This window comes from Asterias rubens, chromosome 10, assembly GCF_902459465.1.
Source record: "Asterias rubens chromosome 10, eAstRub1.3, whole genome shotgun sequence".
In the NCBI taxonomy this organism is placed as follows: domain Eukaryota; kingdom Metazoa; phylum Echinodermata; class Asteroidea; order Forcipulatida; family Asteriidae; genus Asterias; species Asterias rubens.
In genome coordinates this window covers 9,502,983-9,575,071 of record NC_047071.1, presented here as the reverse complement: position 1 = coordinate 9,575,071, position 72,089 = coordinate 9,502,983, and the positions used below count along the sequence as shown (strand labels likewise).

The 72,089-nt window shown below is 40.2% G+C and overlaps 6 protein-coding genes across 8 annotated transcripts in view; 2 read left to right on the top strand and 4 right to left on the bottom strand.

Annotated features, from left to right (window-relative positions):
* LOC117296195 overlaps positions 1 to 3,765 on the bottom strand; it is a 5,444-nt gene extending 1,679 nt beyond the window's left edge. Inside the window, exons 1-3 of one of the 2 annotated variants that reach the window (XM_033779089.1) lie at positions 3,676 to 3,765; positions 1,277 to 1,483; positions 38 to 237 (exon numbers count right to left, since the gene is read on the bottom strand). In XM_033779089.1, the coding sequence (XP_033634980.1) occupies positions 38 to 237; positions 1,277 to 1,476 (400 nt within the window). In that variant the 5' untranslated portion in view covers positions 1,477 to 1,483; positions 3,676 to 3,765. Of the gene's footprint in view, positions 1 to 37; positions 238 to 1,276; positions 1,484 to 3,455; positions 3,561 to 3,675 lie in introns of those variants that run through there. The other variant, XM_033779090.1, reaches the window with a different exon arrangement.
* A 12,333-nt stretch (positions 3,766 to 16,098) lies between these two features.
* LOC117295642 lies at positions 16,099 to 18,657 on the bottom strand. Its single transcript, XM_033778348.1, has one exon. The coding sequence runs from the start codon at positions 18,655 to 18,657 to the stop codon at positions 16,444 to 16,446; it is 2,214 nt and encodes a 737-aa protein (XP_033634239.1). The 3' UTR covers positions 16,099 to 16,443.
* An 8,110-nt stretch (positions 18,658 to 26,767) lies between these two features.
* LOC117295959 (kin of IRRE-like protein 1) lies at positions 26,768 to 28,932 on the top strand. The gene has a single exon (XM_033778771.1). The coding sequence runs from the start codon at positions 27,024 to 27,026 to the stop codon at positions 28,833 to 28,835; it is 1,812 nt and encodes a 603-aa protein (XP_033634662.1). The 5' UTR covers positions 26,768 to 27,023; the 3' UTR covers positions 28,836 to 28,932.
* An 8,629-nt stretch (positions 28,933 to 37,561) lies between these two features.
* LOC117295709 (E3 ubiquitin-protein ligase arih1-like) lies at positions 37,562 to 61,756 on the bottom strand. Of its 2 annotated transcripts, none has more exons than XM_033778424.1 (14): positions 61,438 to 61,756; positions 52,800 to 52,955; positions 51,449 to 51,517; positions 50,829 to 50,921; positions 49,378 to 49,433; positions 48,355 to 48,528; positions 46,809 to 46,851; positions 45,953 to 46,102; positions 44,651 to 44,703; positions 43,353 to 43,410; positions 42,611 to 42,694; positions 41,639 to 41,815; positions 40,373 to 40,485; positions 37,562 to 37,930 (listed from the first exon to the last, which is right to left on the bottom strand). In XM_033778424.1, exons 1-14 carry the CDS (start codon positions 61,651 to 61,653, stop codon positions 37,849 to 37,851), a joined length of 1,524 nt encoding a protein of 507 aa, XP_033634315.1. In that variant the 5' UTR covers positions 61,654 to 61,756; the 3' UTR covers positions 37,562 to 37,848. The 2 variants fall into 2 exon arrangements, with proteins under 2 accessions (XP_033634315.1, XP_033634316.1); XM_033778425.1 differs by having other exon boundaries at positions 42,611 to 42,691.
* Positions 61,757 to 62,355: 599 nt separating this feature from the next.
* Positions 62,356 to 67,084, top strand: LOC117296193 (cytochrome c oxidase subunit 5A, mitochondrial-like). The gene is made up of 4 exons (XM_033779088.1): positions 62,356 to 62,523; positions 63,939 to 64,177; positions 64,657 to 64,789; positions 66,516 to 67,084. The coding sequence occupies exons 1-3, from the start codon at positions 62,448 to 62,450 to the stop codon at positions 64,786 to 64,788; spliced, it is 447 nt and encodes a 148-aa protein (XP_033634979.1). The 5' UTR covers positions 62,356 to 62,447; the 3' UTR covers position 64,789; positions 66,516 to 67,084.
* A 3,816-nt stretch (positions 67,085 to 70,900) lies between these two features.
* LOC117295826 (cytosolic iron-sulfur assembly component 2A-like) overlaps positions 70,901 to 72,089 on the bottom strand; it is a 4,929-nt gene continuing 3,740 nt past the window's right edge. Inside the window, exon 6 of the mRNA XM_033778593.1 lies at positions 70,901 to 71,500. Coding sequence (XP_033634484.1) covers positions 71,400 to 71,500 — 101 coding nt within the window. The 3' untranslated portion in view covers positions 70,901 to 71,399. The remainder of the gene's footprint in view (positions 71,501 to 72,089) is intronic.

The window sequence follows — 72,089 nt, the reverse complement described above, 5'->3', positions numbered from 1 at the left end:
TTCTCAACCTGTAAATTTATAACAACAGCACACATACCCCGAGGTCCATCTTTCTTGAAGCACTTTGCTACATCAAAGAAGGCTGCGCACAGATTAGGGACAGCCCGTGTCATTGCAGATGCCTTCACAGTGCCGGCGACTGCGTATCGCTGCGACGGAAGCCAGTAGGTTCCATCCTTCGGATCATACTCAACAATCTTTGCAGCCACCTGGCTCCCCAGCCACTCTCTTACGTATCTGAAAGTTGGAGCAGAGAGCACAAAACATAAATTACACATTAAAAATTACATAAACTGCTTTCTGGATTTGCGGCTAGTGCCATTTGCAAGTGTTGTTGTCCTAACGGGTAAAGGCCGGTTCATACTCGCTGCGACTGCACTCACGCACCCGATATTTCAAATTTTGATTTAACGTTCATACTTCACCAAAATAAAAACAAATACGCATTAAGTTTGCGTTCGCACGCGGAAACGAACGCGTCAACTTGTGTTCATACATTCGTCCGGTGCAAGGATTTTGTATTAAATAAAATGCCTTCCGTCCAAATCTTTATCACACTTTTTTCCCAATTTCCTTCCATGAAATCGCTGGCCTTTTTACATCTCGGTATTCTTTCAAGCTTGTGTTACACAAATTTTGAAAAGGAAGCACGGTTTTTATCTTTTCGTACCAGGTTCTACCCATCATTCAATGACATTGTATCTTCGCATCCGACAAATGTTGAAATAGTTCAATTCGTCCGACTACGCATCCGATTAGTGTGTACGACCTAAATTTCATTTTGACAAAATTCGTACGCATTTGCGAAAAACAATTACGCACTGCGCTTCCTTTTACGCAGTGCGGACTTTGAAAAACGGGTGCGTGCGCTGCGTGCGCAGTAAATACGCAGCGAGTATGAACCGGCCTTTAGTGTGACGTAATTCCATCATACACTTAAGATAAGATAAGAACTAACTAAAAATAGAGGGTGCGTTCGTTTAGCTTCCCTGGGTTGACCCCGGTGAGTGACAGTTTTTTTCCCAGAGACCACACTCGATCTTTTTAGAGTAATTGTTTAAAAAAAAATTTTGGGGCACTCAAAAATTTTGTCCGAGAGCAACATATGAAATCCACAGGCGGATTTGGTATTTTGAAAATTTTGGATGTGCACCGCGCCTGTTTAAAAACGCTTGGAGAACCCTACTACACAAAGTTAAAAAGTTTGTCTCCCTTTGTTGACTGTTATACTTGAGAAGGCTAGGAGATTTTAAAAGAATTCTGAAGTTATGGGCACCTTTCCTTGAAGTCTCCTGCATCGGCGATCTCTTGAGACGTCTTGTGTTCTTCTTTCAAGTCGATCATCGTCTGGAAAAGACCAGTCTCTATCCCCATGGCAATACTGACACATAACAGCCCATCTCCAACAACGTTTGCAAGGCGGAGGAAGAACTCCTTCTGTGTCTCCACACTATTGGATGCATTCGAATCTGTCATGATGTCCCTGCAAGAAAATGGGATCAAGTCATAAAAGTTAGTAGACCCAGTTACTAGGGTGCTGTACTTAATTTTTTTTTCATCATCATCATTTTAGGCTATCGGTCGCGTGAACGCTAATGACAAATTTTGGAGAGTACGGCCGATTGGCAACTTTTGAACAAAAGGAGTACAGCTCCCCAGTAACTTCCTTGGTCTACCCTTTCAACAGTCTTTCAGGTCTGTTTAATATCAAACATTAGCTAAAATTGAGTTATTCAAGTTCTTTCAAATGGAACACGCCACGCTGCAATAGCAAAATTTTGAGCTGCAAATGGATCACCTTTTACCCTGCTTACTTGCCTTATAAATGAGGCCAATCGATGTGCTCAGCATATTTATATCAGAAACACCCTGACCCTTCCAAACTCCCTTTTATTATAGATCTATAGTTTAGTGATACGAGAAACTGAGTTCAGGGCCCTGTGCTGTGGAAAAAACGTTTTGCAGCAGGGACACAAGTCTTGAGATGGAACTCAAACCCAAACTCAAAGCCCAGCCGAATACCGGACACTTTGGCACCTTGCAAACTCAGCACCAGCAAACTCGGCACCTCTCAAACTCGGCACCCACAACCTCGGCACCTTGCAAACTCGGCACCCACAAACTCGGCACATGCTCAACTACAAACTCGGCACTTGGTTGAGAACGCTCAATTTGCTACGGTTGCAAACTCGGCACCCAGTTGGAAATTGAAATAAAACCCGATCCTCGTCGTGTGTAACGACAGGTTCGACGTCGTATCGACGTTACATCTAATAAATAATATGTATTTTTCACTGTCGTAGTGAGGTCGCCCTTTTCAAAGATCTGTATCAAAATAATAAATATTTATTTTGTGTAAACTTTTCAAGACGTTTTTGAGGTGAAAATACGTAGTTTCGATGTCCAAGTATTTTTGGGGCACATTTACACGAAACTTTGATCCAATAAAACATTAAATTCAAAATAAAGAGCCATGTAAATAATTTCGAATACAGACTGTCGTGCACTGTGTTTTCTTACAAGATGATCGTATCCCACTTTAAGGCTGCTGAGTGGCAAGATTCAGTCAACCATACAGGCGGGTGCGCACACTACTGTCGCTGCCGCCGCCGTGGTGAGTCAAAAGTCCCCCACGGCCGACAGCCGCCAGGTAGGCAAAACACGCTCCCAAATCACACTCTCTTCAAAATAAAAAAGTCACTGTCAACCAAACGCTATTATTTTCAAAGCCCAATACAGCAACAAATATATAGCGACGATGCACTTTCACCAACATGATTGAACAAAAAATAAAAATAAAAAATGAACATGCGGACGTAAAGTTTCCAGGAAAAAAAATCTCCAATGCCAATTTTTTGAAAGATCGGGAGCGGTTATATGGTCATGTAAGCTAGCGGAAAAGTTTCCCACTTTTTCATTCGATATGAAATAATATAGGAACTTATTTACCTGATTGATATATCCCTTTTTGTAAAAATGAGTTATCCAAGCTAGTATATAAAATACTAATTATTTTAACTAAATTCAAACCAGTTTTTATGGTGTTTGGTTTGATATGGTTGATGGACCAAAATAGGCCGGTGCCGAGTTTGTTTGGTGTCGAGTTTGTTGGACCAAAACAGGCCGGTGCCGAGTTTGTTTGGTGCCGACATTCTTGGTGCCGAGTGGGTGCCGAGTTTGCGAGGTGCCGAGTTTGCGAAGTGCCGAGTTTGCTGGTGCAAGGTGCCGAAGTGTCCGGTACCCGCCTAGTTGCGATAACGTAACCCTCCTGCCGACGGCGTAGCCGAAGGGTTACGAGTCACTCCCATTCGATGCAGGGCGAAATATTTTAGTCAACTGATTTGTTCATTTCGGCAGGAGGGTTACGTTATCGCAACTAGTACCCGCCCAGCCCCCACCTGTGGGGTGAGCTGCACATTGGTTCACTTCACTACTAAAGTACTACTATCACTCACTACTACTGTCTTGACTACTGAGATACAGCTCCGTGTCAATGTCAGGGGAGCATGTCAAGCTCAATGAATATCAGAACACTCAATAGTTGCGATAACCTACCACCCTCCTTTATATCGCAACTTAACACTCAAAACAGAACAAAAAACAGGAGTTTTAAAAGTTAACGGAACAGCTCCTACAAACACATTACTGATTCAGAACATAATCGACGATACGTACCCTGATCGTGGTAATCCAGTTGTTTGGAAATTGGAGTTTCACTTACAAAGTTTGCAATGTTACCCACGGCAGAAAAGTAAAATCCCCCAAAACATATCAAACCATATGATCGGAAGACACGAAGTATTGCACATCATGTATCATGTAGATTCATTATTATTATTATTTCTAGGTCATGATAGGCAAGGCGTTTTTATAAAGCAAACCAGCCTTTATGGTAGGAGAAAAACTTGAAATAGTAGGCCTATGGCTCAACGCATGAGGGCGGCCTGTCGGGTGTGGGGGTGCGTTCGCTAGCTTCGAAAATTTGTTTCAAGGATGGTAAAGGCCAATAGATTTGCATACACGCTCCCATTGGCTGCCACGCACTTGACGCTGAATTATTCATCAGTGGGAATTCAGCTACACAACCACGAAGTATGGAGGACGGAAAGTGGACATCTGCTTTTCTGGTATCAGAAATGCAGAAAAGCAGATTTTATGGTTGTTTTACATGAATTTTTCTCCTTTTCTACTTTTCAAACTTTAATAATACTCTTGAGGTAAGCACAGAATTCCCTGCTTCCGCAAGCGTTGGTTTTTTGCTTACGGCAGCATGGAGGCCTAGCAGAGCCATTTGAGCGAAAACCCCATCATGGGACTTCCCGAAATAAGAGCTGTTTGCAGGCATATCACACTGATGATGGTCGATGCACTGCCAAAACAGCCGCAGTCAACTGTGAATTATTAAAGTTTGAAATTCAAATCTAATTTTGTTTTGCAAAGTTCAGAGAATTGCTATGACGTGAGTGGCGTTCGTTCGCGTACGTAGTATAGGCCACACATTGTGTATTTTACTTTTAGGTTATTGCAGCATAGAGCTATATGAATTGCAGCCATAATACGTGTACAATCATCTTCCTCCATGGTATGTACCACCATAGAGCAATATACAGTGCATACATGCTCTATGGTACACACACAATTCGTGGTTGTGTATTTAGGCAATAGCTGAATTCCCACTGATGAATAATTCAGCGTCAAGTGCGTGGCAGCCAATGGGAGCGTGTATGCAAATCTATTGGCCTTTACCATCCTTGAAAACAAAAATTTCGCGGCCCGGTACGTTCGAATAACTTTGGCGGGGCTCACCCAGGTCAGCCCCTTGTTCCCTGCTTGTGGAGTGGGTCACTTGGGGTGACCTGAGGTGCATGCCGTTGTTGCATGCAATCATATCCTCCATGCAATACTAACCGGAGGACATTATTGCATATGCAATAATGTTCGCCGGACTGTTTTGCATATGCAATCGTGTCCGCCCGGACGCTGCTGCATAATGCACTTGTGTCCGCCCGGACACATTTGCATATGCAGTCGTGTCCGCCCCGTGCAAAACCGTCCTAGCAGTAAATTAAACACCCTTTGTCGACGGAACACGTTCGCCATTTTGTTTTACAAGCTAAGTGCATGTCATGAATGACATGGGAAAGGGTATTTTGCTGCAATCATAATACGTGAATATTCATGCTGCATACAGGTTCAGTGCATGCACGCTCGCTTACGCGCACACACATATATACAGTCATGTAGATGTCCGCCGGACAGTTTTTGCAAAGCCCCGGACACGATTGCATATGCAAAAGTGTCCGGCGCGGCAGTATTGCATGGCGGACGCAATGGCATCGACACCGTCACCACGAGAGGGCGAGTGTGACCGTTCGATTAGCTCTTGTAGGGGCTCACCTGAGCATGACCCGAGTGAGCACTGGGTCATCCCAGGGCCAGGGAAGCTTATCGAACGCATCCATTCAGCCATCATTATTCAACACTTCATGCTTTTGAATAATAGGCCTTATTTGGGTTATGCAAAAAGATTGTGTTACGAATCTACCACAGCCTGGGGGGTTCTCGATAAGTAATGGGAGAGTCCACAATGAAATCTGTCCCCAAAGATTTTGTCCCCAGAAGTAACATGGGGGTCGAGGGTGAAAGAGGTTGACTAAAAAAGGGCGCTACATAGAAGAAATTAAAGAGGGACATGTGCCTTGGGTCAGTCGAGTTGTGGGCCATGAAAATCGTTTCAGAAGCCGTTTGTTATGAAATCGATGTGGTTAGAAAGATGTTTTAAAAGTAGAATTATAATGATCCACACAAAGTAATGCCTCGAAATTGCATGGTTTTCTTTATACGTCGTAAACTAACAAATTCGCAAAGTATAAAGGAAAGCCACATAGGCATGTTGTGTGAATCGAATGGGCCTAATTATAAGTTCTAGTTTTAAAAACATCTAACATCGAATTTATATCAAACAGTTTCAAACGATTTTCACGGACCAAGCCTGTCCAATAATAGTTCCAATGTCTCTGAGAGTCAAGGCTTCTTTTTATTAATAGTAGGCGGTTTCTTATTTACCTTGGTAACACAGATCCAAGGTATACTCGAATTACTAAGATTACTCCCTTTGAAAGTACAAAAAATACCGTGTCCAAAATAAAAGTGGTGCAACAATAGAGTAAGTTTCCACTATGTCAGCGCCTTAAATAACTATGACATAGCCAAAAGATACATGCGCTTAAACAACTAGTGATGCAATGTGATACCCTCCCTCTGAATAATTAAGGCCAATTTCCTTCATTAACATCAACAAGTTTCAAGAAACACCTGCAACATGATTTCTGTTCTTGGTCAAACCCAATAATTTTTCACAGATTGACTATTGGGATTATTTCCACAAACGACATTATAGTTGTGTGTGTCTGTAGATACTATACAATTTAGCACAAATACAGAACAAGCCAAACCCCCTTCCGGGGGGGGGGGTTACAAGGTAATAATGTTAAGCTAACATAACATTATAGCAAAGAGGGAGAGGTTTTCCCTTAGTTTAAAAGCAGATTATGTAGGCCTATATAGGAACACTCATTATGGTTTTATCGTGAGAAGACTCACCATGGAAAATATATTAAAAATGTCCTTTTCAGAGACCAACTGTTATCATACACTTTCTCTGTTAATATAAATCCTACATTGATATTAACAAAATCAAAATGGAGTGAATTTCTGTTTCAACATCGCCCAAGCAGTGAAAAATAAGTACACGATTATCATTATTCACACCGATCTCCTAACCTATGGTGTAGTTTATGTCCTGAGCATCTAAACCTTGCTATTGAGGATTGATATAAAATTATAACGTCTCGATCTCGAATCTCCTTTTAAACGTCCTCAAAAAGGAGGAATCGTATGAATTAACAAAAATTTCAAACCCTAAATAAACGCTTGTTTTCTTCTAATTATTTATAATGGCTCACAGAGTAGTACGCGTACTATAGTCGTTCGATCATAAAATCACAAGTAAACCTCGACAATTTTATGAAAATGCAGTTTTAAACAAGTCATAACAATCTTCACTGGAGTTGGATAGGAAGCACCTTACTTGGCTTACTACAATACCCAGCTCTGATTAGCAAGAGGAAGTCCCCAATGTCCGTCGCTATTAATTTTTGGGGTCGTGTTCCCTTGGGAGTCAACTTAATGTACGTTAAGCTTAATAGGGACGTCAAGGTGATAGACGAGGCTCAATGGGTGCGTTCGTTTAGCTTCCCTGGGTCAACCCCGTCGTGTGGCGTTTTTTCGTTCCAGGACGAACGTGTGTAGATAATTACCCACGTTCGTCCTGGAAAAAAAAACCCGCCACACACCGGGGAGGACCCAGGGCAGCTAAACGAACGCACCCCTAGTAGACGTGAATTTGAAATGTCCACCCCTCCATCCGCCATGTAGTCCTCGTTCCCAGGGTGATACGCATCTTAATTAATCTCTATCCCTGTCATTGTATTAATCTGCTGTCTTTCCCGTTTCCCTTTGTTGTATTATGCATAAGGGCTGATTATTCACTTGGCATTGCGAAGGGCCTTACCCACGTCAGCCTAATACAATAATTTCTCACCACAATTGAAACTGGAACAAAAAGTTATCGGCTACCTGTTGTTGCGAACGCTTTAACCTTCGAAAACTTTATGCAAGGGTTTTAGCACTTTTTTTTTTTTTCTTTATTTTTTTTTTGCAAACTATTATTGCAACTCATTACTGATGAGGACTAATGACTAAAGGCACGAGCGCTCGGCCTAATGGATACGATGCTTGAGCCTCCGATTCTATGTTGTCACCCACTGATCCAATTCTGACTCAGGGGTGTACCCCCCCCCCCCTCCCTCCCTCTCTCGAGCACCCACGCACGATGACATGTCGCAACACGCCAACGTGTCTCACCCACCCTCTCCCGTAGTTTTGTCATAATGATAAAAACAACACTGGTTAAACAACGTTATGATTCGCTGATCAAGGGATCGTTCTTAAGATCTGGACTTTTCGGCACAATCATCGTTGTACAAAACGGAAAAAGTGCTACTTGTGGTTTATATTATCCTAAGCCTCCTCCCCGTTCGGGAGATGCCGACCCCCCCCCCCCCCCTCAGGGACCCCACACCCCGAACAAAATCGAGATAGTGCTAACAAAAACCAAAGAAGAGAGAAAATAAAGAGGAAATGTGTTTTTGTATAAACAAAAATGGAGTGAACGATTCGCAATCGGGATCGCTACACCCAGAATAAAATGATAACCCCAATACTGACAAACAAAACTTCCCCACCCGGCCCCCTTTATAGAAATGCCCCCCCCCCCCAACCATCCCACCACCTCCACATCTGCTCGTGGGAGGGACCGTTTGAGTGAAAGCGGGTCATATCATTCAACCCTTGCATATGACGTCACAAGTCCAAAACAGCGCCCTTTTTAGTGAGGTCATAATGTCAATGAAGACCTATTCATTGGCTGAGAGTAGTGCGTGTTTAAATTGTTTGACCACCCATCTATGGCAGCCGGTACAATGGGTTTATAATGAACGGTACAATTCATCTTTAAAAACGGCCTTTGAGTTTTGAACAACTTGGAATGTTTGGATTAACATTACACCGTAAGCTGACATTTCCGCTCATTGATGCCAGTCTACACGCGCAACACACGCAACCCAAATTATACCGTCGCCGATTCAATTCGTTATAACCCCAAGAAACATCAACATCATAGAAAACACAAAAAAACAAACAACATCAACATCAACATCAACAACAACAGCTCTCAAAAGAACGACACTGCGCATTATTCGTGCCAAAGGTCTTCACAAGCACACTTTAATTTATGTGCGGTTTGTAAAAATAAATCAATTTAATGAAAGATCGGAAATAATTCAGCACTTATAATTTGATGTAAATATTGCCTGTTTGTATGCACCATATTTTAAGACACTACTGGTTTGTTGAGGTTATTTCTTAAAGCTGTGAGATTTATCAAGATTTGTAAACCTAGACCATGATCTTGAATCTAAAAGTAAGTTATTAAAAATAACTAACGTTACTTCTCTAAATTGATCGTGTTAGTGTGGATGAGTGCTCGCACGCGATTGTCAGAGTTGTTCTTGTCTTTGTTTAAACTGCCAGGTTCTAGTTGTAGTCAGCTGATGACAAATGGCTTGGACGGCGGCAGTATAAGGGAACTAAGTTTTATTTTAGCGTGCTTGGAACAATGCCATGTGCCGTTAAAAGTCACCCAATCACGAGATAGAATGACATGAATGTGTCAAGGCGAACCCTGTCATGTGTGACACGAGGTGTACTGAACGTTATGATGTCTTTACTTTTTAACAACATAGAGTGCTTCTGTGTGTATTATGCATTACTGTAGCAATTTCACCAGGAGGGAAAATCAATGCTGCGTCATCTCTGAACTGAGTATACTGTAACGTGAATTTCGTCTTTACAAAATATTGAGTCACAAAACTTGACTCAACGCACGTCATTTCTACTAAGGATACGTTTTTTGCCGACCATTTGGGACTTGTTTCAGACAACGACACCCACATACTGCGACGGTTTGTGACAGTTCGTTCCTTTGAGTGCCGGGCAATAACACATAAGTAATACTGTGCTTGACAGTGACTCGCAAACGGGAAGCAAAGACCATTCAATTAGACCATGTCCTGATGAGCAGACGACACTCTTACTGAACAAAACCCCTTCTTGGTGACATGACCCCTGGGTTCCGGTCGTCTGAACCGGACAAAACAATCTTCTTCTTGTGGTAGTCATCATTTGAAAGTCGGCACTTGAGAGAAAAACACCTCTCTCAATTTGGTGAGACGTTTTGTTAACGAACCAAGGAGTTCGCGAATGTGAGCAGAACTTCTTATTCTTCATTTTGAGGAGTTTAACAAAATTGTTCTGGAGTACATTCTGGGAAGTTTCTCTTCACTGAAATCCTAAGATTTCATCAGAGAACAAGTCTCCTTTTGCACTTAATTATTTGCAATTGACGGTATTGCAATGTCGACGCCATTGCGTGTAAGCGTCACCCCTACGGACAACAGAGTGCCAGTGGGAGCTACGGCAGTCTTCACCTGCCACACGAACGTGATGTTCGCAGAAAGCGTACAGAAATTCTCGTGGGAGGCCGCCGTCCAAATCGCCAATGAGACTCGCTACAGTTTCAAGGAGAACTCTCGCATCGTCTTGATCAACAACGTTCAAGAGAAGGACCACAATACGGACGTCACTTGCCGAGTGCTCAGCTCCAGGGGCCGTAGAGACAAAGCCAGTGCTAGGCTGCTTGTGGATACGGTCGGCGCGGAAGAGCATCACTTGACCCCCTCAACTCTCAGACCACTGCTCCCGGAGACGGCACAGCCAGAGAGTGTTGCCTCGCCAGTTATTGGACTAAACAATGCTTTTCTCCTAGGGACTGTCTTAGGGGTAGCAGGCTTCTTCGTGATTGTCATACTAGCACTGAAACTTTACGGCTACTCTGTTGCTAAGCGAGTTGCGAACGGTGTGATTGGCGAGTCAATTCTCATAAGGAGAAATGTGAGAGTGAGGCACTATGAATGGAGCGGGAAAACTGTGAACAAAGCTGGACCCGAGCCTGAGTCCACAACCGGCGAAACCTACGCCGAGCTCGGTGAAAATTGCCCAAACATTTACGAAGATCTGAAGCTTCCAGGATCAGGCTTAAGGCCAGGGTGCACTAACTCATTACCGCCATGCATGGCATTCTACAAACCCAGATCAACAAACAGCGGAATAATATCTGACACGACGAGGACGTACGAGAACTTCAGCTTTGACATGATGAGTAGCGATCGACAGCGCTCAGCTGGGTGGGACCGGCCCGGCTGTAGCTTCTCACTACCTGCCCATGGTGTTTCTCCTCCACCGTGTTGCCTGACGGTGTCAGCATCCTCATCCACATCCCACAATGATCCCTGCATAGCAGACATCACAAATGATTCCACTCCCTTCCACGGTAACTCCTATGAGAGCATCATCGATGTTGTTTCCCAGCCGGACTACGAGAACCAACGGACTGTGAGCTTCGGCAGTGATGTCACTTACGCAGACTTAGACTTTGGTAGTGGGTTCAAGTCCTCTCCAACCCCTATCTCATCGCCCCCATCTCCAGCCTCCTTGAGTAGCGTTGAGCAGACCGGAGTCGATCCCATCGAATACTCGAAAGTGCAGAAAGTATTGTCGGTTCACAGGAGTCGAAGTGGAAGCACGAGGGTGACTGTTGAAGTCATCAATAAATGACATTGTTGGTAATGTTCCACTTTTATCAAATCATAATCATCATCACCTAATAATAATAATAATAATAACCCTTTTTTATATAGCGCTTTTCACACCCGGAGGGCGTCCCGAAGCGCTTCACATTATTACCCCTGGTTACTGGGCCTTAAATCACTCCTTAAACCCATCTCAGCTCCCTGGTGGGGAGTATACAGCCTTGTGCAACATTAATATGCGCTACTCGGCTAAATCAATCACAAGAACCATCTCTGCCCTCACAGGTACCCATTTACCCCTGGGTGTGGAGAGAAGCAATTATAGTGTCTTGCTCAGGGACACAAGTGTCACGACCTGGATTCACACCCACACTCTGCTGAACAGAAGCACCAGAGCTTGAGTTTGGTGCTCTAATCCGCTCGGCCACGACACCTAGTAGCAACATTATCAATTTTGTATTCAATGAAAATGCTACTCCATCAGGCGTGATGGAAAGATATCAGATTTTTTCTCAAAACGAAAATTGTTGAAGTCATTGGTTTTACAGGTAGTGGACACTATTGGTAATTACTCAAAGTAATTATTGTCATAAACCTCACTTTGTGACGAGTGATGGGGAGAGGTTGATAGTATAAAACATTGTGAGAAACGGCTCCCTCTGAAATGACGTAGTTTTCGAGTAAGAAGTAATTTTCCACGAATTTGATTTCGAGACCTCACGTTTAGAATTGGACGTCTCGAAACACTCAACTTCGTGTGACAACGGTGTTTTTTTTTCTTTCATAGTTGTCTCGCAACTCCCACGACTAATCGAGTCCAATTTTCCATAGGTTTGTGAAATATGCATTTTATGCATATAATTATGTTGAGATACACCAAGTGAGAAGACCGTTCTTTGACAATTACCAATAGTGTCCTCTGCCTTCAAAGTCGCATAACTAATCTGTATTGATAACCCATTTTCAAGAATTTGCGAACCGGTGATTACATTTCTCAAGTTAAATGAACGTATATTAAGGTAGTTACGTTTAGTTTGAGTTAACTATCACAAAATAATAATTCGAAGACATTGAAGGTGTTATGGCTCTTTTGTATGGAAATAATTGTGTGCAGCTTATTTTAAAGCACTTGACTGATGAGCTATATATATACATTCCTCATTGAGGGCGCTGTGGTACTTGCTGGTGGACCGGTCCCTTAAAGACAGCCACTGGTATTTACAGACCAAAATTATTTCATTGAATACCATGATGGAATGTGATAAACAATGACATGAAACATAAGCTTTAAATTATCCAGTGTTTCGATTGGTCCAATGAAAGGTTTGTCAGATGCATGCGGTGTGCACTGTTAATATTAACGTTTGTATTATGTTTCTGTACATGCATGTGATTTTGTTGTAAATGTATGTAAACACACTCGTATGATTTGCCTGCGAAAATCCATGTAAAATGAGTGCGCGGTCAAGGTGCAATTGGAAAGAACCTGTGACGTATAGGTTCATTGCAGGTTTCTGGCGTTACGAGTGTAACGTCAGATGTGTTTGCTAGTGGTGTGCTTTTAAACTTGCATGTCATTTTATAGCAAAGCACAAACTATACAGGTGAAATGAAACCATAAGTATGGATGAGTAAAAACTGCACAAACCATGGATGCCATAGCTCTTCATCCAGAAATAATGCAAAGTCTTTGAAAAGTAGGACAGAAAACCATAAGAGTAACATCGAAAGTTGCAAGTTCGAGTTCATCTTTGTTTTTGCAAACAACGGAGTGGATGATAAAGGGGACCCTTGATGTATCAAGGTTAGCCGGATTATGGCAATTTGGAAACCAACCAAACAGCTGATGACACAGTGATTAGAGTCAGGGTTCATTCTATGCCTTGTTCTTTGTGTTATTGTTCTTAGGCTTCCGCTTAAGGGGCATGGTTTACGCTTGGTAATCAGTCTTAAAGGCAATGGACACTATTGGTAACTGCTCCAAATAATTGTTAGCATAACCATTTAGTTGTTAAAGATCAATGGAGAAATGTTGACATTGTGAGAAACGGCTCCCTCTGTAACGTAGTTTTTGAGGTAATTGCTCACTAAAATAATAAGAGACTTCTGGCTATATAGAAGCCTTTTATTCCCATCTGAAAGCACACTATTTTGTACAACAAGGGTGTTTTTCTTTCTTCATTTCCTTGCAACTTCAATGACCAAATTTAGTGAACATTTTCACAGCCTTGTTATTGTATAATTATACGATTAAAGGCACTGGACACTATTGGTAATTACTCCAAATATTTTTGATGGTAACATCACGTAAAACGTGGTTTTCGAGAAAGAGGTAATTTCTCACTCACAATAATAAAAGACTTCAGCTGAAGCCTTTTATTAGATATCAGAAGAATGCGCAGACAAATTTTTTGAACAAGGGTGTTTTTCTTTCATTATTCTCTTGCAACTTCGATGCATTTGTTGGGATACACCAAGTGATAATACTGGTCTTTGACAACTACCAAAGGAGTGAGCTGTCCATTGCCTTTAAAACAATCGAACTGTTCTAAAAACAAAATGTATACTTTCCCTTTAAGAGTAAGAATTATCGGCAGACATCCGTCAGGAACTAGCGGAAAGAATGCATAGTAAACCGTAGACAAATTTGTGTTGACGATGATACAAATACGAGGTCGTTATAAACACAACCTTGATCTCATGGGTGTGTGCAGATCTCAAGAGTGATGGGTGCACCACACTGAAATCAAACTGGTTTTAACTAAAGGGCTATAGTAGATGTTAAATTTGCATCGGGGATAAAGAATATATTTATTTTTTTGCTCTAGAATTGCAAGGGTAGTGGGTTCGAATCCCACCCGAGTAACATGCCTGTGATATTGTTTTCACAGGACTCAGCCGGGAAAGTACTGAGTATACAGTGCTAACACACATCGGTTTTTGGGAAAAAAAACAAAAATTAATAAACTATAGGGCTGCTCATCGAAGCTAATACATAATACTAAAACATACCAACAATTTTTTCAAGGCAATGGACACGTTTGGTAATATTGTCAAAGACCAGCATCTCACTTGGTGTATCCCAACATATGCATACAATAAAAAAAAACTGTGAAAATTTGGGCTCAACTGGTCATCACATTTGCATGTAAATAATGAAAGAAAACACACCATTATTGTTGCATTACTTTGTGTGCTTTCAGATAATAAAAGGCATGATATAAGACTTTAGCTAAAGTATTTTATTCTTTAAGTGAATAATTATTTCTTTCTCAAAAACAACAATATTTTACTTCAGATGAGCCGTTTCTCACCATGTTTTATAACTGTCAACAACTGCTCGTCACCAAGTAAGTTTTATGCTTTCAATTTATTTGAGTAATTATATACCAACAGTGTCCATTGCCTTTAAAGCGTCTCAGCTTTTTGAAATAAATTCGTTTATTAATATGATGATATTACAAGTTTTTGGTTTGTTTTAATTTGTGTACCAAGTTGTGCATTTAATTTGTTTTTAAATGTATCCCCGTCCAAAATTAATACACTTCTTAATCAGTGAAAAGGGACAGGTTCAATTTTTTGAAAAGCCCTTTATAGGGCCTAGTGTGGTGAACAAAACAGCGCCATTTTAGGGGTCTTACTAATTTACCCGATGACCACGGGAACGTCAACAGCCACAGGGCACACCAGTGGACCATTTCCAACAATCTGTTGCTTAAAATTTGTTTAAAAACACACAGCAAAATTATGGTTGTTTTGTTTAATTTTGTGAGTGATAAGCTCCATTGATGTTTTGTAATGGTGTTTATAAGTTTTAAGCTCTAAGTGCCATGTTTATTTTCAACTAAATACAATGATAGAACAGTAAACTCGAGAAGAATAAAATAATGTACATTGTATTAGTCAGTTCTTAAAGAATGTCTTATTGATGTCGTAAAGGTAGTGTCAAACTTTGGTTTAAAGACAATATCAAAACAAAAACTGTTAATAAAGAATATTAACCAGTGATATATTTCCTACTAAAAATCCATATAAACACAATGCCAACAAGTTGCTTTTAAGGGCGAGATTCAAAAAGTCCTTGGTGTCCGATTGTGAATGTTACCAGAGATGCGGTTGGTACCCGCTGTCACGTAGGATAAACATGGATTGATTTGAAGTTTTTCTTGTGACAGTAGACACTGTTTTATTGAAACTCTCACATTTGACCCTTATATCTTTCTTAATTCTATAAAATCAAAACTACGTTGCCAAGAGCCTGACAAGGACCCTGCCAAAAACACCTTGCATTTCCAGTTTTTGAAAAGTAAACCAACTGCAATTCTGAGTTGTCAGTTTAGCAAACACTGCAAAAAGGAGGGTGTTAAAATATAGTTAAAAGGTTGTCAAAATATAAATACAAGAGAGAAACAAAATTAACATGAAATGGTTTTAAAAGAACACCCTTTACTTTACACCCTAAGAGGTAAATTTTGATTTGTTTGGTGGTATCATGTAAACAACACCCGAGGTTACACACACTTCTTGAAGAGTGAACCAATCCTTAACAACTTTATAAAATTGGACTCAGGTTGGATGGAGGATCGTACATACTGTTAATGAGCTTTTGGGAAAACCCACCCTTGTTTCCGCACGTTTCGCCGTGTCATGACTTGTGTTTAAAATAAATCCGTAATTCTCGACAACGAGAATTGATAACTGTTTTAACGTTTTCTCGAAAAGTAAAGCATTTCATGGAATACTATTTCAAGAGAAGCCTTTCACCATTACCTTCTGTAAACCCTGTAAATTATTTGTAAATCTATGAACTTTGTTTTGTCTGTTCCGAAAGTGTATAATGGCTTTAAGCAATTGCTTAATTATTAAGCAGCTCTATGAAAATTTGCCCCGTACTTCATCTCAAAGTGTAATGTGTATACACGACGAACGATACGAGGCAGCAGACGTATGTCCATTTCCATTGTTTACGTGGTTCTGGGCATGCGCACGCACACACCCAAGGAAAATTGATTTAGCTGGTAAGTCTGCTGCCACCTAGCGTCCCATAAGTCCGCCATTAACAAAATTATGGTCATATCAAACTGCATTAACAATCACTAGTGGTGATGAATTCCCAAAGTTTGTTTCTCATTTTGTACAATGTCTTTCTAAATGGAGGACGTCAAAAAAGCCGTTAATCTTGTTCCACATAAATGTCAGTATTGCCGGGAATTTCATACTCATTGTCATCGTTAGGCGTGACGTCATATTCGTGTTCACCGGCGAGTGAATCCGTAACAGTAGTTTGTAGTTCAACGGGCGGTTCGTAATACTCCGGTTCCGTCTCGGCCGTCTGCTGGTCGTTCACGACAGGCGGGAGTTCGTAATTGTCGGTCTCTTCGTCTGACAATGTATGGTCGTTTAGTTCAATAGGAGGTGGCTCGTAGTACAGGTCTTGTTGGGTTGCTGACGTGCCTTGTTTGGTAACGGCTGGTGTGTCCTCTAATGGCGGCTCGTAGTACAGTTCTTGCTGGGTTGCTGGCGTCCCTTGTTTGGTATCGGTCGATGTTTCTACCGGCGGCTCGTAGTACAGGTCTTGTTGGGTTGCTGGCGTCCCTTGTTTTGTACCGGTTGGTGTGTCCTCTACTGGTGGCTGCTCGTAGTATAGGTCTGGCTGGCTTGCTCCTGTCCCTTGTTTGCCACCATCACCGATAGGTGTCTCTTCTACTGGTGGTTCGTAGTATAAGTCTTTCTGGCTTGCTGCCGTCCCTTGTTTGGTGCCGGTAGAAGTCTCCTCTGCAGCTGGTTCATAATACGGCTCTTCCCTTGATGATGACCGGTCTATGGCTGCCGATTCATTCGGTTGTTCGTAGAATGCTGTTTCCATTTGTGGTGCCGTAGGTACAGGCTGATACTCGTTATTCATGTCATCCATCGAGTCTTGATTCGCCTGCTGGGTGGTGTTGTTGTTTGGAATGTATCCCGAGTCGTATACTATGGTGTTCGTGTTGGAGTCGACTGCAGCCTCGTAGACCCCGACGTCGACGCATGAGTACCGGGAAGGGGGTGCACGGAGTGGGTGGAGGCTGAGGTAACGAAGGGTTGAAGCGGAACGGCCTGTCTGGTCAAGTCCTTGGTAGGGTTGAACGTGCGTCTGTTGGCCGGTCCAACTGGCTAGAGAAGGCACCATAGCCATATCACGATGACGTTCATACTTTGATATAATTTTGTGAGCTGTAAACACAAAACAGGCGATGACGATTTGGGCTGCAACAATGGCACCGATAATTATGCCGATGATTGTTCCACCTCCGAGCCCTCCTCCATATTCTGGAGTCGGAAGGGGGAAAGTCTGATTGGGATTTGCAGTGAGAGTTGTTGGGATTACTGTGGTGACCTCAGCCAAAGTGGTGGTCGCAGCCAAGATGGTGGTGGGTATGTCCTCGGCAAGGAGAACCCTTAGCAAGGCTCCCGCAGTCGCTGTGAGTCCGTTCGGCGTGACTACAGTACATCTCACTGAGGTCATGTCGTCCACTAACTGAACATTACGGATTGTTAAACTTACATGGTCCATGGTGAGTACAAACCGGTCACCGTCCTCCAACGACGGGACAATAATGTTGCCAAAGACCCACATGTATTCAACGATAGGAGACACGCCACCAGCTATGCACGTGAACGTGACATCTTGACCGGGCGTGGCTATAAGTTGTGGAGGTTCTATACGGGCTGTCGGGTCGATACGAAGGGGGACAAAAGAGCAAGTACGTACCCCCATGAAAGCTGGGCTTTTTGCCTGGCAGGTGAATTCAACTCCGTTTAAGGCCTCGTCGAAGAGTCTCTCGATGACGTTACGGTGCAGTACGGCAGGGGTGATTGGAGTGCCATTTTGAAGCCAGGTGAGCGAGGCTGGTGGTATGCCTCCTTCCGACGTGCAAGTCAGTGTAGCTCTCTGCCTGAGAGCGAGACCAACAGGCGGGTCGATCTCACACCGTGGGAAGCCGTCCAGCGGTGGGACGTGGACAGTCAGCCGGGCCCTCACGTCCATCAGCTGGGTTGATCCCACCGGAACAAACCCGCAACGGTAGATGCCGGCATCGGTGCGTCTCACCGGGGAGATCCTCAGGTTGAAGAAGCCGTTTCGCTGATTACCCACGATGCTCAACCTTGGACTCCGGGCGTCCTCGAAAAACACCGTGTCAGCCGAAAGGTAGCGTGCATCTCGGTCGAAGTACCAGAACACCCTGAAGTTCCCCTTGTTCCTAATCTGACATGTAAAGACAACAGTTTCACCCTCGATGACAATACGGTCAATGGGACCCCGTAGTATTGAAATACATGTCAACTCGCCAGAAAATAAGACAATTAACAGAGCCACTATGGACCCACGATGAAGTAAGCTAACCATCCTAATACCATTTGACGTTAACAACTGCGCATCAATCCACTTTCAGCTATAAATCTTCACCACTTTTTTGTCCATTCGTGTTTTGTGTGTCAATTCATTTGTTTTGTCAATGCCCACCTTTTTTTCAATGCGTCAATTAATTGCAGTGAGGACAATAAATTGACGTATATTTAGATAGGATGAGCGGATGTAAGGTTACTTCCCGTAGAGACCTTTGGTGGACAGGAACTGTGGTTCGGGTATTACGTCATTTAGTCATTCAAATCCTGCAACCTTGAAAGGAAATGTTTCTGGCCGAGTCCAGATAAAAGTATTGTCTCCAATCACTACTTCTGTGATTGTGTACTCCTTCGAAACAGCGCCGAAAACAAGGGTAAAACTTTGGGGTCAAAAGGGTGTTTATGGTGAACAGTATTTCGTTTTCTATAGCTTTTCTCGGTCAATTTCGGAAAATGAGCAGCCAATTTAACCACCAACTTATTCTATTTGGCACGAAATTGAATGCTACTGAAAAGGGTCATTCGATTTCGTTTTAAGACTAGTCAAATGTACTTTTACGTTATTCGATTTAACAAAATAATCATTCAATTTAACAATTCATCATAGCAGCATTCAAATTCACAGACGCTTCTTGAGGCGTGTGTGTCACGAAAAAGAATGACGATACGCTAAATCGAACAGAGTGCTAAAGCAATTTGACTCGACTCAAAACGAAATTACACGGCCGAGTTCTGAATTTGAAACGCAGTAACAACTGGAGAGGCAAAACAGTTTTAATTCGAACGCATGTAAATGAAATTGACTGCTCATTTGCCGAATTTGACCGAGAAAACCTATATTAATGGGTAATTCTGGTCAATTATACAACTGTAGATCCCGTTATGTTCTTATTGAAAACAAGCCCCTTTTTTGGTTATTTGAGATAATCTAGCGTGGTTGCAAACACCAAAAACACTGTCTGCCTGTAAATAGAAAAATAATTAGTTTTAAAACATAGAGAGTTTTTAACGATTTCATATTTTGTATTCGTTTTTTTTATCGTACTCTCTGAATGTAAAATAGTGAAAAACACCACTCTTCACATTTCTTCACCCCTCTTGTCCATCATATAGCCCTTCAAAAAGAGTGGTGGTTATTTCACTCTTTTAGAGGGGTTACACTCCAAGACGGAGTGAAAAATCGCTCAAAAAAGATGCAAACCTCAATCTAAAAGAGTGGAATACCACTCGAAGAAGAGTTGTCCCTCTATGGCTCTTCAAAGAGTGCCTTTTCACTCCTTTGCATTTAGAGAGGATTGGGAGGGGTGGCACCAGGTGGCCCGGACATCAAATTTGGGGAGAGGGGGACACACATTGCCCCCCTGTTTCTTAAGGCCAATATGAAGCTGCATATTCAACCTTTCAAAACTAACCAAACTTTCTGACACATGTCTAAAAGGGACACGATGCTTTGGGACGGTCGAGTATTCTCTATGAAAAGCGTATGAAAATGCATATGGTTAGAAAGATGTTTTAACATTAAAATATAATGTTCCACACAATATGCCTCGAAATGTTTATGGAGTCAACAACTTGACTCCACAAAGTGGCGTGCCGTGTTTATATCAGGGGCGTCAATCCGTCTTGAAGTGTGGGGGGGGGGGACCTAACATTTACGGCGTGGGGTCCGGGGCCCGCTGATAGGGCCCGGATTTTTGTTCAGCCCTTAGATGCTCTCTGGTGCAATTTAGTGAATATGAGGGGTGATGTTCCCTCCTCTCAGATGTTGGAATTTAATGCCTATTTCAAGCTATGATGCACCTATTCTTGCTATCATGGTTATTGTACCTAAAAAGCAACTCAATTATAGCTTCGTTATATCAATACTGTTTCTGCATTCTAATGCTCAGACGGCGTTACATCCCTATCATCACCAGACCTAAGACACAAGTTTTTTTTGGGCAAATCTGTCAGAATGGAACAGAACATCTGTAAAATGTGAGCAGCAGTATAGAACCTTTTGGGTTGACAGCATCTTCAAGTGCGGACCTATGAACCAAGTTTTAGGGAGTAAACCTGTCGAAGAGTTAGCTCACGAGTGCGAAACCTTTATGGCATGGGTCCGGGCCCGCTTAAAGGCCCGGGAAAATTTTGCATTCTAGATGCTCTGTGGTGCAATCTTAGGCCAATAAGAGGATACAGAACGGAACAAAACATCTGTAAAATGTGAGCAGCAGTAAAACCTTTTGGGTTGACAGCATCTTCAAGTGCGGATCTATGAACCAAGTTTATGGGGAAAATTTTGTCAAAAAGTGAGCTCACGAGTGCGAAACCTTTACGGCATGGGTCCGGGCCCGCTTAAGGGCCCGGAAATCTTTTGCATTCTAGATGCTCTGTGGTGCAATCTAATAGGTCAATAAAAGGCATACAGAACGGAACAGAACATATGTAAAATGTGAGCAGCAGTAGAACCTTTTGAGTTAACAGCATCTTCAAGTGCGGATCTATGAACCAAGTTTTAGGGGAAAATACTGTCAAAGAGTGAGCACGGGCCCGCCGAAGGGTCCGGGCCCGCTGAAGGGCCCGGAAAAATGTTGCATTCTAGATGCTCTGGGGTGCAATATTTAGGCCATTTAGCGGCCAAATGGCAAACGAAACAGAACAATGAGCTGTGTGAATATTTGTGTTCCAGTGCTCCACAGTTCCTCAGTGCAAAACATGTTTTTCATAATAAAGGTGGTCAAACGACACGGGGAACACTGATACTGTGTCCCCCACCCTTCGAAAATGGGGGTGGTGGGGTGGGGTGGGGTGGGTTACACGTCCCTTCCACTTTTTCAAGGGGGAGGTGCAAATCTGTCAACGATGGCGCATGCGTGTGAGAAGCCTTTACGGCTCGGGGTGCGGGCCCGATTAAGGGCCCGGGAAAATTTTGCAGTTTAGACGCTCTGTGATGCAATCTAGGGCCAATTTAGAGAGGGGATATTGTGTCATCCTTTGCCCACAGGATTAATGCCCATATACGGACACAGGGTTTCGTCTTACACAGTGCAAAACTTGGGCTTCATGATAAAGGTGGTCAAAAAGGTGGGGGGGGGGACATTTGATATTGTGTCCCCCACCCTCCAAAATGTGGGGGGGGGACATGTCCCCCCCCCTGCCCCCCCCCCCCTGATTGACGCCCATGGTTTATTATAGCTCACGACGTACGGAAAACCGTTCAAATTAGAGGCATGTTTGTGTGGAACATTATACTTTTAAAACATCTTTCGAACCATTTATGCATTTTATAACAAACGCTTTTCCCGGACCAACTCGCCCAACCCAAGACAACTTGTCTTTTTAAGTGTGCCGCTGGTATTATCATCAAAAGTGGGAACGGTTTTCAGAGTTCCCATAAATGGTGTTGATTTTTCGTTACTGCCCACCGTACGATTCATACCATACAGTGATTCAAGCCAATTCCAAAGAAAAATGACAATTAGAAAATGTGAACTATGTTACAAGTTGTTCTTCCGTTATTGTCATACATGGATGTGATTCACGTTCCACACTGGATGAGATCGACGGAATAACGAGTAGAACGCAATTTTGTTTTATACACCCATAAAAGGTCAGGATAATGTATCCCGTTCATCCGCAATCAGGATATGAACGGTTGCGCATCGCAAAGTCAAGAAAATATTAGCAATTAATTCCAATTGGTAACTAGTGTACACATTTCACATAATACAGTGCAGGGTTTAAATCATAACCTCTGGCTGTACTCTTTTTGTTTAAACGATACAAAGTCGCTGTCGATAAGTATAATAGTTGACCAGTTTAAACAACAGTTTACGATAAAACCAGCTTACGCCAATCAAAATGAGATAATTGAGAACAGTGCACATTACTCTATGTTGCTGTCACTTTGTGGACATTCTTCTGTTCTGTATACTTACGGAAAATCCTGTTCTTCAGCTACGTAATTAACACTTTGTGAACGTGTGTAAAGTCCACAAAGTTTCTCAAGTCCCTACACTATGTGGACCTCTTTTGTTCCCATTTCCGCACTTCGTACGTAGCGTTAAAACACAATCTACACTTTTACTGTTTTTAATGACAAGTACATTTATGATGAGTATTGGGTGATGTTTTTTCCTTTTTTATGAAAAGAAAATTTGCACCATCATCGTCTTTAAGAATTAGCAATTTTATTATGTTGTGTTAAAAGCGCATACTGATTGGCTGAGCGTGGATAGTCATCTTGTTATTACTTACACGCAGTTATATGTGCTAGCCCATTTTTGTTGCTTACATTTTTGCGAACAAATTCAGTTATGTGCAAGTGTGGCTTGTCGACTTTTTGTGACGTGGTAAGAGGAATTTCCTACAAACTTACTGGAAATCAACATTTGGAGCGTTATCCCATTACGGTATTATTTGAATTAAATGTAGCGGCTGTCCTTTGCAATATTTACCAGTTGATGGCGCCAACGCCAATAATAAACAAAAGCGGAGCCACAGGAGACTAAACAGGAAAGGGTAAATGGACATCAAAATGACATTCAAATCTTAAAGGCAGTGGACACCCCATTAGTAATTACTCAAAATAATTATTGTCATAAAACCTTTCTTGATTACGAGTAATAGGGAGAGGTTGATAGTATAAAACATTGTGAGAAACGGCTCCCTCTGAAGTGCCATAGTTTGCGAGAAGGAAGTAATTTTCCATTTGATTTCGAGACCTCAGATTTAGAATTTGATGTCCTGAAATCAATCACCTGTAAGCACTACTTCGTGTGACTGGTGCGACAACTGTGTTTTTTCTTTAATTAATATCTCGCAACTTCGACGACCGACTGTTTAACCGCATGTTATTAAATGTTCTTATTTTATTTTCAATATTTTGGGCAGTAGAAACATCTTGTAGTCCAGGAGGTACAAATTAAAGTTAAAGAAAAAGGCTTCAAAAAGATGTGTTTTCCGCAAGACTTTGATCATAATAAAAAATTCTCAATATTTGTTATAAGAGTACTAGACAAATTACTAAAAGATAGACGGATAGGGCCTATTATGCGAAACTGACAAGGCGTGAATTTTAAAGACTGTACTGTCAGGATGTTTTTGAGACAATGGTGACCGTGCAAGGGGCTTTTTAACAGGTCTATGTTCACAATGCCACTTTTAGGCGACAACCACTTTAACTTTACAGTGGACATGTAGTACTTGCATCATCCTGTCTGAGATTCAACCACAGTACAAGTATAGTTGTTTCCTTCATCCATGGCCATTGGAAGTTGATCAGGTCAAAGTTGAATGGTATTATTGACAACACAGAAGGTGTTACTGAAAGTGCGCCCCCTCTTGTCACTTTATCACACTGACTACAAATGATAAGAGAAGTTTTAATCTCTAAAAAGCAGTTGCTTCATCATCTCTTTTTGTGTGCCCAATAACCTTATAGGGAACAGCTTCGAAATAAATTTACTTCGAGTTTGTACTCGAAGGCACTGCACATCATATACATCAAAACTTACTTTTTAGTTTGTAACAAGCAAAGGAGAGCTGTTGAATATTGATAACACATTGTGAGAAACGACTAACTCTGAAGCGGTTATGCATCTTTGTAAAATGGGGTTCTTGATTGTCAACACACAGCCCATGTCCCAAGAGTCTCCCGGAGTACAATTTGGTCGTTCAAAACAACCGTGGATTTCTACAAACTATAATAACTTTGCCGATCAACTTGTCGGTATCGAAAACCAAATATGCATGCAAAACATTCGCACATAATATACAACGGCCCATATCTTGCGATTTGGGTAGACTTAAGGTCAGTGGACACTATTGGTAGTTACTCAAAATAATTATTATAATAAAACCTTACTTGATTAGGAGTAATGGGTAGACGTTGATGATATAACACATTGTGAGAAACGGCTCCCTCTGAAGTAATGTAGTTTTCGAGAAAGAAGTATCTTTCCAAGAATTTGATTTCGAGACCTCAGATTTAGAATTTGGGGTCTCGAAATCAAGCATCTGAAATCACAAAACCTCGTGTGACAAGGGTGTTTTTTCTTTCATTATTACCTCGCAACTTCGACGACCGATTGAGCTCAAATTTTCACAGGTTTGTGATTTTATGCGTATGTTGAGATACACCAACTGTGAAGAGTAGTCTTTGACAATTACCAATAGTGTACACTGTCTTTAAACTTGTAAATTTATGAGCACCACCGAAACCCAAGAAATGTTCAACAGATGGGAAACTCATCAGCAAAGAGCAAGGTCATAACAAATTGTTATGCCTATTCATTATATATTTTTGCGAAATTGTTCCGCATCAAGTGTCAACAAAAGTCTATATCACGTGAATCACAAGCTGATGTCACGTGATGCCAACCCATCAGTGCAACACACATCACAGGAAACATTGGGTGACCAATAGGAAACCAAGAAATGTGGTCACATGACCCGATGTGTAAGAGTCATGTAGAGCTATTATATAATTTTGGGTAAACGTCTATTCTCGGGGCTGATTATTTTGAGAGGCAACATCGTCTTTCTTAAAGGAACATTACAGAATTGTGTTTTGCTAACAAAACGGTTGCGTGTAGTGTAAGCACTTTATGTTAATAATGCTAACAATTATGTTGAGCAATTACCGATTGTGTCCACTGCCTTTATATGTTGTGAAAGACGAGCAGAGTGTACTGTTCAAATTGTCGAGACTACACTGGTTATTCTCATCCAATACTTCTCGCAAAAGAGTTACTGTATTTTTTTTTGTTTAATGACCACACACCATGTAAAGTTTCAAACATCACTTCTTGTGAAGTAGGTTTGAAAGTTTCAGTGCATTGTCATCATAATGCGCTGTTAACGGTGAGGTTTGTGCTTTAGGATTCGTATAATATCGGAATCTTATGGTTTTGTGACAAAGTTTCCATTTCCTGACAGAAATGATCTCTCCTTGAAAAGGACAGCAGAACTTTAAAGAAAACATCCGTGGATTGAAAACCGGTGGTTAATGACTTTTGCAACGTGGCCATGGCCGAAATGCCGAAAAATCCCAGGCCCAGTTTTATAGAGCTGCTTTTAGCAGGAAATGTGCATAACAACGTCTGCTGAACGACAATTTGAACAGTACACTCTGCTCGTCGTTCACAACATTAAAAGCAGTGGACACTTATGGTAATTGCTCAACATAATTGTTAGCGTATACATGTATTAACCTACTTGTTAGCAACCAATGGAGAGGTGTTGACGGTATAAAACTTTGTGAGAAACAGCTCCCTCTGAGGTGACGTAGTTTTTGAGAAAGAAGTTATTTTCCACAAAAATGTTTGAACTTGATTTCGAGACCTCAGAACTAGGTTTTGAGGTCCCGAAATCAAGCATCTGAAAGCACACAACTGTAATCGCGTGGCAATGGTGTTTGTTCTTCCATTATTATCTTGCAACTTCGACGACCAGTTAAGTTCAAAATTTCACAGGTTTGTTATTTCCATAATGTTGAGATAAACCAAGTGAGAAGACACATGGTCCTTGACAATAATTGCCAAAGGTGTCCAGTGTCTTTAAACATACTTTGGTACCTGCTCTTTTTTTATGACATAGATTTTTTTTAACTCACGCGACATAATCAGAGTCAAAACTGTCAACGTTTTGCTGCTTCATTTCTAGAATTTAAAACTGGCAAAAAAAAAAAAAAATCAAAAAAAAATCGCATTTTAACGATGACATTTCGTTCTGCTCGTAACATTCGTGTTTGTCCAGTCTAAATTTGGTGAGGGTGATAAATGTCCCACCTCGTTTTAAGCCCGTGCCCACATTCAATGACACAGATTGACTCATCTGCCACCACTCAGAGTGGAAACCCCATCGACAATGATGGCGTCACCACCTTCCTGTTTTGAAATATCAAAACTGTTTGTGGAAGAGGACGAAGGGCCACTTTGCTCTACATACAAATACACAACGGCTCAGTTCAAACCAAGTACTACTTTTAAGAAGACAAAATAACATTGACTAAACATTTGAATTGATTTAGTAAGCCTAACAAAGCGAATACCCTTCTGATAGCGCTCACATGGACCTAGTCAAAATCTAAGCGGAATTAATTGATATATACAAGAAGTAGCATCGGAAGCAAACGGCATTTGTGATTTTGTGAACAGTTTAAACACGTCCAGGCTATCTGCTATTAAACTACCGAAGCAAGATTTAAACGAAAGGGATTGCATACTGCATTTCACTATCTTGCCATTATGAGATCTCTGTTTTCATGAGCCCTAAAAGCGTGGATACCAGCGGATCTGTGGACCAACACACCAACCAGCAATAGTCAACAATCAGTGCACTGTTTCAGCCAAACAACAACATCAACAATCAACAACATCAACGATGTCATCGTTAACATTGTTTCTAGCCGTAGTAGTACTGGTGAGTACCGAACATGTTTCTTCCCTAAGTCTAAGAACCGGACCAAGGAATACAAAGGCACGGATGGGAGACTCGGTGACACTCAAATGTGACATCGACGGCCTGGATAGTGAGTACATAGTCTGGTATCATGAACCAAGTAAGACCTACCTGACTTTTAACCGAGATGTACGCGAAGAGGTGGATGATGATCGCAAGCAGAGGTACTCCATCACGGGTAGCACCTTCTGGAATGAGTTCAATCTTAGTATTAAAAACCTCCAACTTTTAGACAATGGATACTTTTACTGTGGCTATGTAGATGGAGGTACATACAAAGTCCTCGGCAGTGCGTTACTCACCGTGATTTCACCCCCAGACCAATCGTCGCCATCTTGTAGTTCCAGTATTACTGATGGATCTGGCAGTTCTACACCCGTTGTTGGAGACACGGTAGACCTCCTGTGTTCATGGAATGGAGGACAGCCAATCCCGACTGCCTCGTGGTACCGCGACGGGGTGGGCATGTCGCAGACTACCGAGGAGAGTTTCGTGTGGACGAGACGAGTGTTGACTTCGGAAGACAACGGGATGGCATTCTCGTGCCATATGGAGTCCGAAGCCCTGGATGCACCGCGTAGCTGTACCGTCATGCCGCTGCGCATCCCGCCCGTGGTGACCGTCACCCCGTCCCTTGTCACCGTCAATATTGGTGATACTGTAATCTTCACGTGCAGAGGAGCAAGTTTGCGACGAATCACATCTTACAGATGGAATATCCCTAGTGAGAATCTGCCGAGGCTGAGAAACAGATACCAGGTTATAAACAACCAGCGTAGTCTTCGCCTTATTAACATCGAAGCTGAGGATGACAACTTAGTGGTAACATGCACAGTTGGGACAGGTCGTGGACTGGTTGGAACGGGAGAGGCAACTCTTCGAGTCCACCTGCCTACTACAACCCCAGTACCGACAACGACCGAAGAGCCAACTACAACACCAACATCATCACTCCCAACGACGACACCGTCAATTTTAGGTACTCAGAGTCCAGCTAGCAGAACAAGGGTTCTTATTGACAGTGAATATATAACTCAATATAAGACAGCTCGTCTGACGACACGTCAGCCGGCCATGCCGACCGAAGCCTCGGCGGTAGCTGCACTGCCCCAGACGGCAGTCATCGGGATCGGAATCGCGGCTGCTTTCGTTGTACTCGTCGTCATCTTAGCCCTGATTGTGTGCGTGATGCGATACCGTACCAAATCAAGCTCCATACAGCGAGATACCTCCATGCATCTCGTCAATAGAACCTACGACACTGTACTCGCAGGTGGTCGGATTGTCGACAACCCAGTGCTGCGGAACCAACCGGAGTTCCGGTCGAGCTTCAGGGTCAATCCCCGTCCGGTAGCAGCCGTTAATCCCGTACTTCAAGCCGACATGCCGAAGAACCAAAACAAGCCTTCCGTCACATACGCTAAGGTCAATAAAAGGAAGTACCAGAGTCACGCTGGAGCAAGGGCCCAACGTCCCGTTACGCCGCTCTATGATGTCGTCCCCGATGACGAAACTCCTGAAGCGGACCAAGTGGAAGTAAACTTAGGGAGCGACAATCCAGCACTAGGCTTGACCAGAGAACCGACTTACATGAACCAGAACGTGGTCAGAGCGGACCCAGACCCCAGGTTGTTCAACGCCGAAGGCCTCACGTACGCCGAGTTGGAACTTCAAAATGAAGGCCGGTTACCGTCAATCAAGAAGGATGGAACTCTTTATGCCAAACTTAAATAAAACGTTCGGGAACAGAAATGTTAAACCCATGAACCAGTGCAACATGAATGTAAATAATTTTGCATGTAAAATGTCAAACTTCAAAGGCAAAATCGTGGTCGATATACTAATGTATGTCACTGCTAACTGTCAGGCTAACTTGGCCGGCGGTTATTTTGTTGCAATAATTGCGCATGCCGCCCATGGTTTCAGACGAGAGGATCGTTCCGGAGCCTTATAAGCCGAATCCAAATTCATGTAATTTATGTATGTTGTGTAAACAATGGCTTGTGGTAATGCCACTTTGAAAGTTTTCCATCATCGTAGATTGTTAGCCTTGATATAGATGGTATAACAGCTTTAGGGAGAGAAATATACATTTTTTTAATTCCTCAATTGTTAAAGGCACTTGCCACCTTTGGTAATTGTCAAAGATCAGTCTTCTCACTTGATGTAAAATAACAAACCTGTGAACATTTGAAGTCAGTTTGTCGTAAAGTTGCGAGAGAATAATGGAAGAAAAACCACCATTGTGGCACGTTTTAAGTTGTGAGTGTGCTTTCAGATGCTTGAACTCGAGATCTCAGCTGAGGTCTCGAATTCAATTCAATTCAAACAATTATTTCAGTGAGAACATTGTTTTTCTTCTCAAAAACTACATACTTCAGAGGGAGCCATTTCTCACAAAATTTCCAACGGCTCTCGATTGCTCGTTACCAATAAAGTTTTCATGTACAATTATTTTGAGTAATGACCAATCGTGTCCAATTCCTTTAAGAGCGTACATCTCGTGCTTTTGAAACATAATTGTGAAAATTAATAGGGTTCACATCACATTGCTTTAACGTCTACACAGGAAGCAAAATAGTGCACTTGAACGGGCCACACTGGTCGAAAACGTCAGAAATTTGCATGGTTCATTACCACAAGCCATTGTTTACACAACATACATAAATTACATGAATTTGGATTCGGCTTATAAGGCTCCGGAACGATCCTCTCGTCTGAAACCATGGGCGGCATGCGCAATTATTGTAACAAAATAACCGCCGGCCAAGTTAGCCTGAACCGAATCCCGTGTTTAGAGCAGGGTCATAGTGTTGCGTTTGTGCTAACTTTCAACAGTATTAATGCTCAAACACATTCTGAGTCACACTGACTCAGCTAACGCTCAAAAGCCCATACAACGGGAAAATGAATCCGGGTCAATTCTTTAGCACCAAATTCATAAAGCTGTTTATCAGTAGGCAAATCTTTGTGCTTAATACAATAGTGTGTGCCGAGCAAAGTTGTATTGAGCAAAGTTGTATTGAGTTTCACTACGATCCAGAAGATTTGACAGGACAATGACATGCGCTTTCATAATAGACCTTATCACAGTGCGGCCATTTTGAATTTCTATCATTTATATCAATATTACCAAACCGAGGCTGGAAAAACAAAAAATAGTCTGGTTCCTAATTGCAAAATGATTATTAGCATTCATTAGTGTTGTTCAATACGGGGAACAGTATAAGATGGAGGCAGCATGATAAATGTATATTGAGCTATACATTGATGCGTTGCTCATCTGCTTTCAGAAACCACCGGCAGGCGCAATACTTATGAAGCAGAAAACACATTTCTTTGCTTAAAGACACTGGACACTATTGGTAATTTTCAAAGACCACGCCATTAAAATTTTAAAGAGTCTGTGATCTAAAGTGTTCTCTGTGACGCAGCTTCTTAAAGCAGCTTTTGGTAAAGGCCATTGTAATTCAAAAAGAGACATTATATTTTTGTACTGTTGTACTTTCCAGGTATTATACATTCGTTTAGATTTGTAAATTGAACAATCGGTAATTTATCCCATTGCCTTATTGGTTATCAAAAGTTGCTTTTTTCATTGTCTGGTGCAGCTGCAAACCTCACCCAATTAAAAACATGTGTCAGTTAATGATTTATTAGTGATTCAGGTCTCGGACTTTGTATTAGTCGTAAATACATTTTTAACATCTAGTAAATATATATTTTTAGAGAATAAATTATTCAATTTAAAAACAAACAAGTGAAGAAAAGGGTAAAGACAACAATGACTTCAACTTTTCACTAAATATGGCGGACATTGAGATGATGTATAGGTGACGTCATTTCTAGGAGAAAACTACTTGTAAAATCTTCTGAGGAAAACTATACTTCAAATTAATACATGTCCATGAATATCAAGTCTAATAAAGACAGACACTTCAAACGTTCTCATGACCTTTATCAGTAAAGGGTATTAAACGGATGTAATAACGGGTGTGTTATGACAGTGCATCCACTTAAAGGCACTGGATATTATTGGTAATTACTCAAAATACTGTTATCATAAACACTTACTTAATAACGATCAATGGAGAGCTTTTGATAGTAAAAAAAAAAACATTGTGAGAAACGGCTCCCCGTGAAGTAACGTAGTTTTCGAGAAAGGAATAATTTTCCACGAGTTTGATTTCGAGACCTCAGAGTTAGATTTTGAGGTCTTGAAATCAAGCATCTAAAAGCACACAACTCCGTGTGACAAGGGTGTGTTTTTCTTCCATTATTATCTCCCAACTTTGACGACTAGTTCAAATTTTCACAGGTTTGTTATTTTGGTGCATATTATGTTGAGATACACCAAATGAGAAGACTGGTCTTTAACAATTATTACCAACGAGTCCAGCGCCTTTAAAACATTGGTCAATGCTTACCCTACCACGGTATCCGGCCGGATTCATGTGCCATTGTAAGGACCATTACTGTGTGGTATAAGCCCGTCTCATCGACCTTGGATTGGTATTGGTAACTAATCAAAATAAAGTGAGCATAAAAACACACTTGAGCAATGGAGAGCTGTTGATAGTAAAAACAACTTTGCGACAAACAGCTCTCTCTGAAGTACCGTAGGTTGTTTTTTTCCTAGAAAAAAAAACAAGTAATTTCTCACTAAAAACATTGAGTTGGAGACCACAGATGAGGTCTCGAAATCAAGCATCTGAAAGCACACAACTTGTCCGACAAAGGTGTTTTCTTCCATTATTCTCTCGCAACCATGTCTATCTCTTTTGAGGGAATGTTGGCGCTGAAAAGAGCCAGCCTGGTCTCGACGTTTCGAACAGTATACTCTGCTCGTTTTCAAGAGAATGCTGGACTATTGGTAGCACATTTGGGCGGGAAAGGGTGTTGAGATGAAAGGGTCGATGGTTGGTAAAGAATGGGTTTGGGTGGGAGTCATAAAGGCTTGTGAAAGATTGACGTCGGTTTGGACTGATATAAAAGGCTAACTTTGGCCGAGAGATGCGTGCAGCGCGTACACATATGAACTTTTCCATTGTCTGTCATCATCAAAGATGGCGGTCAGTGACGTCAGTCAAAATCCATCTATTTAACTAATTGTTTAAGTATGTTAAACCAAATAACGAGACAAAAATCAGGTTTATCATCAGGCAGGTATAACTTTAATAAAATTAAAAATTAATTCAGTAAGAAACTTTTGTTCAAAAAAGTCTCGCATAAAAATGCAAATTAATTTCATGTTTGTTTAATAATGAATAACTTTAATGAAACAACATGTTAAATTAAAAAATTAGGACTGCACAGTAGTAAAGATGTAATAAATCCTATTCGATGCAAGCGCACGGAACAATCAAGTTAATTGATGTAGGCCTACATTTGTTACTTAATTGATAAATCAAGGTAACGTCCATTGGTCACGGCAGTTTAGCCGATTCTACCAGTGAGCTCACTCCCTCTGGAAACATCAAAACGCTACACTCAATCAACCCGTAAAAAGGCTACTATATAGAACGTGTACTTTGCAGCCCCCCCCCCCCCCCCGCCCCACATCACCCCTCACAAAACTGCTTCAAACAATGGACGGGCTTTGAGTTCTGGCTTTCCATTAAAGGGTAGCATTATATCCCACATTTATAGGAAATAGGAACATTACAGAATTAGTTTTGCTAGCCAAAAATTTTTGCTGGCATTGTAAGCACTTATGTAATCCATCATATACATAAACTGGCAAACCTGGAGAAGTTTGAGATCGATCGGTCATTCCGGTCGCGAGTGAACAGTGAAAAAACGATTAAACATTTTGCATTGCATCGATGCCAAAACATAAATGCATAAAACTCTCACTGAGCGATAAACTCCAAACGCGAAATTATATCATTTATTTCTCATCATAAATATAATATGAAATTTCAGAGAGAAATATTTCAAGAGATGTTTTCTACTACCATCATCATTAGACCGTGTAAGTTTGATGTAAAGCTGTGATCTCCACGAGATCATCATTAGACAGTGTAAGCTTTTTGTAAACCTGTGATATTCACGATTTCTTTTCTTACCAACTCTGTAACGTTCCTTTAAGAATTTCACGTCTCGCATAGACAGCCTTTATTATACCGTTGCCGATGTACATTATCTCCCAAACAGATAAAATAATGTTTCAAGATTGTAAGAAGTAAGAGGAGAAACACTAAACTACGTCATCTTTGTCTGGTGTGACAACCATTCAACACTGTGAAATTATAAAAGGTTGGTATGGAAGCTTCACAATTAAAAACAAAACAAACATCAAGGCAAACTGAGTTTATGCTCAAAGCACATCACCGATCCCAATTTCCCTCAATTACAATCAAACAATTATTAGGTCCACACAGTTGTTATACCTCACACAGCCAGTACACTTGTTCCAAAAAGAGTGTCCAACCTATGGAGAATTATCCTAAAAAGGGTGAGGGGTGCTTTGGTTTTCACGCGTTGAACAAGTATTGAAGCGTTTACGATGCCAAAATCAAGCACACAAACTACTATTAATTATAAGATTTAATTACAAAGCTCAGCTAGCTCTGCTACCGTCTGTCGGTGGATTCCTTTATGTCAGCTTGTTAGATAGTTTCAAGTTTATAACTTGACGGTTTGTTTACGTTTAAACTGTCATTATGGCTCTGTTTTGGGAGATGACCTAGCAAAAACTGTTTGTGAATGTGACCCCTATAAAGAGCAGAGATTAAACGGGGGGGGGGGGGGGGGGGCATAATATTAGCTGCAATACAACATGGTCATGTATAAGAGTACACTTGCCTTAATAAATTATGTGAAGAGACAGTATTGACAAATGACATTGGCCAAACAAAATTTCAGAGGAGCCTTGGAATAAACTATTCAAAAAGAAGAAATCGCTTACTTGTAGTTACAGAAGAAGTTTTCTCAAGAAAAAATATACAGAAAAAGAGTCCTCATAAAATGAAAAAAAAAACAAAAAACATTAGGCTAAAATCAAAAAACAAATAAAAAAAAGTACATGGAAACTGAGAATGTTTCTTTTCAAGGGAACATGAAACATGTGTAGACCCCCTGCCCCTCCCCCCCCCCATGCTAGCCCAAGCTTAGTAAGCACCCCACACTCAAATCATCTAATGGTTAGTTAGACTTGCATCCAATTGCACTAGTTTCATTTATACTACTAGGTATTGCTGGTTTAGGCGACTAAAAACTCCAGAAGCTATGCCAACTGTCAATATAGTTTCCTGCTTTTGCTTCACCATAAATGATCCCTGTTTTAGGGACACTCAAGACTTTCAATCTGAATACGTGTAACCTACGTACGCCATTCTCCAATTTTAGTTTATTTTGGCCCAAGAAAAACAACATCCAACAACTAACCCTCATCACACTTTATGGACGCAAGTGCCTGCTCTGAGCACAGTTAGATTCACTTTCCAAACTGCTTATCGGTTTTGTCAATGTTCCTGCCTGCCACAACAACTTGATACAAAAAAAGAATATACTTATAGGGGGTTAAACTTGTGGGTACCAACTGCTGGTAGGGTAAAAAGTCAAAAACCCAAAACATCTATTGACGTATGAACGTTCGTACTTGAAACAGCCAACTCTGGAAAGCTGAATGTTGTGGGTTCGAATCCTACCCAAAGTACAGGTGGATTCGTCCTTTTTGAATGGGAGGACTCGAAAAGCATGAAACTTACAGCGTTTATCATGCATTTGGTGCAGGGCAAAGCATATCGATACTCAAAAGTATACTATAAAAGTCCAGGCTTAGCCAGTTGGGACCAATGGCTCAGAATACACACAGTGCTAGAGCTCCACATGAATATCTCCATAAACCTAGCCACTAAAGCCAGCAGCCACAGCCATAATCAATCACATTCCATTGGAATAAATTTGACCATCCTTGAAACCATGGCTTCCACTTTGACTCTGGATTTAAGTGCCTTCAGACATTTGGAAAAGCTTTACTTTCGATAACAGGGCTTCAAACAGCCTAATTATTGGTAATAAGGACGTATCTGTTGTGGCATTTAAGCTATGGCTTCAACTGTTTCTGAAGGACATCCTATACTTCAATGCATGTTCACGCGGCAATCCAGTCTTAGTCACAGCTATAGCCACCAGTTTTGACACAGCCTAATGTGTAGGGCCCTCTTTCCAAAAGCTGTAAAGCAGAAAATACTGTTAAGCAAATTTCTTTGCTAAGTGAAAAATGAGTGGGCACCAGTTTCAACAAAGTAAACCTTGTGGCATTTTGGCTGGTATTCAGTTTCTCTTTAGCAAGATTTGTATGTGCTTAGCCAGTTTAAATGCTTACAGGCGTTATGAAATTGGGCCCACCCGCGATAAGTAATCAGCATAGAATTAGCTTGGGAGGAAACGCAGCTTAAGATCGATCAAGCTAGTAACTAAAGAAGCAAACCGGTCACAGTACTGATTAATAAATAACAAAAACTTGTGCATGTGAACCGGTCACGAGTAAAAATAAAGCGAGCCAGTCAAAAACAAAAGTAAGATCACAGTAAAGAGATATGTAATTGAGTATTTAGATACAAGTAAAGGTTAAAATAAGATTAGAAAACATTTGTATTTTTTTTGTTAAGACAGACAACATTGCTTCAAACAGTTCATTATGCTTATCCATTGCTTAAAACAGTGTTCAAATAAGGCATGAAAAGGTATTTATCTGGGTGGTTGAGGGGCTTTTGTTCAGGGCCGAACCTTTAACTTTAACCAAAACTTTTTTTGTGAGTGAGAAAACCCTAGGACGTGTGTGGCTTCAGATGGGGGTAGGCAGATTGGGTAGTGAGGATGAATTCAGCACAACCATACCAAGAACTTCAATGTCGAATAAACAGCACCATGTGTTGATGAGGGTAAGTACCTCGTCAAAAAGCAGACACATCTGTGGCTAAACCGATACCTCATGAAGGGAAGGTTATACTACATATGACCTCATGTGGCGTTAAGATCATTGTTGCATATGTGGCACAGAGGTCACACTATGTGGCACAGAGGTCACACTATGTGGCACAGAGGTCACACTATGTGGCACAGAGGTCACACTATGTGGCACAGAGGTCACACTATGTGGCACAGAGGTCAAACTAAGATCTCAGGAGGGAACCATAATACCAAAATGACCTTGTGAGGGGAAGAGGTCTCATCAAATCTGTCCCTCATGTGAAGGGAAGCAAGGTCTATAATAGCCTGACGAGAGACAACATCTAACTACATTAACACAGGGAAGCAATAGGGAGATTTAGCTGTAGCTGCAGGTTACACAAGAAAATTTGCGAGCGCGAACTTTCGGTAAACAGTATTATCCAAGGCCCACACTTCGCGTATCACAACTTATATATAAAATAACAAACCTGTGAAAATTTAGGCTCAATAGGTCATCGGAGTCGACAGAATATAACGGGAAAACGCACCCTTGTTTCCGCACGTTTCGCCGTGTCATGACATGTGTTTAAAAAGAATCTGTAATTCTCGATGTCTGTTTTCTCAAAAAGTAAAGCATTTCATGGAATAATATTTCAAGAGAAGTCTTTCACCATTACCTTCTGTAAACCCTGTAAAATATTTGGACATCTGTGAACTTTTTTTTGTTCTGTTCCGAAAGTGTCCAATGGCTTTAAATCACACACACATTTTTAAGGTGAAGGTACCATTTTTCACGTCAGGTATGTACGTTCAGACGTTATATGAGAGATTAAAATAAGCCCAATGTGATTGACGTCACCTAGAAACAACACAAGTTGTTGACGATCAAGTTCACATGTTTTGCTTGCGTAATGTGCAGCTGAACCTCCCATATATCACGTCAGCTACATCTGAGGAACGAGCCACATCACTACCTCTGAAAACCTCATTGGGATAGTGAAGCAAACCCACACCTCATGCCAAGGTGTGGCGAGGTCAACTACATTTACATGAGGACTACAGGTAGCAACTCAACGTCTATCACTGACTAAGCCGCAAAACTTCCTTTGAATTTCTTTTGAAATTCACGAGCTGATTTCACAATGAGTTAAGACGGATCTTAACAGTGTATCAATCTCGATTGTGATGTCACAACACAAACCACTCTGGCAACACTGATGAATGTTGGTGCTTTGTGAAAACCAAGCCCAGATTTTTTATTTGCTTATATTTTTCAAAAGCTGACCGTCCAAAGACTGTTTTAATATATTTGAGGTGTGGTACCGTTGAAAAGGGGATGAGGGCGGCTGAAGGGAGTATAAACAGGTGTGCAGATTTAAAACAGGGGCCAATTTCATAGAGCTTAATTTGCTTAAGCACGAAAATAGCTCGCTTATTTTACACATGTTACTGGCCAAAATGTCATGCCATATACAATGTACATTGCTTATGACTAGTATTTAGCTGTTGTTTACTTAGCATAACAATTGAGTGGAGTCTTGGCCGGTAATCTGATTTTACTAAGCAATGAATTTTTTGCTTAAGCAACATTTTTTGCTTAAGCAGCTCTATGAAATTGGGCCCAGGTCAAAGTCAGCCTTACTTGAACACTGGTATACAAACATTATCAACCTCAATGCCAAGGAGTTCACAATCTACTGTACAGTTCAAACGTCCCTGGCAGTCACGCTCGACATCTCCTACGACCCCACAATATCAATGCAGCAGCAGGAGGGAACGGGTGGGGGGGGGGGGAGTGGTGAGAAATATTTATAGACAAGAAGGAAGAGTTGCGTAAGTTAGGGATCTACTCGTGGTATTCCCATAGATCTTTCTCGTAACCTTCGTGGACGTGCTCTAATAAAACCTTTCGCCTGCTTTCACAATACCTGGGAAGGAGGAACGAAGAAAAAAAAGGAAATTCAACTTACATGAAGGGAAAACAAAAAATAGTTGTCTTTATAGCACCTTACATATACAAGATGATTGTTACATTGAAATGAAGACATTTATCAGATTAGTTTATCCATTCAACATTACTGTTATCTTCATTTTAGAAATAAAGAAGTTACTTATGCTTTTAACAAAACAAATTTACAAAATTTATTTTAAGATGATGTTACCGCAAACCTTTCTATGTTAATGATGTGATGACTTCATTCAAAGTTTACATATATTTACTAATCTCATTCAAATACATAATAACTATAATCATTTGGGAGGCTAGTCATCCTTACTGCTAGCTAAAAGCTAAATTGCAAAGGGTGCGGCTACGCGTTCGAGAAGCAGGCATGCCACATCATACCTTTATGATCAAGGAGCACAGCCAGAGGTCAAAAGTGTTTGATTTTTCCGAGGGAGGAAAACCAGATGGTATAGAAAACCCTTGTGGCAAAGCAAAGAACCAACGCACAACTCAACTCACATATGGCCCTGGCCGGGTATCGAATCAGGGTCACCTTGAAGACAGGGCGCACGCTTTACGCACAAGCCAACTATGCCCCCATAAACAATAATGGTACTCATAAACTAAGAGGTGAACATCTTTACTTTCCTTTAAGGGTCTGTGTCTTCATGATCAAACCAGGCTAGGCTTTACATGGAATCATGAACTCTCACCCAGCTAATGTAGGCACTCTAGATTTTGTTCTCAATAGGGACTTTTCGTTTTCGACGACGGATGGTTCTGCGACGGTTGTTCAGCTAAACGTTGTCGTTTTCAGCACAACGAAGACTCATCCCATGTACAGTCGTAGAGATTGAGGGACGACCGTCCTCAAAGCCGACGCATGCGTAGATGACGCCACAAGTCATCTTTGCCGTCGCAGAACCATCCGTCGTCGAAAACGAAAAGTCCCTACTATACCGGTACGGCTACACAGCTAGCTCTGATAAGCTTTTTAACATTCGCCCTCTAGTGTCAATTAATTGCAAACACAGTGAGTTGAATTGTGAAACTTGTTTCGATAGCAGAGTTGATTGGCACTTTCCTGTCAAATGAGGGCGCACATTAAAGTGGTGAAATAGAGCTGCATGCAGTGGATTATCTAAAAATGACCAGGGACTCGACATAAGTTCGGCTTGGGTCAAATCTTCAAGCGCACTGGCCATAGATCTGATCAAGAGGGCTTGCGAGTGTTACTTGGTGAGAGTTCATAATACCATACAGCCACAGGCCTTCTTTGATCATGACCCCTTTGAACAGTCCCCTTTAAAGGCAGTGGACACTATTAGTAATTACTCACAATAATTATCAGCATAAAACCTCACTCGGTAACGAGTAATGGGGAGAGGTTGATAGTATAAAACATTGTGATTGTGAGAAACGGCTCCCTCTGAAGTGACATAGTTTTCGAGAAAGAAGTAATTTTCCATGAATTTGATTTTGAGACCTCAAGTTTAGAATTTGAGGTCTCAAAATCAAGCATCTAAAAGCACACAACTTCGTGTGACAAGGGTGTTTTTTTCTTTCATAGTTATCTCGCAACTCCGACGACCAATCCAGCTCAAATTTTTACAGGTTTGTTATTTTATGCATATGTTGATATACACCAAGTGAGAAGACTAGTCTTTGACCATTACCAATAGTGTCCACTGTCTTTAAAACATTATGGTTCAAATATTGTGGACAAAAACCTTTTCATAACTACATGTATTACACACAGTTGTTAGAAAGCAAGATCAAACAAAAATGCATTATGACCCATGTATGATTACAACAATATGGTCAATTCTGAATGCAGATGAGAACTCCCACATGTCCATAAAGTGAAAGAACAATGTACTGAACACAGAGCTTGCAATCACAAGGTGCTGGGTTCCAATCCACAATGCTTACATTATAAACAATCAAGCAAGTTTTTAAAGCAATCAGTATATCAGTAAGCATTTATATAGAGTTCTTACACAAACAAGGTACCACAACGCTTTACAACAAAATAGCGAGCAATCAAAAATTAACAATACATGTACAAAGCAATGAGAAATAAATAAATAGTCTAAGAAGTGAAATAAGTATGGAAAAGGTGTGTTTTGAGTGATATTTTGAAATCGGAAAGTGATTTAGCATGACAAATTTGATAAGGAAGAGTGTTCCAAAGGTTTGGTGCTGCTGCATAACAACCTTTGGATGATGAAGTGTATCTGGTTGTAGGTTTATTCATGTAAGTGAGAATCCTTGTACATATCTGAGCTGGAGCGGAGTGTGCCATTTGGCTGGTAAGGAGATAGAACCAATTTGGGTCCTCTTACAGCCTACACAAACTCAAAAAAAAAGAAAAATCCCTTAAAATGAGTTTCAATTTGTTTAAAGCAGACAACCTCCAACATACCTCGTTTTATCTTGGACTTTTTGCTTGATATCGGCCAAGGAGTCGCTACTGATGTCTCTTTCCAGGTACTCGGACAAAGTTTCAGTTGCATTTTCTAAGTCTTTCTGGTTCTCCTGCAGGTCAAAAATTCACACAAAAAATTATAATAATATAATGTTTCTTACTTTACTGCTTTATCACACCCCTCATCGTCTAGCCTGTTTCACCCCACTGCAGGAGAAAAGCCTCTTCACCAAATCTCCATCTCACTCTACCTGCGCTGTCTGCTGCAAAGCAATGCCCCTGTGCATGTATGTACTTAGGTCATCTCTCCATCCTCTGTTTTGTCGCCCCAGTTTTCGTGTCAAGTTTCTTGAACAATATAAAAACACTGTCCTGCAAGGTATTTGGAGCCACGATTTTTAAGGATGAGACCTATTCCTTTTACAGACATATGTATTGGTTTCATTAGGTTGCTGTGGCACTAAGCTTGGGCGATATCACGATATTATCGAATATCGCGATATTAATTTGGAAACGATTTCGATATCGGATGGATTTGGTTTTAATCGATTAAATATCGCGATGTATTTGCTAGCTGAGACATCTTGCACCCCATAGGTTTGGAGTAAAACCAGAAGAATAGGTCATTAGAACACCTCTCTTATGCTATGACTGTCTCTTCTACAACTTTCACTTGGAGTTTGAAGACTGATGTCAAATTTAATTAATCGCGATTATATCGAATATCGCGATATAATGTCGGCGATATATCGTGAATAAAATAAATCGATATCGCCCAAGCTTATGTGGCACAATATGCTGCTGATCAGACCAGACACACAGGGGCAACCCCTTTTGCGCCGTTTGTTTCTACATGTACAACACACAGGACCGACAGCTTTACATGTAAATTGGTAAATGTTTGTCCCATCATGCCCATCCAAAGGAACCAACAATAATAGTTGAGTATCTTGCTTTTATAAGGACACAAGTGTCTAGGTCTGAGCCTGAACCCACACTCTGCTGATCAGAATTACCAGCTCTCGAGTCTAGTGCTCTTAACCAGTCGGCCACGAAACAACACACAGTTAAGCACTCAGCCAGACTACATGTTTACGCATACAGTGCTAACACACATAGGTGTATATACATGTAGGTAAAACCAAAAGGTATATTCTTTATCCCCGATGCAAATTTAACATACATGTGTATAAAAAAAAGAAAAATTAGATTTGCTGTAGAATGTCCTGCTTGCGAGGAACATAATAGTAAAAGGGAGCGTACCTCAAATATAAGCGATTGGTTGTTCTTCTTGAGATAAAAGGCGAATACATATGTGTACATGAGGGTGCTCCTGCACTGGCATAAGACGTCTACGGCTTTCTTAAGGAACTGCACCTCAATCCAAGACATGTTGTGCTGCTGCATGTCTTCCATCTTCTTCATGATCTGTATGTACAGCTACAAGACAAAACTTTCTCTGATAAATGCGTCAAAATATATGTTTACAACAGCCCTTTTTACACTGTTTCTCTCATCCCTAACCCTGTAATACAACCCTAGGGAGACCCCGGGCATTTTTACCCAACGGGTATCTGCAAACTTTCACAATGTGTCCACAGGGTTCCGATTGCACACAAGAATACCCCCATGGTTTCACCACTACCCCTACTCCAGAGCAGGGGTGGCTATTCCCTGGTGTAGGCCCATTTGCCAGGGCAGATCAGGGGGTAAAGCAATCATATGGTGAAAAGGCCGGCCATTATTAATCACAGGCAATTATTTTTGTGACAGGGGCTATACATGTATTCTGTTTTAAATTTGGGGGTGAACAAAGACAAATTTACCAAAGCAGGGCTTTGACCTGTCACCTTCTGGTAAACGAGCATGCACTCTACCAATTGAGCTGTCTCGCCTAATGTTGAGTGGCTCCCTATTTTTTAGGAACTCTGTTTTTCTTGTTTGATTTCCCCAAATATCTTAACATTCTATTAACTGAGCAGCAAGACGGTACTGTCTCTAAAGACCATGTCACACTAAGGCACTTTACAGGCAACCAATTCCAGGCAATCTCCATTAAGAACATTCATTCACATTCCAGTGTTTTCATTATTTTCTTGTGGATGGCCAGTTACGCTAGAAGAATGCATCTTGTTCTGCCGCAGTGTTTCTTGTCCATGCAGTGGAGTTGGCTGCCTCCAAGTTGCCTGTAAAAATTGCTGTGTGACAAGGCCTTAAATCATCGTGACTTCTCACCTTGTTTTCGAAGCGTAAACTTTGCATATGGTTCATGTATCGGTTACAATAAAACAGGTACCTCTCTAACGCTTGCCTCGACCGCTGGAAAAACAAACAGAACAGAAAAGGTAGACGAATCCATACAATCAAAACTGATCAATGTACGACAAAATTCTTTAGAACAAGAAAGTTCTCGCAGACAGTTTGCCTCAATTTAAAGACTCACAGGTTCAAGTATATATCAGGTAAGGTTTGCAGTAGCAACATGTGGAAATCTCTTTCGAGAAGAAGTGGCTGTTGACAACTCAACGTTCCGATCAGTATGCTCTGATCGTCTACAGCAGAATGCTGAACCCTGTTGCTAGATGCTGCTTAAGTACTGCCTTGGAAATTAACTGGTAGTTGGGCTTGGCTCAATGGTGAGCAAAGGCAGGAATAGGAACATGATAAGCTGGGCTTAGCAAAGTAAAGATGTAGGCTGTAGCCTGGACTAAAGGCACAGTCACACAGGCCCTGATAACTGGAAGGATAAAAATGCACGCCCTCGATTGGTTGAATACGTGTGGGCGTATGTTGAGTGGAGCAATTCAACCAATCGAGGGCGTGCATTTTTATCGTTCTCGTTTTCGTTCTCAATATCGGGGCTTGTGTGACCGGGCCTTTAACCTACATTGAAACCCGCTGGGGGTGGGTAGGGAGTGTGTGCTCACTGAACTGAATCAGGTTTAAGTATACAGAGAAAGTGATATTTAGTACTCACTGCTTGGGCATCTCTGGCTTTCTTAGCGTCGTCTTCATCATACCTGTTACAGTTATACCTGGGGGGGGGGGGGAAGTGGAAAGAGATGAAAAGATAGACTAACACATAAGGGAGGTTAAGCTGCACGTTCCGAGTGAACATCAGAAAACTGCGTCGTTAAAATCTCACAGTTCTAGCATACGACAGGTAACCATTTTTCACATCAGGTACGTACGTGTGCGCAGACGTCATACATGTACGTACGTGAGCATGCAGTATGCACAAAGTGGTGACGTCACCCAGCAACAGCACAATTTGTTGACATTCACGTCATGTTTTTGTTCGTGCATAGTGCAGCTACATATGTAAACCTCGCTATTATCTAAATACATTTAACAACCCAAACCTCAAAACCTTCTAAATGATGTTACATTGACATAGCTGCAGCCATTTGCATCTAACAATCAGGGAGATTTTGTACAAGCAATGAGATAACTTGATTCACACTCGGTATAAGGTTCAGGACCCCAAATTATTCAATGGACACCAGATCGGAGGCCAGTGATTTTAGCCGAGGCCAGTGATTCATGACCACACAAGTCCGGTATTATTGTGTCTTTTATCTCAATGTCAGTTCCTCAATGTGTAATATCTTGAATCAAAATAAATTAGATTCAAGTTGACTTTAAAAGTCTAATACACAAACTATCCTAATGAATATTAATTTTGGTCTTACACATATACACCGATGTTTCCCCCGTGCTCTGCCCAAAACATATCACTCAAACTAGACCACAGAGATTGCCCGGTAGCTAGAGGCAACACACATGGGTCAAAACCAAAATTGATATTCTTTACCCTCGATGGAAATTTCTATTACTAAATATCCTGATTAAAGGCAGTGGACACTATTGGTAGTTACTCAAAATAATTATTAGCATAAAACCTTACTTGGTAACGAGTAATGGGGAGAGGTTGGTAGTATAAAACATTGTGAGAAACGGCTCCCTCTGAAGTGGAGTACTTTTCGAGAAAGAAGTAATTTTCCACGAATTTGACTTCGAGACCTCAGATTTAGAATTTGAGGTCTCAAAATCAAGCATCTGAAAGCACACAACTTTGGTGACTAGGGTGTTTTTTCTTTCATTATTATCTTGCAACTTCGATGACTGATTGAGCTCAAATTTTCACAGGTTTGTTATTTTATGTATATGTTGAGAACCCGCAAGTGGGAAGACTGGTCTTTAACAATTACCTATAGTGTCCAGTGCCTTTAAGCTCAGTTTCAAAGAAAGAAAAAATGGAAAATGTTTCTTTACCATGATGACCCGTGTGGCTCCCAAGGCCCGAGACAAACCCAACAGAAGTCAGCCTGTTGACAAAATAAAGGAAAACATGATTGCCACTCAAAAAGTATTGTAATAAAGGTTGCATAAAAGGTCGTCCTACTCTAGAAACGAGTATGGATTCCGTTGTTTGTAATGTGAGAGGAGGCAACCACTGATGCACGACCATAGTTCCATTTTCCAGATACTGTAAATAAGGACCCATTTTACAGTGCATATGTGTGGGGTCCAATTTCATGGCTCTGCTCACCGGAGCAAAGAATCGGCGCTTACAGAAGCAGGAAACTACGCACTTACGTTAAGCGTATATCACAGGTAAGCAGGGAATTTTTGTTACTAGGGAATCCCTTCACTTACACAGCTAGCGCACAAACTTGGCGCTTGCACAGTAGGAGGAGAATGGTGATCGAAAGCACAGACTCCCGCAGTAAGCAGAGCCATGAAATTTGGCACTGTTGTGTGGCCTGTCCATTCGGCTGGGACCGTTAGCCAGGTAATCTATGCATCCAATAGTTAAATTAATATTGATTGCTCTGAGTGATAGGCCTATATGGTTGCAAGGTGACTCCCAAGGTGATCGTTGGAGAGTTGAACTTTCTCGAGGCCAACGCCGATTTCACAAAGCAATAAAACTCATTGCAGGAAAAATTGTCAGTATTACCATAGTAATTTGTATTGCGACATCACACTTTACTTAGCAACTACGATTGATAAGCAGTTAAAGCCATTGGACACTTTCCAAACAGAATTTTTTTTTAAAGTTCACAGATTTACAAATAACTTACAGGGTTTACAGAAGGTAATGGGGAAAGACTTCTCTTGAAATATTATTCCATGAAATGCTTTACTTTTTGAGAAAACATTTGAATTACGGATTTATCTTAAACACATGTCATGACACGGCAAAACATGCAGAAACAAGGGTGGGTTTTCCCGTTATTTTCTCCCGACTCCGATGACCGATTGAGCCTAAATTTTCACAGGTTTGTTAAGTTGTGATACACAAAGTGTGGACCACGGACAATACTGTTTACCGAAAGTGTCCGATGGCTTTAAGATCAATCTTAGCTCTTTGAGAAATGGGCCCCCTGGGCACGCCTTTTCTTTCCGCAGGACTAAAGTGTAGAATGTACAAGGCTTCTCACACATCTCGATGTCAGGGTGAAACAAAATGGAAGCTACTTTGTTGACGTGATATCTTTAGTCTTCGAGAAAGACCCTGCTAGGGTCGAAACGTCAGGCCATAAACTATTTTTTTATATATAGATATCTTACTTTACAGTTTTGGTTGCGACAAACCATGTGGTTGCAGCCGCCGTCCTTCTCAATGGTCACATGACACTTCGGACACTCCTTTGTGTTGGCTGATATCCAGTTTGACGTTTCACTGTCATCATCGCACTTTTTGATCCATTTCCTTAACCACTATAAAAAGTAAACAATCACAACAGAACACTGTCAACATAGGGGCATACAAGTAGATTGGTTCCTGACAATGCTATGCTGATTTATCATGTTTATAGGCCAAGTTATAAATAAAGATAAGTCGTCTGTTACAATTTCAGCTGAAAACAGTGTCTAGTAGCTGAGGAAACAGCATACAAAATATTGTCGCAAACATATGGCTCTCCGTAATTGTTTGCCATTTTGGATCTTTCAACCACAATTCAAAGAGATTACATCACAGCAACCTTGTTTACTTTACCATCATTGAACATAACATGTATGCAATCTTTTTCTTTCCACTATGTCAACTGATGATTAGGCATGGAGGGTAAACATGGACAAAACTACAGCTTTATTACAAATGACATACTCTCAAAAAGGCACTCAAGCCTGAGGAATGTCATTTGTAATAAAGCTGTAGTTTTGTCCATGGTATACTTGGTCAACTGACACTGAATCCATCAATGGTAAAGGAGAGGGTGTATGAGTGCAGTCGACTAAAGTCACCACAGTAATGAATCCTTACCAATAGGTGACATGAGTTGACTACACTCCTACCATTGCCTACCCTTAGGAAGAGGCGGGTACACGTGTAATGTACATGTATCTAGAGAGCAGTCAATTAAAGTCACCTAGGGTAAAGAAAGTGTTAAATCAGAGATTTCACAGGCATACGTAAACTAACCTTGCATTTCACAGGGTCGTGCCAGTTCTCTCCACACACAAAACTGCAGGTATAGAGAAAACAAGTTTTTATCAATACAATACATAATAATAAATAATAATAATAATAATAATAATAATAATAATAATAATAATAATAATAATAATAATAATATAAAGAGACATTTATATAGCACTCTAACACGAGCTACATGTAGCCCAGCGCTTTACAAGAAACTAAACAATAAGTAAATAAATAATGGCACTGATCTTGGGATAACAGACAAAGCAATCAGTCATTGAACAGGAAACTTTTGAGATGTTTCTTGAAAACTGCTGATGAGGGAGACAATTCAAAAGGCGCGGAGCATACAGGCGTAAAAAGCACGATCCCCCAGCAGCGGAATGCACCTTGGAACTGCCAAGAGTGTACTGTCTGAACCAGAGCAAAGGCCGGGTCTTCCAGGTTGGTAAATCATGATGAGACTGGTGAGATATTTAGGAGCGGTATTGTGAAGACATTTGTATACAATGGTGAGAATCTTGAAAACAAGATGATGGAAAAGTGGTGTGACGTGGTCGTATTTACGACACTTAAAAATAATAACATGTAACGCCACTAACATGACTAATAATATTGTGTACCCTTGGTACATGTAGCTGCCAATTTTGATGCTCATGGCTAATGAACATAATCACCCCGTACTTCATACTTCGTACTTCCGTAATCACTACGTACTTGTAGCACATCAAGGAGTAAATCAATCACATGAACCATCTCTGCCTTTACAGGTACCCATTGAATCCTGGGTAAAGTGTAGGCAATTACAGGTAAGTGCTCAAGGACACCGGTGTCAGGACTGGGATTCTAGGGTGGATTTCACAAAGAGCTAAGATGAGTTAGGACGAGTCAACCATACATGTATATGTTTTTAGGATCTCCTAGGACTAGTCCTAAGTTATGACTAGTCCTACATGTAACTCTTTGTGAAATCGACCCCTGGACTCATTAAGGTTTTTTAAACCTGTTTGAAGACTTCCAAGGTCTATTGGCCATGGTTTCTTTTCCCCCAAAATAACTGACAAATATTTTGGCTGGGATAAAACTTACACCCGATAAAATTAGTGAACAGATTTCCAGCCAGGACATGTACATGTGCATGTATGTTATTGTTACGGTTATGAAATCAACTACCCAGCACCCCCACCCCGCAGTTCACTGAGCCACTAAGCCACAAAACTTGTTTGATTAAGGTCGAATACCCTCCCTCCCCCACTCCTGGATTCATAACCCCCTCCCACCCACTATTCTATGACCCTCCTCCCAATAGACCCATTGGGTATGACGTTACCAAAAGGAGGCAGATCATTGGACAATACATGTTGCTGTTCCCTGTGCGTAAAAACTTCAGCGTGAGCTCAGCGTATCTGTAACGTTTTGCATTATGCAAGGGAGAGCTATTGATTTCTTAGACAATACAAAACGCGCATCCGAACACCGCGCGTAACTTTTGGTGTCAACCCTCTTTTGTGCATGTGAGTACGCTGCCCAAGGGGTCTATACTCACCAACACACATGGCCACATTTGCAAGTGACCGGCCGTACTTCTTGATGACTAGCCTTGAACGCATTGGGACAGTCTGGTGCGGAACACCAACGCATCAGTCGATTGCACTCCACAAAGCTATTGGTAATTAGATGCTGGTATTTTAGCTTCACCTTCGCATCTTTTACTAGTTTCCTGGAATCGGAATACAAGAGATCAAATAGTGTATCCTTTTTTTTTTTTTTAGATGGGGGGGGGGGGGTGTGCATTTTTTTCTTACATGTATCAATGTTTGCTGGACCAAACAACTTCAACAAATGTTTGGAAATGTGTGAGACTTGGATAGTCACTGGATAGTCACTGGTTTTCATCATTTCTGTCCACATACATGACAGACACTTACAATACAAACTGTTTGAAATGACAAATCTCCTCTGCAATTCTCTGGTTATTTTGACAATTACATTTATATATTATTCATAGATGTTTTATACCTAATTATATTATTCATCCATTGTTTCAACTGTAATGTAGCGTACAGTGTATCAGGTACATTGTATTATGTGAACAAGTTTTCCCGAAACGGCTTCCAAGTTTTTGCCCAAACTACAGGGTACGTATTCCCTTTAAAGGCAGTGGACACTGTTGGTAACTGCTCAAAATAATTACATACTACATGTAGCATTTATAAAACCTAATAGAGCAATACAGAGCTGTTGATAGTAAAAAACATTGTGAGAAACGGCTCCCTCTGAAGTAACGTAGTTTTCGAGAAAGAAGTAATTTTCCACGAATTTGATTTTGAGACCCCAGAATTAGATTTGGAGGTCTCAAAATCAAGCATCTGAGCACACAATTTTGTGCGACTAGGTTGTTTTTTTCTTTCATTACTACATGTATCTCGCAACTTCAAAGACCAATGGAGCTCAACTTTTCACAGGTTTGTCATTTTATGCATGTTGAGATACACCAAGTGAGAAGACTGGTCTTTGACAATTACCAATAGTATCCAGTGTCTTTAACACACAGAGAAAACAAACTTACATAACAGTGTAATCGTCAACAAGAATGTCGCAACTATGAGCTGCACATGATATCGTCTGAAAGTCAAACACAAAAATGGTTACATTGTAGGTTACATACATGTACGTGTACAGTTAGTACGGGAACATTATGAAAAGGTTTCACCGTCAGTCCATCACAGAACCCCAGGCTCAAACATCGTCAAGGATGCTATTACCATCCTCAATTACAAATTCCTCTGACATGTTCAAGGTCAAATTACTGCAGTGTGCATGCAAATACAAGCAACAATTATGTGGTTGGAATCGCTATCAGTATGCAGTACATGTACAAATGTATGGTGTACTGTATTCATTAAAATACATAATCATGTAGGCCTAGTCATTCAGACATGTTTAATTCATTTTCAGTTGAGTTTAGCATTATTTCTTTGGACACCACGCACTGCTGTGTCATCACAATAAGGACTCAAATTTCTGTGAAAAAAATCCACGAGACAGTAGGAATTATAATCACTATTGAACAGAAAACAAAACGATACCGTTACACAGGTTGAGGGCAGTTCCATGGAAATGTAAACCTCCATGCCAAAAGTTTAACATGGCACAAATGTAACAAATGAGGCATCATTTTGTAGCTAATTGTATGAATTTTAATCAAATATAATTTGTAACTAAAAATATTCAGCGGCTCAAGTGCTATTTTCGACGGAAAAAGTACTTTAAAAATAGTGAAATTGGATCAAAAATAGTGTTTTGTAACTTTCCACGAGTTTGATTTTGAGACCTCAGATTTAAAATTTGAGGTCTCGAAATCAATCATCTAAACACACACAACTTCGTGTGACAAGGATGTTTTTTCTTTCATTATTATTTCGCAACTTCGACGACCAATTGAGCTCAAATTTTCACAGGTTTGTTATCTTATATGCACGTTGAGATATATGTACACCCAAGTGCCAAGTGAGAACACTGGTCTTTGACAATTACCAAAATAGAGTCCAGTGTCTTTAAAGAAACATGTTGCCTTGGATCGGTCGAGTTGGTCTTTGAAAAGCGTTCGTAACCATTTTTTTATAAAATGCATATAGGTAGAAAGATGCTGTAAAAGTAGCATACAATAATCCACACAAACATGCCTCGAAATTGAACGGTTTTCATTTTACCTCGTCGACTATTACGGTCGGCCATTTATGGGAGTCAAGTTTTTGACTCCCATAAATGGCCGACCGTGTTAGTTCGCACAGTAAAAGGAAAACCACGCAATTTCGAGGCAAACTTGTGTGGATCACTGTATTCTACTTTTAAAACATCTTTCCAACCATACCTATGCATTTGAATTTTTTTTTTTTACAAACGCTTTTTATAGACCAACTCGTCCGAACAAAGGCAACGTGTTCCTTTAAGTAAAAATACTCTAAATGGCTCACTCGGGCTACATGTAGCAGAAACCTGTCCTAGGAACCTACTTACCTGCCCCATTCCTTCTTCCATGATCTTCGTTGTGAGATACTCCGTCCAGCAGTCCATACAGAATCTATGACCGCATTCTAACCCCGTCATAGTCTGTGCAAAGAACAGCTCAAGTTAAAACATTGTAGTCAAAAATTGGGTTCCTGGTTCCCCCGCATAACCGCAGCTAACGATTTTTAAAAACAAGAGTTCTGTACTTTGTAAAATACATACATTGGTCTACGTACATGTATTGTGTGCATTTGCTGAGAGTGAAACCTGGGACTGATTTCACAAAGAGCTAAGATGGACTTTTAACTGCAAATCAATCGTAGTTGCTATAATGTACATGTAAAGTGTAATGTAACAATACAAATTTCTATGGCAATAGTGAAAATTTGCCTTGCAATGAATTTTATTGCTTTGTCAAATCTGCCCCAGGTCCGATTCAGAACCAAGTTCATTTTCAGATCCAGAACCGAGTCCAACATTTCTGGAACCCTCCAAGATTTATAAGCTACATTTAAAGTGTCCATTCAATTATCCAGGTCAGTTTGAAAGTTAAAATTGTTTGGAACATGTGGGTTCCGCGTTGTGCAAGAATGCTCGAGCTACAATACCTTGTAATCGTAAAAACTTACAGTGCTAATAACGTTCCTGCAGCAGATCTCACAGGGTTCTAAGACGGGTCCAGATGACCTTGTTGCCACCTAGAAGTAAACAATGTGCAACACCAATGTACACATGTATGATGATCAATGTTAGTGTACATTGTATGATGATACAGGGCTTGAGCTTCATGAACTTTGGGGGAAACAAACAAGACCACAGGGCCTGCACATCTCGGCCCAATTTCATAGAGCTGCTAAGCACAACAATTTGCTTAGCATGAGATTTCTTCCTTGATAAAAACAGGACAACCAACCAAATTTACACCAAACTTACACATGATTTTTTCCGGATAAGCAAACAACAGCTGAATACCAGTAACACGCAATATGCAACAAATGGAAATTTGGTTGGTAATCCTGTTTTTATCAAGGAAGAAATTTCATGCTTAGCAAATTTTCGTGTTTTCGGTTGACAAACTTTGCCTAGTCCGAGGGTATCATGTAGAATACAATCAGCAAATTAATTTTATCTGTCCTCAAATTTTGAAGATTTATACACATCTCATCATGTTTCCTAAAATAACTAGGCCTATTCGACTGTTTATTCGTACACAGATCTTCTTTCTTAAACCAAAATCCACTGGTCTTGGCCTTGCTGCCCCTTCAAAATTTTCCCATACACCCACATGTGCACATTGTAGACTTTAAGATTTTCCAGCAGAAGTGCCCTCTGCAAAATGAAAATGGCCCAAGTCGCACTTTAAAAGATGACGTTCCAGGCATGTGAATGTCTGCAGACAAATGCAATGTACACTGTAGATGTACTTCATTTTGTTAACCCAATGTCATGAATGACGTTTCCTTCCATGCCACACTTTTGTGCAAATCAATGTGGAATTTCCCAATGATGGGACATGAGAGAACACAAAAGGACTCAGTCTTGGGTCAGAGTCACAGTGGACATAGCCTGAACGTCTGACGTCATTCTTCGAGGCTCGTGAATAACGCCAGAGACCGGCCACAAACCGGCGTGTGGTTTGACCTTTGACCTCTCATAGAGATACACTCAACATTCTGCACCAACATTGCCAAGCAAGTACCGTATCCACCATGCATGTACTGTATACATACTACCACACACGTGGACACACACGTGCAGACGACCGAAAGTAATTAGCTTTCCATATCTGTGTTTTGATTGGCCAACCGAGGTGAGTCAGACCAATCAAAACAAACCCAGCTACGGTAGCTTTCAGTCACTGCATTTATCCAATGGTATCATTATACCCAATGGAATCACTGGATCTGAATAGCTGGTACCTGTCTTTATCCTTGCGGATAAAGACAGGGGCCCAGTCTACAGTGGACATCCCTTCCTTACCCTGTTTGAGTGCCTTCCTGGTGTTTTCTTGTATGGACTGACGACATGTGCCTCGCTGAACAGCTTATCCTGGTCTTCACTGTAGAACCTCTCCATTAGCTTCTCTTTGTCCCATTTGAAATGGTTCAGAAGAATTCTGGTGACCGTTGCAGGAATCTGCAATGTAGAAAAGGTAAAGGGGAAATAAAATTAGAAGAAAATTGTGTTTTAAAAGTTGTGCTGACTAGTACAAAAGAAAAATTCACGAGTAATTGTTCCATATGAGGCATACACTGTATCTATGGGTAAAACCTAAAAATGTATAGGCAATGTTCTTAAAAATACTTTACAAAAACTGTTCCGTTGAGTCACAAACAATTAAAACTGCACCAGGACCCAATTTCTTGGCGCTGCATCAGCATGTTACATGTGCATGTATCAAAATGGCATTACTGTACATGTGTACATATATATACATACGTGTAACTGTTTGCCTCTGGAGTTGGAGGTCCCTGGTTCAAATCCCAGGTGAGGTCTACAATTTTGTTGTTACAACTTAGATTTCAAAATTTGTTGAGGGACGGAAAGTTATTAGTAGGGTTTTCCAGGATATTTTAACTGACCGAGTTGGTCTAGTTACTAAACTCGTTTTTTACTGCACACAAGTCTCCTTGCACTGCTAACGATAAATTGTGCATGAAAAGTCTACTTACATGTACATGTACATGTAAACCTTCTGGTGCTTAAATATGAACATGAATGAAGTTACAATGTAAATATACATGGTGAACACGTCAGCTGACCGCCTGACTTTCTTGTTTAAAAATCTGTGTAATATGCAGCTTCCCCGCTAACATGTACTTTTAAAGGAAATTTTTCTGCTATAAAATATTTAATTAGCACCAAAGTTTGCTTTTTAAAAGTTAAGCAGCACTAGGAATTGAGCCCCAGGCAATCAGGCGAGTCATGTGGCAATCAACTTGCCCTCACTGCCCTCACTGCCCCCCCCCCCAAAAAAAAGCGAACACAAGAAAATCAGTTAGATTCATAACTTTTAAGTTAAAAAATGCTCTGTACAGGTGTAATGTTGTACGGAACATTTTACGCTTCCACAGGAACAAGGAAGGAAGCTACAAAATATGCACACTGTACACTGTGTGTGTAGCTTCAGGTGAAATCTTTTTTAAAAGCAAAATAATTACTATTCTTGGGGGAGAAGTCAATGCAATACATGTACCTTGGCAGGAAATTGATAATTTCATTTGAGCCGGGCTCAAAATTAACATTGGACTGCAGGCCCCAGACATGCCAGACCAGTAATTTAAGTTGCAAGCTAAACAGACACAGGACCAGACAAGTACAGCAGCTTGCTGAAGCCCGAGTTGGATATGTGACGCAGAAGCGCTATATTTTTTCGGACTTCACAAGCGTACATGATAACGAGTTTATCTTCCAGTCTCACGTGCAAAGCGCAAGTTTAAAATTTCAGAATGCTTTTCGCGACACACAGCAATGGAGCGCACAAATTTTATAATGTAATTTTTTGCACTGTCCGTATACAGAGCGCGACGCATTAACCAGTTAACACTCACAATACGCTTTGTGCAATAAATACAGAGGAAGTATGTTTTTATACCACCCTCCAATTCGAGCATCTGATTGGTGGATTAGCAGTGTGTACTGGAAGATATAATTTGTACGTGTTTACCCTAAGAGGAAGAAATGGTACATGATAATAGTCATCTTGCTCTGTGTTGTACATGTACTATAACCTTCACTACATGTATTTTACATTGTAAATTACATTTTATGTATTACATTGTCATGATTGTATTTCACTTTGTATTACATTTATCATACAATGCAATTATGCAATACACTCTGTGTTTATGGTGCACAGTCCTAGTGTTGCAGTTAAATGTTAGTGAACTGCACAAGTGTACACACAATGTACACACAATGTACACAATGTAAAAAGTGCATTTACATGGTAAATACATGTAGTCATTCTCCATATAAAGTCATTCCCCAGTTTATACCCACACATGCCACACAGTGTATGGTGTACATGTTTGTACATGCATTTTGCATTTGTATGTATGCATGTACCTACATGTACATGTACATGTACGTGTACATATAGTAGTACACCAGTGCAGAGGTACAATACATGTTTATGTGAAGTGTACTTGTTGTAGGCCTAATGACTTGGTATTTGGGATACAACAAGTAAAATCCTGGTAAACTTGTCTTAAAAAAACAAAAACAAAAAAACACATTTTACACACAGTTACAATGCAGGTCTGATACTTCACGGAGGCATCGGAGGCGATTGCCTCCGTGTCCCCTGGTCATTGCCTTGGTGCCCTTGAAATGCTCCAGTACAAATTTGCAATTTCATCATAGGGTGCCCTTTACCAAGATGAAAATGCCTTGGTGCCCTTACCCTTTCAAAAACGAAGCATACAGCCCTGCAATGTACAATGTACTTGTAGTACAAAGTACAAATTTTCTATGATCAGGATTTTCAGAAGCAATAAAGTACATGTACCATCAGTCCTTTTAGATGACAAGCTTTTCGCACACAAAAATATGTGAGTGGCACATTTACATTTTATAACAACATTTGTATCAAAATACTTCTTATGGACGCATAAGTCACTTGCATTTATAAACAAAACAAAACATGTACAATCTGTAGGCATACATGTATGTATGCATTATGTGCATGGAGGATGTGATGTGTACATAATAGATGTTAAATTTGCATCGGGGATAAAGAATATTAATTTTGGTTTTTACCCATACACCGATGTGTGTTAGCACTGTATACTCAGTACTTTCCCGAGTCCTGTGAAAAAAATATCACAGGCATGTTACTCGGGTGGGATTCGAACCCACGACCCTTGCAATTCTAGAGCAGTGTCTTACCAACTAGACTACCGAGGTTGCCCGGCAGCTAGAGGCAGTTCGAATCCTATGTACATGTAGGTCTACACACACCATGTACATTACATGTGAAGTGATGTAAAAAAGAAAGGAAAAAAAAGAAAAAAAAAGGGTTACATATGTCAGATTATAAATTCATTGCAAGACAAATTTTCAGTATCGACATATATTGTGACATCACACTTTAGTTAGCAACTACGATTAATTTGCAATTACGATCAATCTTACATCTTTGTGAATGTGAATTCGGCCCCTGCACACATCGGCCGATCGCGCCAAACAATTCCTGCACAATCGGCCTATCGCGCAAAACCATTCCTGCACAATTGGCCAATCGCGCAAAACCATTCAAACCGACAGAACTGCTGACAGTTGTAGTCTGTAAATTGAAAGCAATGTAAAAATTACAGGGCAGTGACATCAAAATGTCATCAACATCAAAATGATTACTAAAATGGTCAGGTCGGATCGGACTCGGACGTACACAAATAAAACAAAACGTACAGACAAAATAAAATAAAACAACCCCGATCCCACTCCCGTGTGACAAAATACCGCACGATTTTAAGGTTTTATGTTTAATGTTTCCTTTTTTTCTAAAATGTTTTCACATTTGATATAAAGCATTAGAAAATACACATTTTCTTACGAGAAAATACGTCGTTGATCCATGGTTGATCTAGTACAGTAGTAGTTCTAGTATTGCACTAGCAATCTGTTAATTGCGCTACTCAATCTCGAGATTGCACAACAGATGTTTTATTGAGCTACGTACGCCGACGGTATGCGCTTCGCCCTCGCATTTGCGCCGCCTGGAAATGCGCGAAAACTCGCACGTGACACGTCGAGTCTTGTCTCAATGCGTTTATTGCTGGTTCGCGTAGATTTTACCAATAGAGGGCGTTTAATATCACGCTAGTGCATCGTTCCAAAGCGACCTCTAGCGTTCAATGTTTCTTTTATTTATTGTCGCACGCAAAGTAACAACGACTGACGTGAAATCTGCTTTTGTGTTATAAATAAAATACACTGCAATGATCGAAGAGGAGCGCTGTCGATCGCGCACCTGAAAACAGCCCCAGGAGCGCGGTAGGAGCGCGAGCGCGCTCCTCAAAAAAGAAGGTCTGGATACAGGTCAAGAGTGTACATGGTCGGGGTTGGGGGGGGGGGATAAACAAAGATTAAATTTTCTAAAAGTATCAGCGTCCAACATAATACACACATACATGTACATGTATGTACATTTGTACACATACTGTACATGCGTCGTGTACAGGTTGGCCTTATTACATTTATTGGGGTGTTCATGTACCCCGTATGTATACATGTACTGTACATGTACAGACTAGTATCACTGTCTCACAAAATTGTTCATCTACATGTATTGTAGTCATGGTACAGAACTGTACTTAGATTGGTCTGGCCAAACTATCTTGCCTTGCTATTGTGACAGCAAATATTTTGACTGAACAGTTGTGCACACTGAATGCTAAATAATATTTGAGCAGTACATTAATTATTTTTGAATAGCAACCATGGCAACAAAACTGATACATTTGGTATAGCATTTTGCTAACTGTGTACAAACATGCACAAAGGGAATCGGTCCCCACAGAACAAGTCTCTTGAAAGTACAGTCTTTTTTACACGGCAAACTTTGTATATATGCTTGTGCGATCTTAAAAAACATGGGCCATCTTCGAAGATTGTGCAAAGTGCTCTCTAGCGTTCGCTGTCTCTTGTAGCGTACAGTCCATTTATTGGGAAATGTTTGGAAAACATGGGTCTGTGCTCTCTTTGTGTGACAATAAAAGCTATAAAACTTTGTTTTTCGAAAAAAATCTTAACACTGAAAAAAAGGAAGCAATGTTATATTTATTACTGTGATAACAAAATTACAATCTCTATTACTGCATTGTTCTTAATGCACAAGGAAGCCACTGTAGTTCAACTGTAAGATCATGAATGTCAAATTTTGTTTTTTTAATGATAAGTCTTATAATATTATCATGGTGGTTCAGAAATATAAGAATTTGGGCTTGCATTTTAAATACAATCATTATTTTTTTCTTATTTATAATATTGGACAAAAGAGTGCTCTATATACAATGATATACAGGGGGCAGAGTCACTACAGTATTGTTTCTTGAATTGTTCTACTGTAATTCAATTTGCAAAATGTTGTGTATTACATTATACTTTTAACTGAAATGTACTGAAATAAAAGTTCCACCAGTAGGCCTAGTAAGTTTCATGATGTCCCCAATTTTTCTCATGTGCCCCCGGTGTGTATTTGCAATGACATGACAGTATACATGTAGACTCTCTTTTTTAACGGACTGAAAAAGTAGTTTCTAGTTTAGCAAAGAACAATCCTTCGCAATAGGAAGAACTACATGTACATACATATATAGGATTTGAGGCATTGAATGGTGAGGTATCAATATATATTTTTGGTTTGCGGTAACACCATGTGTGTATCTACTTGCCAGGTAGAGTTGTTCTTAGGGAACTGTCTTGCTTTATTCTACTGCCGTGGAGTAGATAATCGGAGGGTCGGGAGACTTCTCAGTTCTGAAAAGAACTGTCCTGTTTATTAACTATTACCAGGGCGGATGGTATAGAAATTAGACTGGACTACTACTTTAGCTTATAGGATCGTAATTAACTGTACTGCCGCGGAGTCAGTTCTGAAATTGGTCTCAACGTTTCGACTAGCTTGCTCTAGTCATCGTCAGGAGACTACATACATGTATAATAAATAGTAAACGTGCGGGTATAGTACAACCATACATGTGAAACCTCTTTTGTTTGAGTGTTGGCTCTGAAGGTTTAACATATCACCTTGGGAAATTTGTGCCGTTTCGCTCCGGGTTCTGGGAAGTTTTTGTAATTTTTCTTCAAAATATTTCCTCAAATGGTGTTTTGAGTGTTATGAAAGGATGCATTAGACATTGAGGATCAAGCTCATGTCCTTAGAATCTGTCTGATTTTCCAAAGTGGTAAAAAGTGAGCAAATCTGGTGTCTAGCTGTCAAAATTGTATGTGTTGGACCAAATTCCCGTTCGAAAGTAGCTCGTAACCCTCCGGCTAAATAGACTAAATAGGCGTATTTGTTTACATGTAGCTACTGTACAATATAATTTTAAAAAATAGAGGACAACTTCAAGACAGAACTACGAGACTGAAAATATCAATTGAAAGTTTACCTTTCCCTTTCCTCATTTGCCAATGTTTGTTGTGGCTCTCAATTAGTGCTGGGCGAATAGTGAAATTTTGATATTCGGATACCGCTGGCCAACTATCCGAAATTAACCGGATATTCGAATAGTTTTTTCGCCGCTGTTCGTTTGTGAATGAGATTGTATGGGCGGATTGATATTAGTTTTAGACAGTGTCACTCGGTTCATTCATAAAAATAACCGGATCTAATTTAAAGATGGCGATTTGCTTTTTTCGTTTGGTCGTGATTGACTCTACGTGAAGGAAAACTTTCGTAATATTTACACAAATTACGTCAGAAATGTCATTGTTTTAACTCTTAACGGAGGTGAGCATAGTTAAATACTTTATTTATGCTATTTTATGCTGTCTTAATAGAAGTTTCATAAGGATTCAGACAAGAGATTCCTATCAGTTGTCGCCCGACGTCCGCGGATATTCAGATATTAAAAGAATATCCGGTTACTTGGTTGTCATTACAGAACTATCCGGTTTATAAATAGGTATTCGCGCCCTATGCGGATATCCGGTGAAGAAAAAAAAGGCATTCGCGGTTACGGATAGGAAAACCTTTTCGCCATTAACCGGATATTCAAATTATTCGCCCAGGCCTACTCTCAATTATTCTGGCGGATAATAGTGTGTGTGAACTCAGCTCAGTAGAATAAGACTAAGAGTCTGACATAAAAAGCTCTGACTGAGCTGATTCAGATTCACATATTCAAAGTTCAATGATCTTGTGAATACAAAGTCACAATGACAACATACAAATGTATGGCACCAAACAAATAAGTCAAACATTTTTCACAGTTTAAATTCTTAGAATTAGATTAGGCCTAGTACGTACAGAATGAACAGTCACTACTGCGCATGCAGTGATTTTTTTTGCCTTTGTAAATATAAATTAGATAGAGTAGTAATAATAATTAATAGATAAAACTAAAAGAACACAATTGACAAGTTTAACCCGCTAACAATCATGACAATGTAAGAATGTTGGTGTTGCCAAAAAATAATATAAATTTTCAAAATCGTTTCAGCAAGGAAGGTCAGACAGGTGAGCAGATAATTTTGAACCTAAATGAGTAATGTTGAAAAGTGCACAACACAAGGGTATGATGTATACTACTCCTAGCTAGTAATGTAGCCTTGTTGTACACATTTTCAGGAAAAATGTTGACGATTTCAAAATGCTTCACACAGACACTACTGACTGTACTTCTATTACTTTCGTTCTAATCTGTTTTTGTAACTTTCAAATTCAAGTCAAGTGTTTCCACTTGACTTTCTTAATTCTATTTCTAAATAGTAATTAATATATCGTAGGAGGTCCTGTTTTCGAGGTGTCCCTAAAATCGTGGCATGTCTTTTACCTCTCTGTGCGCGATGTAAATAGTCCCTAGATAAAAATTGTGTGGTTTTATTTGCCAAGCAAAGAGTCTCCTCTCCCTTGACCAAAACTTAGAAACACGTACATGTAAGGCTCCAATGGATATTTGCACTTGTAAATGCAAAAAGTTTGGTATTTTAGGCATTTCTACAAGGTACAAAAATATGTCATAATGTTGAGGCCATATAAAAATATTTGCCCACCGAAAAAGTTTCATCAAACACTATTTCAATTCACAATTCATGATGATCAAATGATGTGACTGAATTTTTTGCTGAGCATTCTGGAAAAAAAATACAGAGGCTTAAAGAAGCCATGTGCCTTATATCATTTTCTAATATTTTTTGAGATTTTTTTTTAACCCTCCGATCAATATTATTATTAATATTAAAATTTAAACAATCAGCTTGTTGATTCAATTATCACTGTTTATTTATAGGCTTTACATGTATTATAAATTTTAAGAGAAAAAAAAGGGGGAAAAAATAACTAAAAATTGAAAGCCAATGATTATTCACACTTTTTATTAAATTATTTATTTTTGTTATTTTTTGCAAATTACCATGGTAATTTTAAAATATCATAAAAAAATATTTTGAATAAAACTAAGACAACTGCTGGCTATAGAGGCATACACAGAGTCTCAAAGAACACTTGTAGTCACTGTAGATGTTTCTTCCATGTATGGCCTTACTGGTAAACCATGCTTTCTTGTTTGCCGTGAAAACAGGAAAAACTCAAAACAAATGGGGCCAGTTCCAGTTGAAGTCATCGAAGATCGGTGTGTAGTGTGAACATTTCAATGTCCATCAAGTTTTAAAATATGTTTGCATACTTCATATTAACAAAAAAGGTAATTAGGGCATCAGTTGATATAAGGCATCATTATTGTTTTCCCAATTCAAAGAAAAAGGCATAATATTTAATAGCGTGAAAACTGGTAAGGGGAGGATATAATTATAAAATAAAATAATATTTATGAATTCATCATGTCTCATAATTTGAATTAAAACAGCAACAAATAACACCATACTAAAAAAATAGTATATTGTGGTTGTTATGCTGTTTGCATTTAGTTACATTCAATCAATCACTCACTTCAACAACAGCATTTACTTCTCGAATTGTGTCTACCATGAGTTGTACATTGTCGTCGGGAGTTAAAACTTCATAGTGAAAATCATCGTCTTGCTGATCGCGGTGCGAAGAACCTTCTTCATCTTCCATCTCAAAATGTCCCTCAAAATCACTCGAACCAATATCATCCTCTTCCTCCTCTTCTTCACCAATCATATATCCCTCCTCCTCATCCATTGTGTTTTCTGAAGACACCTAACAGAGTAGAAGAAGTCACAAAATGTCCATTTAACTTTCCTTAAATTGTGTGAAATTTTGCTCGCCCTTGTCGTTCCACACTGTACACTCTTTTTAGCAATGTTATGATCATGATCATTACGTCACGCATCCTCGTATAATCATTTAAGTATTTGTCGGTAACATAAAAACAACATTTGTCTCTTAAAAACATTTTGACATTAGTTTAAAAACCTCTGACTAAATCAAGAAAATTATTAGTACAGAAAAGGTTATTTTATTTTATTTTAAATTACTTATTATACTTATAATTTAAAATAATTATAGCAATTCCTGTTTAGCGGTAACTAGTAGCCGTTTTATGACCAGTTAAAAATAATGTGATGTTCCAGACAGATATTTTATAGAGGTGTTTTGACCTAATTAGCATTTTGGCAACTGAAAAGATTAACTTATAACTACTTGAACAATGTATTCATAATTTAAAAAAAAACAAGCATTTTGAATTTTTGCAAAGTTTGAAACAATGAAAACAACTTTTAGTTTAGGCCTCACCGCTCCTTATTTCCCCTTGGAATGAGAACAGCAAGTGTGTTTTTTACATCGCTTTTTCGCTGGTATACGCGCAATGCTCAGCGCAATTTTAGTTGTGCCAACAAATTTACCCGTGAACCAGTTGTAGGCCGGTAATTTTTTGGAAGGTCATAGGTCATTCATTTCGTTAACTCCGTTTTGCACGGCATCCCCGGTAGAAAGATCGAACCGAACGAAGTTACAAAAATCGAAAATAAAACATGTTTCGTCGGGTAGTATCCAGCATTGTTTCAAACACAAGAACAGCACTAACTGTACAGGCCATTCGGCCTCTTGGTAAGTATTTTTTGGGGTGAAGTTTGACCAACTAAAAACATGACACAATTCGTCATGACCGATCCGTCCGGCGTCCACACCGCCATGACCGCGCGCGCCGCGCAACGGTAAAAAAAAAGTAACACGAAAGGTAGTTGCGATAATCGTAACCCTCCATCCTCCTGACGGTCGGAGACCGGAGGGTTACGACACAAGACTGATATTATCGGTGTAACTAGCAGTTTTGACCAGTTTTTGCCAGACTCGTGATCAGATTCGTCCTTTTTTTCCACTTTCCAAAATCATGACAGACATTCTAAACACATGGAGTTGATCTTTATTGTATGACAACGTCATCTGGAACCCTTAAAACAACATCATGAAAGTATTTGGCAGAAAAAACGACAAAAACTTACCAAAAGACTGACCGAATATATCCATAATCCATAGCGGGGCCAACTAGTGATTTTGAACGTCGCACTTGCTTGGCAACAACCAATCAGCGTGACCCAACCAAACACGCATCTGGACGAGCCATGGCTGTCGTATGCGTATCGGCCATTCCAGCTTGCAAACTCACCGCCTGTGTGTGTAAGCACCGATTGGTGGAGAGCGCTTCACGTGGGGGTGTTTAAATGCTTGTTAATGACCAGTAATTACAATTGTATGACCGGCTGGCTCGCGTATCAGGCGCGCAAGATTATCACATGGAGCGTAACTCATAGCTATTAGTAACAGCGCATAATCTATTTTTAAGCGCGCACGTAATCTATTTTTAAGCGTTCGCGTGTACACATAACCCACGCGCAAAAGACTCTTCACAAAGGAAAAATTTAAATCTCAAATTTTCAATTGTCAAAGTGTCTGTAATTGTATTTGTTTTAACGTTTTTTAACAAAAGGGCATTTATGAATGGGAATAAATGAGTAGTGACTCGTTCTAAAACATCCGTCTATAAATACCTCAGGCAGTTTCGCTATTCCTATTCCTTGAGAGCACGTCACGTGGGGGTGTTTAAACGGCTGATAAAGACACAGCGAGAGCTGTTTAAGACCAGCTGGCTTCGCGTGTTGAGAGCGCAAGCTCATGTACTTGGAGTAACTTTTGTGAAACGCAATTCGTAGCTATTAGTAGCAACACAAAATGTGTGTGCACACGCGCGTATTCACACCACCACAGAACGTACACAAAACATCTTGGCAAAAGATTTTGAAAATTTGAAAAGCTTTGTTTGTTGGGCGCGTAAGCTTATGTACGCCAATTTAAATTACGCGGAACGCAACTCACAGCTATTATTAACAACGGCCAATCACGGCATGCAGAACATACACACTTGTTATAATTAAGGGAATACACACAATGACATGGTGTTACCGCAAACCAAATATAGTTGAAAATATTTTATTAAACAAAACAAATTTTTTGTTTTACCACAGCTGCATCACAGAGTAGGAGTTACTCATCAAAGAAGGAAGAGACAGATGAGCAATTTGATGCCCGATGGGAGGCATACTTCAACCGTCCGGAGATTGATGATTGGGAACTCAGACGAGGCCTGAATGAGCTCCATGGTCACGACCTTGTCCCCGAGCCTAAGATAGTAGCCGCTGCTCTGCGGGCGTGTAGGCGCCTCAACGATACTGCCATGGCAGTGCGTATCTTGGAAGCAGTAAAGGTAATTGTTTTTGTTTTTATCCCAAACAATTGCTTGCAAAGCAATTATTAATCTACCAGCTGGTCCAGACAGGCGCTCCAAAGTCTTGCTTTAGGTTTGACTCATGACAAGACCAACGTCTGAAATCAAGACACTCTAGAGTAGTTCTGATTGACTGCAACAGTCAATCTTTTGACTTTCAGCACGTCCAGTTTTGCTCCTAACTATTTCACATGGTTCAACAGAGTGCCTGTCTTAAAGGGGTGTAGTTCATTTGTATAAATCTTTCAAATTGGTAGCCTCATTGGCAGCTTATCTTCATTCTTCATAAGTCATGTTTGTTGAGGATAACTCCGCATCGACTGAATGAACGTTAGCTGAACAAAAAAGGCAAGACCAAAGGAAAGTGCCTTTAAAAATAAAGACGGCCTTGCCCTCTTTTATGTTTTATTATTCCTTGCTATAGAAAATTTATGAAATGTTTTGATTTGAATTTTCAGGACAAAGCTGGAAGCCACAAAAATATCTACCCTTACATGCTTCAAGAACTCCGCCCAACTTTGGATGAGCTCAGCATTAGCACACCAGAGGAGCTGGGATTAGACAAGCCACTAGCAGAGAAGATTATGTAAAGTAAGTTAAATAAATATTATTCTTACCGCCAAATTTTGCATTCATAAATACCTCAGACAGTTTCGCTATTCCTATTGGTGGAGAGCGCATCACGTGGGTGTGTATAAACCTTTGTTAATGACCAGTTGAAACATGGGCATGACACGCGAGCTTGCATCTGTGCTTATAAGACAGTTTCTTCATTCCTATTGGTCGAGAGCAACGGCCGAGACAGTTGTGCCACATCACGCGATACGCGCGACGTGCACAGCATTCCCTTACAAGGAGTTGTTTACCCGAGGGCCTTGACTGGGCCTTACCATGTCATAGCTTGAGGGGTGTTGTGTTGAAAGAAATCATTGAAAAATATAATTTTTGCATTTATTTAAGTTTTTGACCATAAGTGTTGATGTTTTTTGACCGAAAAGGTATTTATAAATGGGAATCAAAGTGTGTTGAATCGGTTTCCAACTGGTGGTTTAAACCCGCCGAGGCCTGGTTCTTGACAAATTACCTCGACTTCATCTCGGTAAAATTATCAAGAACCAGGCCTCGTTGGGATTAAACCACTAGTTGAAAACCTCTTCACCACACATTGATTACCTTATTTACGATCACCATTCTCCACTAGATGTAGCTCTGTAAGTAAAGAATGCCTACATGTAGTAGCGTGGAGTTCGCCTGCGCTCAAGCAAACAAATTCCCTGCTAACTTGTGAAATCTGCTTAACGTAAGCGCGGAATTGCCTGCTTCTGCAAGCCCCAATTCTTTGCTTACGGTAAGCAGAGCCATGAAAATGAGTTCTGATTTTCGTTATTGTATGAGAGAGGAACATGTCTTTGATAAAGACATTTTGCACAAGTCCATCTGTTCATTGTTTGCAGTGCCTTTTGACCGAGGTTCTCTGTTGACATGCCCACCGCAAACACGCACAGTTTGTAAGGCTGCATGTTGCGTAAGAGTTGTGCGCATTCTTGCATCTTCCAAAAAGGACTGACTATTAGTCAGTAGACAATATTTTATAATGCCAAGCAAACTGATGCTTCATAGAGTGACAGCCTCGGTGCCCCTGGAAATTATCCAGTAAAAAATACCTAGCTACATGTAAAGACCCCTTGCATAACTTTAAAGCCATTGGACACTTTCGGTAAACAGTATTGCCCAAGGCCCAAACTTTGTGTATCACAACTTATATATAAAATAACAAACCTGTGAAAATTAAGGCTCAATCGGTCGTCGGAGTCGGGAGAAAATAGCAGAAAAACCCACCCTTGTTTCCGCACGTTTCGCCGTGTCATGACATGTGTTTAAAATAAATCCGTAATTCTCGCTATCGAGTATTGATAATTGTTTTAATGTTTTCTCAAAAAGTAAAGCATTTCATGGAATAATATTTCAAGAGAAGTCTTTCACCATTACCTTCTGTAAACCCTGTAAGTTATTTGTAAATCTGTGCACTTTTATTTGTTTTTCTGTTCCGAAAGTGTATAATGGCTTTAAATGATACAGGGACGCTGAGGTCATGCGCATGTTTTTACTCACAAAGACAGCTATTGTCCAATGATTTGCCTCCTTTGGTCGCAGAACGGGAATTTTATTTTGTCTCGGTGAGGGCTCTCTTTGAGAGTGTGACATCATATGCAAGGGGTATGTGTTCGTTGTTATACAAGCAGCGAGTTTATACAGTCCAATCAACTACTACTATTTAATGTTCTTGTTTGTCTTTTTTTATTTTCTCCAATTCCAGCAATCCATCTTGACTTCCTGACCCCACATTACTTCTCATCGCTTGGGATTCTTCTGGACTTTCTCTCACAATGAAGGAGGGCACGGTGTATCTGACTCACTATTGCCTACTTTGACTATTGCCTACATTTTCACCTAACACGCATGTAATGCATTGTATTTGAAAATGCCCAGTGAAATAAACAACATCAATTGGTAGCTAATTGTCCATTTCCCCCTGCAATTTCTGTTGTAACAAATTCAGTGGATGAACAATGCCCTTTTTAAACGGCAGTCGTGTCTTCAAGTTAGTCAAAAGTTGAGATCTTTAGTTATACTTTTCATTAATGATTTTACTCAGAGTAAGTATTAAACTAATGTGTGCAGTGTGTGTATCAGGGAAATTCAAGACATGTAATTGTGAATCTGTTATTGTGTGCTGCACGTCTAGGATTTTACAAGAAATGGTAAATAAACTATATAAAGTTTTGTTAATTCTGTACAATTAAAGTCAATTTTCATATAGTTTTTTGGGGGGTTTTCAAATTGAGAACCAAGTTCACAATGCTGTCCTCCTGCTGAACACACAGAACAGATTAAAGAATTAACACACAATTTTTATCAGCGTGTATGGAACATTTGTATACCATAAAATCTCAGTCAACATTCGATTTGGAGCTTCTTATATGGAATGCCAAGAGTGTGTTATTTCCCCAAAAGTGGTAAGAAGAAAACACATCAAATTTAACAAACTTGCCAATTTTACCCCAAACCAATCTCCAATTCCGTTTTTTTATTTGACTGAAACTACATGTAATAGACTCAGTAGTGCATATGTGCATAGTCAAACTATAGAGCAAGGCTAGCTACAAGTGTGCTTGTTTTAAGGGAAGGTATTCTACAATGTACATGTATCATCATTAAGAAGTGGGTTTCAGTCAGCTGAACATTCTGTGTTACGTACATATTGGTGGATGGTAAAAATGAAATGCTTTAAGACTTGGGATGATCTTGTTACAGATGTTATTGCCACTTAGTGTATTTCAAATAGAAATTTCCTGGTTGGTGGCCGTTTGACAGAATTGTGAACTTGGTTCTTTGGTGAATGTTCATGAATATTTTATCCATTTGAGTTTTGATTTGTAATAGAAGTTTGAATGCTTTAAGGAATCAATAAATCTTGAGTTGTTCTAGATAAACAAGACAAGTGTTTTTTGTGCTTCTTTTGGTAGTCTCACAAATGAGCGTTTATTACCAACTACTGTATAGTATATATATGTGGAAGTGTCGTGGCCGAGCGGTTAAGAGCACCGAATTCAAACTCTGGTGTTTCTGATCAGCAGAGTGTGGGTTCGAATCCCCAGCCGTGACACTGTGTCCTTGAGCAAGACACTTAACCATTGCTTCGTCCTTCGGATGGTACGTAAAGCCGTTGGTCCCATGTGTTGTGTAACGCATGTAAAAGAACCCAGTGCACTTATCGAAAAGAGAAGGGGTTCGCCCCGGTGTTCCTGGTTGTGGCTGCTTAATGTGCCGTAGCACCTTGTCAACCCTTATAAGGTGCTAAATAATTGGGTCTCAGAATTCATCACTGCATTAACCTATCTTTCTGAAAGTTTGTATATACTCAGCGCCTTGAGTACCTTGTTTGGTAGATACGTGCGCTATATAAGACTTCGATATTATAGTCAGATAGACTTTTTATCATGTATGTGTGAAAACCTAACCTGCTCTAATGGGAGACTTTCCAACGCTAGGTGGCAGTAGACTTACCGGGTAAATTTCCATCGTTTACGTAGTTCTGAACATGCGCATTATTCTGAGCACAATGGATTTACGCGGTTAGTCTGCTGCCACGTAGAGTCCAAGAAAGTCTCTTATTTGGGGAGGATTCAAGGCTGTAAGCCAAAATAACAATTGCTTATTACACTAGGCCAGCCACACCAGTGTTGCATCCAAGTCTAAACATTTATGTTTTGGATAACCATGCTAACCCCGTAGACGGAGTTGAACACACCTCACCATTCACCTCTATCATTTCTGCCCATTTGGGGGACACTTCCTTAGCGAACATTTTGACTCCTACTAAAATGGCAGCTGGGATAGGTGTTTTTTTTGTGTGTGCAAAGCATCATGGGGAAATAAGTCAATAGTAAAGAATTGAAACGCTGTGGACGTTTGTATTAGTGCTTACCTGGTAATCATCTGTGTGTAAAATTGTTCAACGAAATAGCTTTTTCACCAAAACTATTGTTCCGGTAGTTGCATACAATAGTTTCCAGTTTGGGCTTCGTAGGAAATCAAGCATGGTATTTGGCCCTTGTGGGGGGAAAAGTAGGCTGTGTTGGTTTGGGCTGACCTACAATGTACGGTACATCTATAGGTTTTTATAAACCCCTTTTCAGGCTATTCCAATAACAAATTTACTGATGTTTCTGAGAGAAAAACAATGGGAGAGTAGGCTAAATCAGAATATCTGGCCTGAAAAAATGGTCAAGGGTACACTTTTGGTGTGGGGCTTCAAACAGGCGGGCAATCCCAACAGTTGATGGTACGTTTGTTGACACCAATGGCAATAGAAACACGATTGCATGAAACCCTCAAGAAGATAACAAACCACAAAATAATGCATAATAGTGAAATTATTATGACTACAATATAACTCAAACAAACAATAATAAAAAGACCAAAGCAGCGTAAATTTATTTATATATAAACTAGCTTTAATAAACCTTCACAAATTCATTATGAGTCTTTCAACATTTAATAAATGCTTGTTAAAAGCTACTTTGAGTCTTTAAAAAGGGCTTTAAGTCAAATTCAGTTTTGCGATGCAATCTCTTTCTCATAACCAGAGTTCTCATAAAACTCATTAAAACAATGTAAATTCCATTGTATTTTTTGTATCCGCTTCATGTACGAAATTTGTTACAGGCAGTGGACACTATTCTAATTACTCGAAATAGTTATTATCATAAAACCTTTCTGGATTACGAGTAATGGGGAGAGGTTGATAATATAAAACATTGTGGGAAACAGCTCCCTTTGAAGTGACGTAGTTCTCGAGAAAGAAGGAATTTGACACAAATTTGCTTCTGAGACCTCAGATTTAGAATTTGAGGTGTCAAATTAATGGAACACGTTGCCTTGGATCGGTCGAGTTGGTCTTTGAAAAGCGTCCTGTAACCATTTGTTATAAAATTTATACGGTTAGAAAGATGTTGTAAAAGTAGAATACAATGATCTACACAAATATGCCTCGAAATTGCATGGTTTTCGTATTAACTCGTCGACAAACACGGTCGGCCATTTATGGGAGTCCTCTGTGTTAGTTCGCGACGTAAAAGGAAAACCGTGCAATTTTGATTGATACTTGTGTGGATCATTATATTCTACTTTTAAAACATCTTTCTCACCATATGCATTTCATAACACTTGTGACACTGCGGCCAATTCACCAACAGCGCCGCACCGACTCACCCGACTCACACTGTAGTGTGGACTAGGTCTTTACTCTTAGTCAGGTGAGTCGGTGAATTGGCCGCGGTGGGCGTGAAAGGAAAACGAGAAACGTCTTGCACCAAGACTACTCTGGCTGCAGCATTCAGCCCATCAGGAAAATTTGAATTCCCATATGGTCCCCTTTTGGCAATCTTTGGAGATTCAACATTTTCAACAATAATTTTACTGATTTCTAATCAACGGGAGTACTTTGAAGCAAAGCAAAATATGCAGGATCCTTACTACCATTTTTTATGACAAGTAAGTTTTCAGTTAAAAAAAAAAATAAAAAAAAAGGTCATGACCCAATATTTATACTCTTATTGGAACTTGCTACAACCCAATATTATAATAACACATTTTAAATACTTTTTTTTAAGCTACACACCAGAAAGAAAACTATTATCAAAGATGTTTCAAAGGGCCTAGGTTAGAGGTGTTTTTATGGATAATGTAAGTCCCTTTGATAATATGCATTGTTATCATCAACAATTGAGATGGTTGTTAATCTACTGTAGACAGCAATCACAGCAACCGTTTCCATTATTATTCCAAGGCCTTTTCTAGCAGGCAAGATACATGTGCTACATTACAGACAGTGGACACTGTTGGTAATTGTCAAAGATTAGTCTTCACAGTTGGTGTATGTCAACATGTGCATAAAATAACAAACCTGTTAAAATTTGAGCTCAATCGGTCGTCGAAATTGCGAGATAATAATGAAAGAAAAAACACCATCGTCACACGAAGTTGTGTTCTTTCTGATGCTTGATTTCGATACCTCAAATTCTAAACTTGAGGTCTCAAAATCAAATTCGTGGGAAAATTACTTCTTTCTCGATAACTACGCCACTTCAGAGGGAGCTCTTTCTCACAATGTTTTATACTATCAACCGCTCCCCATTACTTGTAATCAAGAAAGGTTTTATGATGATAATTATTTTGAGAAGTTACCAATAGTGTCCACTGCCTTTAACCCTGGCCATACTGCCATACATTTGCCATGGGAAACTGTACGTTTTGTGCCATAAGTCAACAGTGTCCTCAGCTCTACAGAAGTAGATAAAAGTAACAACTATTTTCTTCACCAGGCTGATTTAAAAAGTCTGAATTAAGATAAAAGTGTAACATTTTGCATCCCTTCATAAATAACGGCTGAACACATTTAGAGATGTGCCCCCTTTCTATATATCAAAAGTCGATACAAATAAGACAATTCAATCCCCCAAAGCACAAGATAGAATATTTTCTTTCCTTATGAGCTGCCTGCGTTCAAATCAGCCTGCTTGCAGTCCATGCTCTGTGGCTCCATTGTCACATGTGATGCATTAGGCTATGTCGACTATCAGTAGGATGTTCCAACATGTGATGCGTAGGTTTATATTGTCTATAAGCAGTAGGATGTTCAAGTGTCATTTTCTGCCACACATTTCTCCACCAGTTCTTTGAGGTTGGGATTCTCCATTGCAGCTGCTATTCTCTCCTTATCGTTGATTTGTTTGTTAACTGCAAAACAATCAAAATGTTGTCAATGGACCGAGTAAAGATCTGACACACAACACAAACAGAGTTTTATATAAACCATACAGGGAAAATGATTGGCTGTAATATTAAAAGGGACACGTTGTCTTGGATCGGGCGAGTTGGTCTATGAAAAGGGTTTGAAAACCGTTTGTTATAAAATGCATGGTTGGAAAGATGCTTTAAGAGTACATTACAATATAATGATCCACACAAAAATGCATTGAAATTGCAAAGTTTTCCCTATCGTCGTAAAATTAACACGGCACGTCATTTTGTGGAGTCAAATTTTAGGCTCTACATAATGCCCGAACGTGTTAGTTCGCAAAATTAAAGGAAACACCGCAATTTCGAGGCAAAGTGTCCCTTTAAATGTAGCTGACCTGTTTAATGGATTACCCTGGTTACGCCACAAAGCTGGACTGGGCACTGCCATATTTTGCTTGATTAGGACATGGTAGGGCAAGGTAGGTACATCAAGTAACAGCACAGAAATAAAGCAGGATTGACGTTCATTAAATTCAAATGCCTTTCTTTCAGCATTAACAACAACAACAGCAACAGGAGCAGGAGC

Excerpts from the sequence above, each read along its gene's own strand:
- LOC117295709 (XM_033778424.1), bottom strand. The coding sequence starts at position 61,653 with ATGGATGAGGAGGAGGGATATATGATTGGTGAAGAAGAGGAGGAAGAG. Across the intron at positions 50,922-51,448 it reads GCAGGAACGTTATTAGCACT|ACTATGACGGGGTTAGAATG; the intron begins GTAAGTTTTTAC and ends TTCTTTGCACAG. Across the intron at positions 40,486-41,638 it reads ACCAATCGCTTATATTTGAG|GAGAACCAGAAAGACTTAGA; the intron begins GTACGCTCCCTT and ends TTTGACCTGCAG.
- LOC117295959 (XM_033778771.1), top strand. The coding sequence starts at position 27,024 with ATGTCATCGTTAACATTGTTTCTAGCCGTAGTAGTACTGGTGAGTACC.
- LOC117295642 (XM_033778348.1), bottom strand. The coding sequence starts at position 18,657 with ATGGTTAGCTTACTTCATCGTGGGTCCATAGTGGCTCTGTTAATTGTC.
- LOC117296193 (XM_033779088.1), top strand. The coding sequence starts at position 62,448 with ATGTTTCGTCGGGTAGTATCCAGCATTGTTTCAAACACAAGAACAGCA. Across the intron at positions 62,524-63,938 it reads ACAGGCCATTCGGCCTCTTG|CTGCATCACAGAGTAGGAGT; the intron begins GTAAGTATTTTT and ends GTTTTACCACAG. Across the intron at positions 64,178-64,656 it reads GTATCTTGGAAGCAGTAAAG|GACAAAGCTGGAAGCCACAA; the intron begins GTAATTGTTTTT and ends TTGAATTTTCAG.